Genomic DNA, 71,142 nt, shown 5'->3' on the forward strand with positions numbered 1-71,142 from the left:
ATAGACTCGGTGTCCATCTCTTGAGTAAATACGGATGCAAAAAAAATCTCCCCAAGTCTATGTTATCCCTTCATATGGATTACCATTCTGATCTTCCAGAGAATTATTTTTTTCCCTTGCAATCTTTTTGCTCTTAACATATCTGCAGAATCCCTGAGGATTCTCCTTGACCTTGTCTGCTGGGGAAACCTCATGCCTTTATTTCTTCCATAAGTGTTCACTTGAATTTCCTGTATTTCATAAGTACCCCATTTGTTCCTATCTGCCTGTACCTGGTATGCACCTCCTTTTTATTGATCTGGGAGAGGAAAGCCAAAGGGGTGATAGATCTGCATGGTGGGAGGTGGGGGTAAAGAGGGTTAAACTAAAGTTGCAGGGGGAATGGGAGTCTGAATAACAGAACAGATAGTGGTGGGGTTGTGGAGACAGATGTTGTTCAGGCCTCAGACAAAGTCAGGAATGAAAAAGTTGAGCATGGTGCAGTGAATATGCTGAGCCCTGTATATTTCAATACAAGGAGCAGCGTCGGAAAGGTGGATGTGTTCAGGACATGGATCAACACCTGGAATCAACACTAGGATCTGGCAACTGTGGACTGGGACAGGCTGCTTTATGGCAAAGGTGTGCTTGCTAAATGGGAGGCCTTCAGAGCGAAAATTTGAAAGTACAAAGCGGGTATGTCAGAATAAAAGGTAAAGATTGAAACTGTAGGGAAACTCGGATTGCAAGAGATATTCAGACCCTGGTAAAGCGCAAAATGGAATTGCATAACAGGGATAGGCAGTCAGTTTCTTATGGAGTATAAGAAATGCAAGAGGACACATAAGAAATAAATCCGGATGGCTAAAAGATGGCATGAGGTTGCCGTCACAGAAAAGGTGAAGGATAATCCTCAGGGATTCTAGAGATAGATTAAGAGCAAAAGGATTGCAAGGCACAAAGTTGGTCCTCTGGAAGACCGGAATGGCAATCCACGTGTGGAAACAAAGCAGATGGGGGAGATCTTAAATATTTTTCAAACTCAATTTACTCAGGAGATGGACAAAGGGTCTATGGGAGTGTGGAAAAGTGGCATTAACCATTTCAACCCTGGGGGAAAAAACACTCCTCTGGCCACTCACACGCTCAATACCCCTCATCATTTTATACACCAAAAAATGTCTCTAAATATAAACAAGGAAATTATACATTGCACAATCTACTTTCCACGATTCAGTACATTTACATGGCCAGGTGTGTAAAAAGGGCCCAACGAATATCAGGGAGCAACAGGCCCAATTCACCCCAACCACAAACTGCTCCTGCTGCTACCATCCAAGAAACGGTACCACAGCCAAAGGAGCAACAGTCCCCGGGACATCATCTTCCACCAGGCCATCAGACTGATTAATTCACACTGATACATTTGCATTTTAATGTTATATTGACTGTCCAATGCACAATCTAGCTATTATAAATTACTATAAATTACACATTGCACATTTAGATGGAGATATAAGGTAAATATTTCTACTCCTCATGTTTATGAGGTATGTATCTAATAAAGTCAATTCAATTCACCCTCTCCACTATCTGTTCTGTCATTCTGGCTCCCATTCCCCCTACAACTTATTTTAACCACATCACCCCCTCCCCTGCTCACTACCACTAGCAAGCCTTACCACTAGGATATTCGTCCCCTCTTGTTCTGTTCCTATAACTAACGAATCCCCTATTAGCCTTTTGACTTTCCTCTGCCAGGTAATTCCCCCCAACAGCTTCTAAAGTGGTCCACCTGTTGTTGTGGGGGATGGCTACTGCAGTACTCTGCGATGGCTATTTAACCTCATTCCCCTTCCTGACTCTCACCGAGTTTCCTGTGTCCTGCACCTTGGGTATAACTCACCTCTCTTCGTGTCATATCTATCACCTCCTCCAACTGCTGGATGACCTGGAATTCACCCATTTCAAGTTGCAGCTCATTGAAGTGCTGGGTTACAAGCTGCACATCTTGTAGGTGAGGGCATCAGGGACACTGGAGGTCTCCCCTCCTTCCCTCCACTACCCCTCTAATTTGTAATAATCTCCCCTCTAATTTGTAATAACCAGTGTGCAGATATATTTTGCACTGTGCATTTTTTACCCAGTGACAAGATGTGCACAGTGAATTTTATATAGAGAGGTATTCATGTTCACAGCTGGCAAATCACTGTCAATAGGAACTTTGATCTCCTCTGGGTTTGATTGAGATCATCTGCACTCTCACACAACCGATATAGCAGGCCTGTAACAGGAAATGGAGGATTTTCTCACCAAAGCTTTTGCACATTGTCCATATGCGATTTCCTTGCTAAATTACGCTTTAAAAAGTCAGATTTCCAAATATCACTCCACTTCTTCCCATTTGCAAATACTCCAGTAACTTTTCAATCACCAAAATGCAAACAGGCATTACTAGTTTCTGTATTCGACATAAATATTCCCCCTGAATCCTCCCCCAATGACTGACGGTGGTGAACTCAGTGAATGAAATCCCAATGAATATGAAGGGAAGGGCAGTAGTCTGTCTCATTGGAGTCTGGCACATTTGTGATGTGAAAGCTACTTGTTGCCCAGGGCAAAGGTGTTTGATATCATTACGTACCCAGAGAGAATGGGACAAAACATGTTCTCACCGGTAGAATAGTCCAGAGCAAGAGGAGGTAGAGGAAGCAACACATACAAAATACTGGAGGAGTTCAGCAGGCCAAGTAGCATCTGCGGAAAAGTGTCCTAATGCCGATTTTCTCAACTGGTGACGTAAAAGATTTTGTTCCCTTTCTCCGAGTTCCTAATCCTTGCATTTAGATAGCTGGAGCTCAGCTCTGTCTGAGAGATCCATCGGTTCCCATTCCCTCATCAGACGGGAGCTCCCCGGGGTCCGTGTACGGATCGTGGGGCTGAGAGAGAGGGAAGAGAGCAGGACTGTCCCGGGGTTGCTGGTCACGGTGTCCGAAATTCAGAGGAATTATCCCGAAATCGGTGTTTAAGATAAAAACACGGAGAATCACTCTTACCTGGAACCGACATTTTCAAAGGCTTCGGTGTACTGCGCGCATGCGTGAAACTCAGGGACGGCCTCAGCCTGACGCCTGCGCAGTTCATCGGCGCTTCAGCGCCGCCGAAATTCTTAACGCATGGCCCTATGGGTAATCACGGTGCCATTAAACATTTCTGCAAGCACCAGTTCAATGTCCATATCTCATTTTTTTTTATGGGTATAGAAAAAATCTGCAGCTGTTTTAACGCAGAAAGCGGCTCCCATAAGCAATATACTCAATATCAACGTATATCTAATGCCAAAGTAAAATGCAGATATAAAACACAGGAGATTCTGCAGTTGCTGGAAATACAGAGACGCACACACACAAAACAATTCAGAGAGCAACTAAGCAGCGGAGTACACAGGCCAGGGATGCGGAAGGGGCTCTGCCTAAAAGTTTTCTATTTATTCCTCTCCAAAATTTCTGCCTGATCTGTTGATTTCCACCTGTGTTTTGCAGAAATTAACCACCTTTTTTTTTCGACCAACCAGTTTCCAAATACTTCTAATCTTTCACTTTTAACCACATCCTGCTGGTCTTATTCGTCCTCCTCCTCTGGACCCCATTTCTCTCTGGAGCCCCTGAATCAAGCTGGCAACTCTTTTGTTTCTGACTCTGCACCATCGAAGATTCACTCGCTAGTCTGCTGTCAAACTTCAGAGGTGCATTGTGTTACGAGACCGTTTACTGTGAGTGTCACTTTAAGTGCCTGAGTGAGGCGGGGCTGTGACGTCAGACACAAGCTGCAGCAGCCTGAGGGAGCGGGAGAGGGAGAGAAGCTGTTGGAACTTCAGCGTGTGACTGCTATAGGCTGCAACTCTTCCATGCCCAAAAGGTACGGTTGATCTGATCATCGGCACGCAGTGCACAATGGATGTGTGACTGTCACTTCGTATCATCAATATGTGTGGATTTGCTGGAGTATCCGGTGGTATCAATTTTGTTGGCCCTTACCTGGAATCGGGGTGTTCTGTGGGAACCACTTGAAGACGATATTCCTGTCACTGTCACCTGGTGATATTTCTAAGTGGATTTCGGAGCTAATCGACGGATAAGATCTTCGGCGACTGTGATTTCGTTTACCCAGCGTGGAATGTGTGTGGAATTCTTCGTAATGGCCTTCTCTCTACATGTTCGTGTGGATTTACAAATCTCTCCTCTCACTCGCTTATTCCGTGGATTACTGAACTTTTCAACTTTACCATCTGAAGACTTTAAGCATTGTTTCTCAAGCTTGATAGTTTGGGAGCTATATATCCGCATTACACTGTTAACTTCTGTTTATTCCCTTTAATCTTTCATATTTGGAGTAGATACTGTTAGGTACCCCGTGACGGGTCAAAGAACCAGCAGAAATAGAAAACACCGTGGAGTCTGGTATTGCTGTAAACTAATGCTGTTTATTAGTAACTACGCGATACAGCAATATACATGCAGATATATCAACCAGGTTAGCAATGATTATATGTGTGTGTGTGTGTGTGTGTGTGTGTGTGTGTGTGTGTGTGTGTGTGTGTGTGTGTGTGTGTGTGCGCGTGTGTGTGAGTGTGTGTGTGTGTGTGTGTGTGTGTGTGTGTGTGTGAGTGAGTGTGTGTGTGTGTGTGAGAGAGAGAGAGTGTGTGAGAGAGAGAGTGTGTGTGAGTGTGTGTGTGTGTGTGTGAGTGTGTGTGTGAGAGAGAGAGAGTGTGTGTGAGTGTGTGTGTGTGTGTGTGTGAGTGTGTGTGTGTGTGTGTGTGAGAGAGAGAGTGTGTGTGAGTGTGTGTGTGTGTGAGTGTGTGTGTGTGTGTGTGTGTGTGTGAGTGTGTGTGTGTGTGAGTGTGTGTGTGTGTGTGTGTGTGTGTGTGTGTGTGTGTGTGTGTGTGTGTGTGTGTGTGTGGAAATAGGAAAGCCAAGCTTCTTCACGCCTCGGGGTGAATGGAGACCGTCTGACGGTGATGAGTGAAGTTCGGTTCAGTTCGTGGGATTGAGTCGGGTAGTGATGGAGAGAGAGAGAAGGAGAGGTTTGTGTCTTCAGGTAAGCTGACGCCGTCGATAGTCCCGTCGTCCTCCGAAATCCTTTGGATGTCACCGACTGTGACACTACAAACGGGACCGTTCTTCAGTGGTGGAGTTATTAACCCAGGCGAGGGATGGACACACGAATAACTCCCCACTGGTCACAGCCTTTTCACACTGCGAGAGCCACTGATCGATGCTCCTGATCGATCCTCCAAAACCCACCTTTTTCTGTGGACACAACAAAGCTCATTCAGTGTCCAAAACCATGTGTCTGGAGGTCTGTCAGCGGACCTCCTACTTATCTCACCGTGCTGAGCCCCAGCTGTCCATCAAACAGTTCCTCCCTTCTCTCTCTGGAAGAACACAGAAGCTGACAGTGTCCTTGTAAAAGTGTAAAAAAGCTTGCAGATAAACCATAATTCATTCTCTCTCTCTCTCTCTCTCCAATGATTACTATACAACAACAATAACTACATCAGCACTCATGAACAGAACTGAACTATATACTTTTCTATGACAATTCATTTACCCCTAGACATCGATAGAGCTTCTTTATTATTGCTTGTTATTATTCCTACACTTTTAGGTTTATTACTGCTAACTTGTTTTATATGTATATTCGCATTATTGATATGGTTTTGCTTATTTTTATTAATAAACACCTTTAGTTTGGTACCACCAGACTCCAACAGATTCTTCTTTCTCTGCTGTTTAAATACCCAGTTACGGGGTACGTAACAAATCTCCTATCTCATAGAGTGGTGACCAGTTGCAACCTGTCATGTCAGGGAGAGCAAGAGGGGAACGGCAGGGATATATTTTCATATACCGATATGGAACAGAAACATGGGCAGGGACAAGATGGGCCGAGTGGCCTCTCCAGTGAGACACGGGATTTGATACAAACTGATTTATCTTTCACAGATCCACAATATTAAACACCAGTCTAGTTTAAGGCTAACATCAGCAGAACGGACTCCTCCAATGCTCAGTGACCAGGGTTCAGTCCTCGGTGCGATGAGCAGCCGCAAGAACTGCAGAATCTGACAGTAACAGTCCCTCATGAACCTGCAGCTGCCTTCAGTCACCGTGATGGTTAAACATTTAACACGGAGCTGATTTGAACTTCCTCCCTGATGTGAAGTTGCTGGTGTTGCAGCATCTGGGATGATTGAGTAAAACTCTTTGCTCACTCCGGACAGAAATGTGGCCTCTATTTATTGTGAACTCACCGGAGCATCACAAGGTGGGTTAACTGAATGAGTCTCTTCGCACACACGGAGCAGGTGAACGGCCACTTCCCAGTGCAAAGCTGTAGATCTCGGTCTTCGGTCTTGACCCGAAACGTTGACTGCTCATTTACACGGATGCTGCCCGACCTGCTGAGTTCCTCCAGCGTCTTGTACGTGTTGCTTTCCCCACAGCATCTGCAGTGTACTTTGTGTTCAAGCGCTGGTGAACTGACAGACAGAGCGGAACTGACGTGCTGTTGTGTTCGAGATTCCCATACACAAATCCTTTTAATTTTCTACACTGTTAAAAGTTTACAAAGCACGTCAGTGGGTGAAGGACAACATTTCAACTGAAATAATTTTAGTCTCCATGGTGCCTTCTGATTAAAACACTGTCACATCTCAAAACAATTTAGAGGAACAAGATTTCATCTTCTAACTGGCCACAGTTCCGGAATCAGTGTCAACATCAAACTCTCTGCTTCCCTCTCTGTGTCAAAATGGATCATTCCTCCCCTTCATCAGTCTGTGACTTGGCTCAGTTTGTCTGTCTCCTTCGCGTTCTGAGCATGCGCCACACACTGACTGAGATCACATTTTATTTACACGGCTGTGACTAGAGATTTTCTGATTATTATGTCCCTCCCGGCATTTGACGGTGGTAAACTCAGAGTCAGTAATGGTATTGACCCTCAGGAGTAGGTGATTAGCCTTTTTCGTTGGAGATCGATAAACTGCCGGTAGTGTGTGTCTGGATGAGTGGGTCGTTTTCAGACTGGAAGGAGGTAGCGTTTGGAGTACCCCAGAGATCAGTCCCTGACCACAGTTGTTCACAGTTTAATGTCCTGGAGAGGCAACGAGATGTGAGATGTCCCAATCTGCTGGTGAGGCAGAAAGAGTGGAGTTGGGGGAGGGGAGGCTATTCACATGCAATCTCGTAGCTTTGCAATCAGTACATAGTGCACTGTGGGGCTGCAGTGGCGGGATCCAATCTGCTAATTAGATTTGCTGAAGGCACTACATTGATTGGCCGAATCCCAAATAACAACGAGACAACTTACGAAGAAGAAGTCATCACTCCGGCACGGTGGTGTCAAGAAAACAACCTCTCCCTCATTGTGACAAAAACACAGGAGCTGGTTGTGGATTACAGGAGGAATGGAGACAGGGAGCACATTCAACATTTCCAAGTCTGTTATTGACACAAAATGCACATTTTAATAGTGATCATGACACAATGTATTTTATACATTGTTAATGACATAAAACATATTTATAGATTGTTACTGACAGAGAATCGTATAACTTGTGTTCCGTGTGTTATCTGAATGTACTTGCCTGTGATGCTGCCACAAGACAGTGTTTCTCTGTACCTGTACCTTCCCGTATTTGTGCACTTGGTAATAAATTAAACAGGACCTGAGAAATCTCAGTGAGATTTGATTAGTGATGATAATCTTGGCAGCTCGGTAGGTCGAATGTATGCGACAGTACACTGTTAAATGCAAATCCCTGAACAGTGTTGATGATCAGTGGGATCTTAGACTCCAAGTTCATCGCTCCCTGAAATAGACTGCACAGATTGATCGGGTGGTTAAGAAGGCAAATGGCATGGTTGTCTTTATTAGATGAAGCATTGAGTTCAAAAGTCGGGAAGTTTTGTTGCGGCTGTTACGAGCCTGCGGTCGTACTGTGACTGTTTCTTTAAGAGCGCCGGCGTGAGGAGGCGGGACTATGACGTCAGTCACAGGCTGACAGCGCTGACTGTGGACTGAACCATAAGAGAGAGAGAGAGAGAGAGAGAGAGAGAGAGAGAGAGCGATCTGCAGACAGGCAGTCGGCCAGTCTAAAGAGTGAGAGAGAGACTGGAAAAGCTGATCGCTTCAGTTAGTCGCAGCTGAGGCTTGGAACTCTCCTATGGCACAAGAGTGGGTTGATCATCGGTACACGGAACCACAACGAATGTGTGTGGCTGTCACTTCGTATAATCCATAGGAGTGGTTTTTGGAATGTCTTGTGTTAATCCTTGCCTGGGTATGTTGTGTGGTAACCCCGGGAAGACGGTATTCCTGTGACAGGTCATTTTCGTTAATCGTATGTGGACGGATTCAGCGGATAAGATCTTCGTCAACGGTATTTTGAAGTAACGGCCTTTTCACCCTGTAAGACTCTAAGCTTTGTTCCCTCAGGCTCGATAGTCTGGGAATTATATTTACACATATATTCACATAACACTGCTAACTTTCCTTTATTTCGTTAAGTTACTATATTATAAATAGATACTAATAAAGAGAGTGGTTTTAACATCAAAACCAGACTCCAGTGTGAACTCTATTGCTGCTGGTTCGGTTCTAAAACGTTACAGCTCGTAACACAGTTTTATAAAACTCGATTAGACCACATCTGGAGTGTTTCATACAGTTCTGGTCGCCCCCATTCTCGGAAGGATGTCGGGGCTTTGGAGAGGGCGCAGAAGAGGTTTACCAGGACACTGCCTGGATTAGAGGGCATGAGCGAGAACGAGAGGCTGGACAAACTTGTGTTGTTTTCTCCAGAGCGGCGCAGGCTGAGGTGAGAGTGGATGGACATTTACAAGATTACGAGAGGAATAGATCGAGTGGACAGACGACATATTTTTCCTTGGGGTTGAAATGTCTAATACATTTAAGGTGAGAGGAGATCTGAGCGGCAAGTTTGCCTCTTTCCACAGAGTATTGGGCAGCCGGAGTGTCTGCTTGCGGTGGGAGACCAAAGCGGTCACGTGATCCCGTTTCCTGTTCACGTTTCTCTGCAGATCTGCAGCATCTGCGGGTCACTGCTCTACGTGACGTGCAGCTTCATGTTTCCCCGTTCAGTCACGGCAGTGAGATCCGGATCTGTCACGTCCTCTCGTTGTGGTGGACAGTATGCTTTTTTCTGCAATATTTGCAGCATGTTTCATTCCACTGTTTTTACCTGCTGAAGTACAGCCGATGTTTCTGGGTGTCTGACCCACTTATGTGGGAATTTAGCCTTTTCTATTTCTCTGAGCTTCTCATAAATGTGTACAGTTCAGTTAAGCTTCACTCCACTACTTCCAAAGCAACAACCCGGTCAGTCAAAAAGTTCCACACAATTAAAATAGTTTATTACATCGTTTTTTTTTTCATTTTGTACTATTTATATAATTTAACTATGTAATATTTATATTCTTATATTAAATCATAATTGTTAAAATCTATAGTTATGTATTAGGTTCTATTGCTGCCGCAGAGACAACGAATTTCATGACAAATGCCGGTGCTATTAAACCTGATTCTGATATTGATCTGGGAGACCCACCACCGGTCACCTGATCCCAGTTACCGCAGATCGTAATGAGAGATTGAATCCATTTCCATTTATTTCCTTTCCACAGAAATGACAACAGTTCAGTTTCCTTCTGTGGTTCCAGAGCAGAAGCTCAGTCTGTCTAATATTTCCACACAATTAAAATGGGGAATTCGTTTATTATCATCACGTACTGAGCTACAGTGAAAATCTTGCCTGACGGACCATCCACACAGATCGATACATTACAACAGTTCACTGAGTTGATATACGACAGAACAATAACTGTAACAAAGCATTATGGCTGCAGAGAAAGTGCAGTGCAGACAGACATATGGTGCCGGGTCACGTCGAGTTACATTGTGAGGCCGAGTCCATTTTATCATTCATTTGGCTTTTAAACACAGACAGGAAGCCGCCATCGAGCTTGTCATTCCTAATAACTGCAGGTCTTCTTTTTTTCTCACTTTCTCGTGGCACTAGACAGGGATGTCCATTAACCCCTTTATTATTTAATCTTGTATTGGAGCCTCTAGCTATAACACTACGTGAAGCTAAAAGTATTCTTGGTATCTCTATGAATGGAACCATACATAAGATTTCTCTTTATGTAGATGATCTTTTGGTTTTTATTTCAAATTTTGAGGAATCAATTCCTAATCTGTTGGAAACACTTAAAGATTTCGCTAAATTTTCTGGATTTAAACTTAACTTGAATAAAAGAGTATTTTTCCATTAAATGTCCCTGTTAGTGTATATAATGATATTCCTTTTAGAACTGTTAATACATTTAGATATTTAGGTATTATAGTTACTAAAAAATATAAAGATCTCTATAAAGCGAATATAGTTCCTTTAATGGACTTCATGAAACAATTTTCTAGATGGAATCCACTTACTTTTTCTTTAATAGGTCGTATTCATGCTGTGAAAATGATTTTACCTAGATTTTTATATATTTTTCAAAATATACCTATCTTTTTAGCTAAAAAAATTTCGATCAAATTGAAAACCATATCAGCAAGTTTGCTGACGATACTAAACTGGGTGGCAGTGTGACATGCGAAGAGGACGTTAGGAGAATACAGGGAGACTTGGATAGGCTGAGTGAGTGGGCAGATACTTGGCAGATGTCATTCAATGTGAATAAATGTGAAGTTATCCACTTTGGAAGCTGGAACAAGAGGGCAGAGTATTGTCTGAACGGTGTCGAGTTAGGTAAGGGAGAAATGCAAAGAGACCTAGGAGTCCTAGTTCACCAGTCAATGAAGGTGAATGAGCAAGTGCAACAGGCAGTGAAGAGGGCAAATGGAATGTTGGCCTTTGTTACAAGGGGAATTGAATACAAGAGCAAGGATGTTCTTTTGCATTTGTACAGGGCCCTGGTGAGACCACACCTGGAATATTGTGTACAGTTTTGGTCTCCAGGTTTAAGGAAGGACATTCTGGCAATTGAGGAAGTGCAGCGTAGATTCACTAGGTTGATTCCTGGGATGGCAGGGCTGTCTTACGCAGAGAAATTGGGCTTGTACACGCTGGAATTGAGGAGATTGAGAGGGGATCTGATTGAAACGTTTAAGATAATTAAAGGATTTGATAGGATTGAGGCAGGAAATATGTTCCAGATGTTGGGAGAGTCCAGTACCAGAGGGCATGGATTGAGACTAAGAGATCAGTTATTTAAAACAGAGTTGAGGAAGAGCTTCTTCTCCCAGAGAGTTGTGGAGGTGTGGAATGCACTGCCTCGGAAGACGGTGGAGGCCAATTCTCTGGATGCTTTCAAGAAGGAGCTGGATAGATATCTGATGGATAGGGGAATCAAGGGATGTGGGGACAAGGCAGGGACTGGGTATTGATAGTGAATGATCAGCCATGATCTCAGAATGGCGGTGCAGACTCGAGGGGCCGAATGGTCTACTTCTGCATCTATTGTCTATTGTCTATCAACCGTCATTTCATATTTATAAAATAATGGAAGGAAACCACATAGCATAATTCAAATTATGATATTTGGCAAAAGAACTCTCAAATTCGAATCGAGGATCAAAGGTTCTACTTCTATTTTTTCCAAACTAAGACATAACATTCCTTGAGAAAACGATTCAATTAATGTAGGGGAAGAAATATCTTTCCATTTTAATAAAGTAGCCCTTCTTGTCAGTAGTGTAACAAATGCAATTACATGTTGATCTGAAGATGAAATACCCTGAATATGATGTGGAACTATTCCAAATAGACCAGTCAATCTATTAGGTTGTAAATTTATTTTCTGAGCTGTAGAACTTGTAGAAAATAAAGATTTCCAGAACTATTTTAATGAAGAACATGTCCAGAACATATGTGACAAAGTAGCTACTTCAGTTCTACATCTATCTCAGCAATTGTCTATACTAGGAAATATTTTAGATAGTCTCTCCTTTGTTAAATAATAACGATGACTAGTTTTACATTGACTTAAACAATGGTTGGCACATATAGAAGAAGAATTTATGTTTTTCAAAACTCGAAGCCAATCTTCATTAACAAAGGTCATAATAAGTTCTCTCTCCCAATCTTGTTTAATCTTTAGTGATAGGTTCTCGTTTTGTAACAAAAATAAATTATAAATTCTGCCAATGGAACCTTTCACGAAGGGATTCACTTTCAAAATTGTATCCAACAAATCAGATTCTTGTAAACATGGAATCTTAGGTAAATATTGTTGTAAAAACGTCTAAACTGAACATATTGCAAAAAAATGTGTATGAGCGAGAGAAAATTTGTTAATGAACTCTTCAAAGATCATAATGGACCATCACAAAATAAATCTGTAAAAGAATGGATCCCTTTATTTTTCCATCGGAGAAAAATGGGGTCAGTTGTTGAAGGTATAAATAAGAAATTTCGATGTAAAAAACTAGTCATCTTAATTTGTTTAAATTTTTTAAAGAAACGAAACTGAACCCAAATCCGTAGGGATTGTTTAATAACCGGGTAAAGATTTAAATTTGGAATTTTAGAGAGATGTAAAAGTAATGGAGCTCCTAATATTGAAGTTAAATGAAATTAACTGCTTTTAATTCCAAATCAACCCATAATGGATTTTGGTTCTTATCAAGACAATATAACCAAAAACAGAATTGTCTAATGTTCACAGCCCAATAATACTCTTAAATTAGGAAGTGCAAGTCCACCATCTTCTTCAGATTTGTGTAAATGATACTTATTAATTCTTGGTCTCTTATTGTTCCAAATAAAGGAAGAAATAAGTGAGTCAATTTGATCGAAATTTTTTTAGTTAAAAAGATAGGTATATTTTGAAAAATATATAAAAACTTGTATGTGGACGGATTAGCACACAACAAATAGAGAGATATTTGTAATCCAGAATGAAACGTATAGAAAAGACCGTTACATCAAAATAACCGTCGACGATGTTCTTATTCGTTGAATCCGTCCACATACCAGTTTACAGCGAAAGTGACCTGTCACGGAATACCGTCTTCCAGGGGTTACCACACAACATACCCAGGCAAGGGTTAACACAATGTATTCCAAACGCCACTCCTATGGATTATGCGAAGTGACAGCCACACACATTCGTTGTGGTTCCGTGTACCGATGATCAACCCACTCTTGTGGGCAAAGGAGAGTTCCAAGCCTCAGCTGCGACTAACTGAAGCGATCAGCTTTTCCAGTCTCTCTCTTTCTCTTATGGTTCAGTCCACTAGACTTCCTGACTGGGAGACCTAAGTCAATCCGGATCGGGATCAGCCGCTCCAACACCATCACACTGAGCACGGGGGCTCCCCAGGATTGCGTGCTCAGTCCACTGTTGTTCACTCTACTGACCCACGACTGTGCTGCAACTCACAGCTCGAACCACATCATCAAGTTCGCCAATGACACAACCGTGGTGTGTCTCATCAGCAAGAACGACGAGTCAGCTTACAGAGAGGAGGTGCAGTGGCTAACGGTCTGGTGCAGAGCCAACAACCTGTCTCTGAATTTGAACAAAACAAAAGAGATGGTTGTTGACTTCAGGAAGACACGGAGCGACCACTCCCCGCTGAACATCGACGGCTCCTCGCTGGAGATCTTTAAGAGCACCAGATTTCTTGGTGTTCACCTGGCGGAGAATCTCACCTGGTCCCTCAACAGCAGCTCCATAGCAAAGAAAGCCCAGCAGCGTCTTTACTTTCTGCAAAGGCCGTGGAAAGTCCATCTCCCCCCCACCCCCCCATCCTCATCACATTCTACAGGGGTTGTATTGAGAGCATCCTGAGCAGCTGCATCACTGCCTGGTTCGGAAATTGCAACATCTCGGATAGCAAGACCCTGCAACAGATAGTGAGGTCAGCTGAGATGATCATCGGGGCCTCTCTTCCCGCCATCACGGACATTTACCCAACACGCGGCATCCGCAAAGCAAACAGCATCATGAAGGACCCCACGCACCCCGCATACAATCACTTCTCCCTCCTTCCCTCTGGGAAAAGGCACTGAAGCATTCGGGCTCTCACAACCAGACTATGTAACTGTTTCTTCCCGCAAGCTATCGGACTCCTCAATACACAGAGCCTGGACATTCACCTTACTGCCCTATTGTCTTGCTTATTATTTATTGAAATGCCTGCACTGTTTTGTGCACTTTATGCAGTCCTGGGGAGGTCTGTGGTCTGGTGTAGTTTTTTTTTCTTTTCTGTGTTATTTTTTATGTGGTTCAGTCCAGTTTTTGTACTCTGTCATGTAACACCATGGTCTTGGAAAAAAAAACACGTTGTCTCATTTTTACTGTGTACTGTACCAGCAGTTATGGTCGAAATGACAATAAGAGTGACTTGACTTGAATCGGCAGCATGTGCGGATTTGTCTCCGAGGCCCCGCCCACGCTCTGATGACGCAATAAGCACACTGCGCATGCTCACATTCCCGGGCTGGGCAGTGATTTTTTTTCTTTGTGTTGAAGCGGGTCTGGAGCGGTGGGTTGTCCACGGGATCCGGATCGGGAGAGGGTCCTCGCCCCCTCGGGCGGCGAGCCGGGGGGGCCGGTCGGATCATTCTCTGCGGAGCGGGACCGACAAGATCCATGCGGTGAGTATTGAGTTCGGTCCCGACCGATGCTGGGCAGTGAGTCCCAGTAACTTCCCCGAACTCGCGGTCTCACCCCGCTTCCTGAACAAAACCTACCGGGGTCTGTCCGGGTTGTGAGACCTTCACCTCGAACCTGGGGATATTTTCTACGATGTGTTGATAAAAGTTGGTTCAGGGAGAAGGGTAAATGCCAAAGTTCCTGTTGCTCTATCTTTGTCATTTTAGCACATAGTAGTGTGTACTGTTAATGCTGTATCTGTGTATTGCCGGAGGGCCATCAGTGATCGTCCTTGATCCCTGCTCCCCCCCCCCCCGTTCCATCTGCTTAATCCCTGCCCATCTTGTTCAACCTCTGTCCAGCCTGTATCCCACCACCTCGATGATAAATGTCGACAATCTCTCTTCTACCGTTGCCTTCATTGTGAAGTCTTTTGCCTCACGGAGTTATTTCTGAAATCAGTGTTTATTACCTGGAACTGCCAGAGGATTTATTTAATGCAGAGTGAGGGAGGATAAAGGCAGTCACTACAATTTTAGTTTCAAAGTTACCAAACGGCCGCTGTGTTAATCTTTGCCAGACGGAAACTCCCAGTATTTAAAGTTGAGTCCGATATTTCCTGTTTTGGTCATGTTTGGAGAGGCAAATTCCCTGTTGCCAGGAACAGCCACAGGATCTGCAGGGAGTGGAGCACAGTTTTATCGCTCTCTGGTCACTTCCTCTCATTGAGAGTTAGTGGCCTCGGGAGCAGATGTAACAGACTGATAGTGGGTGGGGAGGATGTTGTGAGCATTCACTGTGTCGAATGCATTAACCCTGTGTTGGAATGCAGAGAAAACTAATGAATGTGGGACTTAAATTTGTGCAACTTCGTTCAGGCCGTCACAAACATCTTGTAATCAGTCAATAGTTGTGCATCATTTAAAGTCAAAAGAGAAAATGCTGAAACCGTTCAGCAGATCGGGCAGCGTCAATTCTGATAGTGAGTCTTCCACAGTTTCTCTTTCCATAGATCCAATCTGATGTACCGAGTTTCCAGCATTTAATTTCAATTTGAAATGAAAAGCCTGTTGTTCCTGTTAGCCAACAGGAAATGCGACGGCAAATTGTACTGGGCAAATTCTCATTTAACAATCGGATAATGATAAAATGCTTTCAGTTTAGCTGGTGGAGACAATGTGAAACGTATTCCTGCCTGCTGGTGACCCGCGCCCAGGTTTTCCAGCCCGATATCTGGCCCAGTCAGAGGTTTATCAGGTTCCCATTCTGCCATCGGTTGATGCAGGAGTGTCAGCCTTTGAACTCTGAATGGCGGACACATGTTACCGGCAGTAAGGGAGTCCTCTGAAAATTGGTGTTTGGACTGTATACCTGGGGTGTAGACTCCGGGAAGATGGAATAGTCAGTATTTGGGATTTGACCAGGTCAGTACTTCTGTAGCTGGGGCTGAATGTTCCTCCTTCCATAATGAATCAGAAGTCTCGGGTTGCTGGACATTGGTTGTGGGGGAATCCCTGATGTGGGGAGGATGTGTGAGGATTCTGGGGTCGGTAAGTGTCACGTTCAGCTGTGTGACCCTATCACAGATTGTGACCTTGGTGAAGTGGATCTGGAGATCGGGCTGCTCGGGCTCATCAGGTGTTGACAGAGTGTTTCTGGTCTGGTCTCAGTTGTTTGTTTTTGGGGTTCCTTTGGAGGCAATGAGTGATAATCTGAGGAGAGAATGAGGATGCTCAGAGGATGTGCAGACCAGCTAGCAGATGTTCTCACTGACATCTTCAACATCTCCCTGAGCAGCGCCACCGTTCCAACTTGCTTCAAGGCCGCCACCATCGTTCCCATGCCGAAGATGTCTTCAGCGTCCTGACTAAATTACTACCGCCCTGTTGCACTTACATCCATCATCATGAAGTGTTTTGAGAGGCTCGTCATGAGGCATATCAAGACCCTGCTGCCCCCCTCACTGGACCCCCTGCAGCTTGCATACCGTACCAACTGCTGAACAGATGACGCCATTGCAACCAGCCTCCACCTGGCCCTAACCCATCTGGACAAAAAAGACACATGCGTACGGACGCTGTTCATAGACTTCAGTTCAACATTCAACACAATCATCCCCCAGAAACTGATTGGAAAGCTGTGACTACTGGGTCTGAACACCTCCCTCTGCAACTGGATCCTAGACTTCCTGACTGGGAGACCTCAGTCAGTCCGGATCGGGAGCAGCATCTACAACACCAGCACACTGAGCACAGGGGCTCCCCAGGGTTGCCTTCTCAGTCCACTGCTGTTCACTCTGCTGACCCACGACTGTGCTGCAACACACAGCTCGAACCACATCACCAAGTTCGCCAATGACAGGACCATGGTGGGTCTCATTAGCAAGAACGATGAGTCAGCTTACAGAGAGGAGGTGCAGCGGTTAACGGACTGGTGCAGAGCCAGCAACCTGTCTCTGAATACGAACAAAACAAAAAAGATGGTTGTTGACTTCAGGAGGACATGGAGCAACCACTCTCCACTGAACATCAACAGCTCCTCAGTAGAGATCATAAAGAGCACCAAATTTCTTGGTGTTCACCTGGCGGAGAATCTCACCTGGTCCCTCAACACCAGCTCCATAGCAAAGAAAACACATCAGCGTCTCTACTTTCTGTGAAGACTGAGGAATGTCCATCTCCCACCCCCATCCTCATCACATTCTACAGGGGTTGTATTGAGAGTATTGGAGCAGCTGCATCATTGCCTGGTTCGAAATTGCACCATCTTGGATCGCAAGACACTCCAGCGGATAATGAGGGCAGCTGAGAAGATCATTGGGGTCTCTCTTCCCACCGTAACGGACATTTACACTACACGCTGCATCCACAAAGCAAGCAGCATTATGACGGACCCGACACACCCCTCATACAAACTCTTCTCCCTCCTGCCATCTGGGAAAGGGCACCGAAGCATTTGGGCTCTCATGACCAGACTATGTAACAGTTTCTTCCCCCAAGCTATCAGACTCCTCAATACCCAGAGCCTGGACTGACACCTTACTGCCCTATTGCCCTGTTTATTATTTATTATAATGCCTGCACTTTACGCAGTCCAGTGTAGGTCTGTAGTCTAGTGTAGTTGTTGTTTGTGTGTGTTTTTTTTTCTCTTTGTGTTGTTTTTTTACGTAGTTACATCTAGATTTTGTACTGTGTCCTGTAACACCATGTTCTGGAAAAACGTTGTCTCATTTTTGCTATGTACAGTGCCAGCAGTTGTGGTCGAAATGACAATAAAAATGACTTGACTTGAGTTGAGCTTCAGGGTTACAGGAGGAAGGCAGGAATATTGTTTTGGAATAAAATCAGCCATGGTTGAATGGTGGAGCAGACTCGATGGATAAAATCACCTCATTCGGTTCCTGTGACTTATGTCTTTCAGTGAGTTTTTATTTAGGAACATTCAGATCATTATATTTGTCTTCAATCTTTAGAATTCAGTGAGCAGAAATGTTTTGACCTCCTTTGTATTGTTAACATACTTCATTATCTTTCATGTTAAAGTTAGACCTGTGGTGAGAGATTTATTGGAAGAAAAGCCCACAACTGGAAGCAAACCACGACTGAAGTCGAGGGAACAGCAACAAGTGAACCAACCCGAGGACTGAGAGCACCAACTGGAGAGAACCCATCTGACTCGGAGATACCAGTGATTCAGTCAGGAGAAAGTTTGGTGAGTCTCCTTTACTCAAACACTGGTCCTTTAGACATCACATACCTGTACAAAGGAAGGTAGGATATAGTTGGAGTGAGACCGAATGTGCCCAAAAGTACCAGTTATGCCTCTGTCAGAACAGTTGCAATCACTCCAGCTCTGGTGATGTGCTGTCAGTATCCCAGCTCTTTAAATTCACTCACATTCCCTCAGTGTTTGTTCATTTCAAGGTCTTCCATCCTGTGAAGCTGCTTTTGGTCACTTCTGAGTGGGGAGATGGAAACGAAGGGGAGAGTTTATACTTAATATCTTTCCAAATAAAAAATACTTTGAAATTACTTGCTGCAAACTTGCTTGAGCTTTTCTCAACAACACACACAAAATGCTGGTGGAAGACAGCAGGCCAGTCAGCACCTATAAGGAGAAGCACTGTCAACGTTTCAGGCCGAGACCATTCGTCAGGTCAGGAGATGAAGGGTCTCGGGCTGAAACGTCGACAGTGCTTCTCCTTATAGATGTTGCCTGGCCTGCTGTGTTCTACCAGCCTTTTGTGTGTGTTTGAATTTCCAGCATCTGTAGATTTCCCCGTGTTTGCCCTTAGCATCACCCCCTGCTTCCAGCCATTCAGCTGTTCCCAGACTCTGGGGCTCTGTCACAAACACAATGTTCAGGAAGGTTAGTCAGATGGACCAAACAGAGGGTCTGGCTGACCTGTCCTTTTAATGTGACACCCCTGAACTCCACTTCAACTCTATTCAACTATATCTGGGAGAACTTCAATGACCATTCCTCTCAGCAAACAGCTGTTTGAATGATACACTGACTTACAGGAAGGGGTATCTGTGGTTCTCATTGTCAGGGTGTTTGGTTTACCAGGAGACAAAGACTCTTGTGTTTACACTGCAGCCGAATCCGGTTTACATCAGTCAAGCCATTGTTTATGAAAATAGTAAACAGTAGATTACTGCACTGGCTGAACCACCTAAACCAGATCACCCTGGAAAGTCCTCCCCAGAAACATTTGGGGTTTTGTGACCCAATTCAAGAAAATGGCTACGCTGCCCACTCCGTCAACAACATGGCAAATCCGGGCATGTGGCAGGGGACTTTTCCTCACATCTGTTATGCTTTCTTCATTATCCCCATGAAATCATTAAAAATGTCCAGTAAACAGCTTTTGAAAACAAGTTCTCACCCACATGTGCTGTCACTCTGCGCCCCCACATACCTGATGTCACGTGTGGGTTCCCCACATTGGGATCTGACATCGCGTGTGCAATTCCTTACATCACACTGGCGCAGAAACAGTTGAACTTTACTGGCTGAGGTAACAATGGTCTGACCCACCCACCCCACCCCACAGTCAACAGAGGAATTACTCTCTTCCCATTGGTGTGAAGCAATGACACAAGGGACAAGGGGGCTCGTCTGTGGAAATGTCTGAGGCCATGGTGGTGGCGAGCAGAGATATTCACCACTTTGGGGGACAATTGCTGGCAGACTGTTGACCTGCAAGTGGGGCTAATGGTCTGGGCAAAGTAGATTGGAGTGGTGATGGGAGCAAGGATGGACTGGTGTTGGGTATTATTAAATTACAGGATGGACATGATGGGCCAAGTGGCCTGTTCCTGGTCCTGTGTTTAAAGAGAAAGAATAACCAGACCCTTCTTGGCCCTACAGGATGTCCCAGTTGGTGTTTTAGCAACCAGTGCTTGGAGCTCAGTTGTTCCCAAACTGTGTCAACAATTTGGCTGAGGGACCAAATTAAACATTTCCAAGTCAGCTCTTGGAAAAAATGTATATTTGTATAATGTTAATGACAGAGAATGTATATTTATGATTATTGATACATTTATGTTTCCATATTGTTAATGATATAAAACTTATATTTACAGATTGTTACTGAAAGAGAATCGTATAATTTATGTTCTGTGTGTTATCTGAATGTACTTGCCTGTGATGCTGCCACAAGTCAGTGTTTCTCTGTCCCTGTACCTTCCCGTACTTGTGCACTTGGCAATAAATTCAACAGGACCTGAGAAATCTCAGTGAGATTTGATTAGTGATGATCATCTTGGCAGCTCGCTAGGCCAATGATAGAGATACTACAGTGTCAAGTACAAGACCTTAACAGTGTCGATGAACAGAGGGATCTTGGAGTCCCAAGTTCATCACCCCCTGAAAGTGGCTACACAGATTGACAGGCTGGTTAAGAAGGCAAATGACATGCTTGCCTTTATTAGTCATGATATAGCATTCAAAATTCAGGAAGTTATGTTGCAGCTTCATGAAACGTGAGTTTGGCCACATCTGGAGTATTTCATACATTTCTGGCTGCCTCATTCCAGGGAGGATGTCAATGTCCCTGGAGAGCGTGCAGAAAAGGCTTACCAGGATATTGCCTGGATTCGAGGGCATGAGCTATAACAACTTGGGTTGTTTTCTCTGGAGTGATATAGGCTAGGGTGAGATGATGGAGGTGTATAAAATTATGAGAGGCATAGATAGAGAAGACAGACAATATTTTTTTATCCTGGTTGTAAATGTCTAATACAAAAGGCCATGTATTTGATGTGAGAGCGGCTAGTTTGAAAGGAGATGTGAGGTACAAGTGTTTTTACCAGACAGAGTGGAGGGTTGCTATGATGTGCTGCCCGCGGTGATGGTTCTGGCAGACACAATATTAAGAGATATTTAAATCAGCACCTGGATGTGAGGAAGCTGTGGACATTATGTCAGCAGAAGGGATTATTTGGCCATTTGATTCCTAATTTAATTAGCTGAGCAAAACATTTTGGGCCGAAGGGCATGTTCAGGTACTGTACTGTTCAATGTTCTGTATCTTTTGTCGAGAGGTTTCAGGCAGACGGAGGCAAAAGGAGTGAGTGGGAGCAACAGGTCAGCTGGAGCCCAGTGTGAGATCACCCAGTTCTGTAGGAGAAACAAAAACTGTGTGTTTAATGGTGAGGGACTGAGGTGCAGTGGGTAGGGAGGGAGGTAGAAGGTACATTGGGTAGAAAGTGTGGGAAAAGGCTCCGAAGCATTCAGGCTCTCACGACCAGACTATGTAACAGTTTCTTCCCGCAAGCTATCAGACTCCTCAATAGCCAGCACCTGGACTGACACCTTACTGCCCTATTGCCTTGTTTATTATTTATTGTAATGCCTGCACTGTTTTTGTGCACTTTATGCAGTCCTGTGTAGGTCTGTAGTCTGGTGTCGTTGTTGTGTTTGTTTTTTTTTCTGCTCTGTGTTGTTTTTTTACGTAGTTCAGTCTAGTTTTTGTAATTAACACCATGGTCCTGAAAAACGTTGTCTCATTTTTACTATGTACTGTACCAGCAGTTATGGTCGCAATGACAATAAAAGTGACTTGTCTTGACATTGTATTTATTGTAAGAGTTATTAGGTATAAGAGTGAAAATGACTTTAACGATTATTTGGACTTTGTTGAGATTGTACCTGGAATATGGTGTAAAATCCCGCTCCCCATACTAACACGGGTTATACAGACCAAAGAACAAACTGCCGGAGGAACTCAGTGGGTCGGGCAGCATCTGTGGAGGGAAATGGACCGTCAACATTTCGGGCCGAGACCCTCCCTCTGGACTGAGAGTGGACGGGAAATAGTCAGAGAAAAGAGGTGAGGGGTGGGGATGGGGCAAGAGCTGGGGAGTGAGAGGTGGATCCAGGTGAGGGGGAGGTGGGAAGGTGGAAATAATGACATGAGTGGAAGGTGAGTGGTTGGGACAACACGGGGCTGCAGAAGATGGAAATTAATTCCATGGAGGATTAAAAAACCTAGTGAGCTGGGATGCAGTCCATCTGGCCCAGTCTCTGAAAAAGGGGATGGACTGAGATGAGAGGAAATGCCTCCACTCTGAGGGTGGTGAATGTCTGAAAAACCCCACCACAGAGGGCGGTGAAGACTCAACGATCATCCTCACGTAAAACAGAGACTGGCAAATGTGTGGAGACTGAAGGGATCAAGGAAATGAGGATCGGGCAGAAACATTTGCCTGAGATGGGAGAGCAGCCATCATCTTGTTGATGGTTTGAGGGGCTGAATGACCACCTCCAGCGGATTCTCACTTGATGTTTCAGTGTTCTTGTCTAGTGAAGCTCCGGATGGATGTGGATAGAAAATAGTGTGATTCCAATGAAACCTGCACAATTCCTGTTCGGGTGGGAATTTTACGTCGGACCGGGATGGGAATCGAGCCCGGAACTCTGAGAACCGGGAGGTGGAGCAATGGGGACGGGAAGATACAGAGGGAAAAATTAAAAATGTAACTGGTGTAAATATGAAATAACGTGTAAAATGCGGCAGGTCGGTCGGGCAGTGTGTGAGGGGCTAGGAACGTAGTCGCCAGTTCAGACGGGAGACCCTCCACCCGTCACATAATCCAGGTTCTCGCTCCCATTTCAAATGCAGATCTACAGCATCTGAGGTTTTCGCTTCCGAGGCCCCGCCCCCACTCTCACAGTCTCCGGATGGGCTGGGGTTTTCTTTCCATTCTCTGTTGAAGGGGATCGTCGACTGGGAGCCAGTGAACCGATCACTGTCTGCGGGACAAATTGATCAAGTTCTCATCGGTCAGTATTGAGGCTGGTCACTCGGGGTGAACGCGACTGACAATTTCCCATCGGTGACTACTGGGGGAGGGGGGAACCTGATGTTAGGAAGTGAGTCCCATAAATTTCCTCGAACTGGCGGCCTCGTCCCACTTCCTGGATACAACCTGTTGTGGTCGTTCTGGTTATGGGACCTTCACACAAAACCGTCTGACATGAACTGCCGCTCAGCCCCTGGTGTTCTGGTCCCAGGAGCGATGTCAGGACTAAGCCCATCCGTTAAGTTGTACCTGGGGAACTTTACCTCCATCACCCAGCCCGGTAGTGGATCTAGTCTTCACCTGGATCGATGCCTGGGGTCGATAATTGTTTTACATATTTCCAGCACACTGGAAGCGGACGTTCGGTACATTGTGTCCTTGCAGACGGAGGGTTAAACAGAGTAATCGCACCCTCGGGACACTGCTCCTCGTGTATGGGTAGTTTCATCTTCCCCGTTCAGACAGGACAGTGAGATCCAGATCTCTCACGTCCTCTGGGGAGAACTGGGAAGTTTACATCATCTTCTTCTATTTCTGCGACTTGACAGCATGCAGCCAATGTTTCCCGATGTGTGGCCCTATTAATGGGAGAATTAAGTTTTTTTCATGTATCTGAGTTTCCCGGAAATCTGTACACTCCTTCCGGAATTTCTAAAGGAGCAACCCAGGCTGTCTAATATTTCCCCACGATTAAAATGGGGAATCTTCTTTTTACATGTTACCAATGTACAGTGAAACATTGTCTTTGGTGTCATCCCCACAGAGCAATACATTACAACAACACATTGAGGTGATATAAGGTGAAACAAAAACAGAATGTAACAACTCATTCTGGTTACAGAGAAACTGCACTGCAGGTAGATATGTGATGCAAGGTCACATCTTGTTAGACTGTGAGGTCAGGAGTCCATCTCATCACACTGGGGAACATTCAGTTTGCTTATAACAGCAGAATGGACACCGCCCTTGACACAGTCAGTGGGAAGTATAGGCTGACTCCATGGAGGGGAGGTTGGTTTCTATGTTGTACACAGCTGTGTCCACAGTTCTCCGCTATTTCATTCAGTTAAAGGAAGAGCAGTAGCCATATGAAGATGTGAAGTATCGGGATGGGATACTTTCTGCGGTGCATTGATAAAGTGTACAGTATAGAAAATAACACACACCAAAATACTTATTGTTTGTTCTGGCTTTGTTATATTGGAATCTGTTATCTCCTAGCATGTACTATTATCTCAGGATCTGTGTACTGCTGGAGGACCATCAGAGATTGCCCTTGATCCTCTTCTCCCATCAGGCTCAATCTGCTCATCCCCTGCCTATTTTGCTCAACATCTGCCCTGCCTGTATCCCAACACCTCAATGATATATATCAACCATCTTGTTCAACCTCTGTCCAGCCTATATCCCACCTCCTCAGTGAGATATATCAACCAACTTGTTCAACATCGGCCCTGCCTGTATCCCATCACCTCAATGATATATATCAACCATCTTGTTCAACCTCTGTCCAGTCTGTATCCCAATGCCGCAATGATAGATTTCAGCAATCTCTCTTTCAAACTTTGTCTTCATTGTGAAATTTTGTTTTGCATCTTTTCCAGGATATTTTTATATAGACAGGACTACCAGAAGTTTAATTGAACACAGCACGTGGCAGGGTAATTGCAGCCATTTCAATTTTAGTTTCACCGTTACAAAATGGCTGCAGAGTTAATCTTTGTCATAATTGAACTCATAGCATCTGATGTTAAGTTTGTTATTTCCTTTCTCGGTTATTTTCAGGGAGCCACTTCCTCTGTTTCCAGGGTAACGGCCCGTCAGAGCTGAAGCAAGTGTTGCACTTTTTATCGCTCTGTGGTCACCGCCTCTCAGCGCAGAGACAGTGGCCTCGGGAGCAAATGTAACAGAATGATAGTGGGAGGAAAGGATGCTGTGACTATTGACTGTATGGGATGTGTTACACCAGGGTCAGAATGAACTCAGAACTAACAAATTAGTTGGGGTGGGGTGGTATTTACAGTCTAGGGTGGCAATCAGTTACTATCTGTGCATTAAAATGAAGATGGAGAAAATACTACAGTTGCAGGAAATTTAAGGAGATAATACTGGAAACGCTCAGCAGATCGGCCGCATTTTGGACAGTCTCAGTTCTGGAACTGGGTCTTCCACCATTTGTCCTTTCAGAGATGTAGTCTGATGTACCGAGTTCCCAGCATTTCCTACTTTATAATTTTACATTTTGTTCCTGCTACACTGCAGGAAACATGGCAGCCAGCTGTGCTGGGCAAGATCCCACACAGCAGGAAGATTGTGATCAAATGTGTTCGGTTTAGCCTCTGGTGTCAGGCTGAAGTGTACCCGCATTCTCTATACAGATCGGGGAACCAGCCTGACCACCGGCCCCGGCAGACGGTCATTAGGTTCCAATTCCACCTCAGTTTGTGAATCGGAAATGGCAGAAACACCACGGCAAATTGCCGGCACCAAAGCGTCTTTGCATGGGTGATGATATTGGGCCGGTGACTCTGAGAATATGGAACTGGCAGTATACGGGCTTCAGTCCAGGTTGGTAATTCGACAGCTGGGATCGGAATTTTCTCAGTCTGCAGTGAAGCTGAAATCCCGGGATGTTGGGCATTGGTTATGGGGAAATCACCATCAACACTGCCCAATAGGACATCATATCTGTGAAGTATTTTGGAGATTATTTAAAAGTTAACTAGGTAGTTGGGTGAAGTTGGGCAGTGATGTTGTTCATCTGAACTTTGGTAAAGTCTGTAACAAGATCCCGCATGGCAGCTGATCGGGAAGGTTCAGTCACGTGGGATTCACGGGGAGCTGGCGAGGTGGATTCACACCGGGCTCCAGAACAAGAAACAGAGGGAGATGATTGAAGATGGTTTTAGCAAATGGAGGCCTGTAGCGAGTCGAATGTGTGTGTCAGTGTCGACACCTCTGTAATTCATTATTCATGCCATTGATTTGTACATGAATGTACAAGGCACGATTAGCAAATTTGAATTGAATTGTACTAAATTGACTTTATTTCTTACATCCTTCACATACATGAGGAGTAAAAATATTTACGTTACGTCTCCCTCTAAATGTGCGATGTGCAAACAAAGTAATTTATAATTTAAAATCATTTGAACATTCCATATAATATAGATTACCACAGATCAACGTGAGTTAATTAGCCTGATGGCCGGGTGGAAGGAGTTGTTCCGGAGCCCGTTGGTCCTGGTTTTTTATTCTGCGGTGCATTTTTTCGGAAGGTAGCAGCTGGAATAGATTGTGGTTGGTGTTTCTCTGGTCCCCAATGATCTCTCGGGCCCTCTTTACACACCTGTCCTTGTAAAGATACTGAATCATGGGAAATTCACAACTACAGATGTGCTGGACTGTCCGTACCACTGTCTACAGAGTCCTGCGATTGAGGGATGTACAGTTCCAATACCAAGCAGTGATGCAGCGAGTTAGGATGCTCTCAGTTGTGCCCCCCAAAAAAAATCTTCTTCTGATTTAGGGGTGTTGGCATATAGATGAGGGTAGTGCAGTGGACGTGATCTACATGGATTCTAGTAAGGCGTTTGACAAGTTCACACAGTAGGTTTATTCAGATAATCAGAAGGCATGGGATCCAGGGAAATTTGGCCAGGTGGATTCAGAATTGGCTTGCCCGCAGAAGGCAGAGATCGTGGTGGAGCGATTACATTCAGATTGGAGGGTTGTGACTAGTGGTGTCCCACAAGGATCGGTTCTGCGACCTGTACGTTTCTTGATTTTTATTAATGACCTTTATGTCGGGGTAGAAGGGTGGGTTGGCAAGTTTTCAGACAACACAAAGGTCGGTGATATTCTACATAGTGTAGAGGATTGTCGAAGATTGCAGAGAGGTATTGATAGGATGCAGAGGTAGGCTGAGAAGTGACAGATAGAGTTCAACCCGGAAATGTGTGAGATGGTACACTTTGGAAGGAAAAACTCCAAGGCATAGTACAAAGTAAATGGCAGGATACTTGGTAGTGTGGAGGAGCAAAGGGATCTGGGGGTACATGCCAGAGATCCCTGAAAGTTGCCTCACAGGCAGATAGGGTAGTTAAGAAAGCTTATGGGGTGTTAGCTTTCATAAGTCGAGGGATAGAGTTTAAGAGTCGTAATGTAATGATGCAGCTCTATAAAACTCTGGTTTGGCCGCACTTGGAGTACTGTGTCCATTTCTTGTCGCCTCACTATAGGAAGGATGTGGAAGCATTGGAAAGGGTACAGAAGAGATTTACCAGAATGCTGCCTGGTTTAGAGAGTATGGATTATGATCAGAGATTAAGGAAGCTAGGGCTTTACTCTTTGGAGAGTAGGAGGATGAGTGGAGACATGATAGAGGTGTACAAGATATTAAGAGGAATAGACACAGTGGACTGCCGGCGCCTCTTCCCCAGGGCACCAATTGCTCAATACAAGAGGACATGGCTTTAAGGTAAGGGGAGGAAAGTTCAAGGAGGATATTAGAGGAATGTATTTTACCCAGAGAGTGGTTGGTGCGTGGAATGCACTGCCTGAGTCAGTGGTGGAGGCAAATATACTAGTGGAGTTTAAGAGACAACTATGGTAAACGGAGGAATTTAAGCTGGAGGGGGGTATATGTGAGGCAGGGTTTGATGGTCGTCACATTATTGTGGGCCGAAGGGCCTGTAATGTGCTGTATTATTCTATGTTCTATGATATCGAACTTCCTCAACCGTCTGAGGCGCTTTTGTGCCTTTTTCACCACACAGCTGATGTGAACAGACAGTGTGAGATTCTTGGTGATGGGGAAGCCGAGGAACTTAAAGCTGTTCACTAACTCAGCCCCAGATCGACTAATGTCAATAGGGGTTTACCCGCCTCCATTCCTTCTGTAATCCACAACCAGCTCCTTTGTTTTTGCGACATTGAGAGGAAAGTTGTTACTTTGCCACCACTGTGTCAGAGAGATGACCTCTTCCCTGTAGGCCACCTCGTTATTGCTTGAGAGGAGGCCAATCTATGCGGTGTCGTCGATAAATTTCATTAGCAGATTAGAGCTGTGGGTGGCGACACAGCCATGGGTATACAGGGAGACTAAATTCGGGAGACTGGTTGTTATGGCAACAGCTGACACTGAATTTCAAAGACATCTTGGTCAGCTTTTGAGATGGGCTGAGGAATGGCAAATGGTTTTGAACTTGGTCAAGTGAGAGATGATGCATTTTGGACAGTCAACTAGGTAGGATTGGTACAGTGAACAGGAGGACTTCGGGTGTTGTGGAACAGAGCGACCTGGGGTGAAAAGAGTACAGTTCACTGAAAGTGGACGTGCAAGTATAGAGGGTGAACAAGAGGGTTTTAATAATGCTGGCCATTAGTTAGGGTATTGAGTTCTGGATTATGGGCATTATATTGTGTTTATATAATTTTTTGGTGCGGATACACAAAGTATTACGTACAGTTGTGTTTACCCTACTGTAGTACAGATATTATCAGTCTGGAGAGGTTGCAGACGAGATTGCTGAAGATGCTGCCTGGACTATAGGGTCGAGTCATAGGAAGTGGTTGGCCGAGCTGGATCTTCATTCCAGAGGAGAATGGAGGTGACATTGTAGGAGTTTAGGAAATCAAGAGGGAGTATAGATAATGTGGTTGGTCATATTATTTTTCCAAGGGTTCAGGATTCAAGCTTGCATAATGTCACTCCAGTACAGCAGAACAAAATAATTGTTACTCTGTGTTCGAAGCAGGACACAGAGAAAAAAAAAACAACAACAAAATGACAGAGACCACAATAATACAAATAAAGTATGAATGCTTAAAACATTGATTGTATGTCCCTAAAGTGACGATAGGCACAGGAGAATCTGAAGATATAGAGACTGATATTGATTGTCTGTCCATAAAGTTACTTTAGGCAGAGAAGTGCCTAGAACTGTCAGGAAACTAGTAGTGGGTAGGGTGTGGAGGGTGGATTATGGGTATAGGTGTTGATCAGGCTCACTACTTGGGGGAAATGACTGTTTGGAGCCTAATTGTCCTGGCGTGGATGTTACAGATCCACAATTCCTTTAAGTTAGCACCAGAGTCGTAAAGAGAGTTTTGGGCATCTTGACCTTTATAACGCAGGTTATTAAGAAGAGTGGTTGGGATATTAATGCTAAAGTTGTAACAGACACCGTGATTTCCAAATTTGCGGAATTGTGTGCAGTTCCGTTCAGCTGCTGGGAAGAAAGATATCGATAGGCGTGAAAAAGAGCATGGAAAATTACACGGACATTGCTGGTGTTTCAGAAAATAATTATAGTCATAGGTTGAACAGGTTAGAACTTGATTACCTGGAATACAGAGAAATGATGGGGTATATGCAGGGTTCCAACTTTTTTTATGTCATTTGCCCCTACAATTAAAGCAGAGGTCCATGGATCCCAGGTTGGGAACCCCCGCTTGAGATATAGAAATCTATGATGGTATAAATAGGGTGAATAAAGGTAGGACTTTTCCCCTCAGGTTGGGTAAGATCATGGATTTAGGGCAAAAAGTGTCACATTTATGGGGAATCTGAAGGGGAACTACTTCAATCAGAGGGTGGTGCGAATGCGGAACCAACTCCCAGCAGAAGTAAGAGATGGAGGCTCGATTGTAGAATTTGAGAGATGTTTGGGTGGGTATATCAATGAGGGAGGGATAGAGGGCTATGGTCTGGGTGCAGGGAGATGGAACCACACCGAACATGGCACGGACTGGATGGGCTAACAGTCCTGTGTCTGTGCTCCAAGGGCTCTGTGAATCTCAATTGAAACTTCTACACACAATCGACAGGTCGAATCCAACAATGTGATTTTATTTTGGACCAGCATCTGCGCTTCTGAGAGCTCTGTAGAGCTGAAACTACCATGAAACTTACTGAATGCACCCAGAAATGGTGAATACAACCACTGGAATTTTAGTATCACCATTACAAAATGGCTGAATGTTCAGTTCACCTTTGTCACAATGAAACCGAGAACGTGTCACACTGAGTTTGTTATTTCCCCGCTCGGTTATCTTTGCGAGTCACTTCCTCCGTCACCAGGGCAACAGCTCACCAGAGCTGCAGAGAGTGTTGAACGTGTTTATCGCTCTCTGGTTGCTGACTCTCAGTGGAGAGAGAGTGGCCTCAGATACGAGGATGCTTCGAGCATTTACTGTCCGGGATGGAATGAAGAAGATTGTAGGGATTGTATTTATGCAATTCTGTTCAGTGTGTCAAACATCTTGCAGTCAGTCAATCATTTCTGCATCAAAAGAACAAAATTAAATCTGCTGTACTGAGTTACCAATGCTATATTTTCAATTTTATATTTAAAACATTTTCTTCCTGTTACACGACGGGGAAAGTGGCTGCTAATTGACCTGGGCTACACCACACTCAATAAAATAATGAACAACTGTGTTCAATGTAACTGTGGGAACAAGCTAAAATGTATCAGCACCTTCTTTGTGGTCCAAGGCCCATGTTTTACAGCTAATCCCCGTCTAGAAAGAGGATCATCAGGCTCCAGTTCTGTCACGGGTTGGTGTGGGAGGGTAAGTTTTTGAATTGGGATTAGCTGAGACACTGCCGCATATTACCGGCAGCAAAGAGCCCTGGGAGAGTTGGTGCTTCAGATACAATCTTGGGATGTGGTTTCCAGGAATATGGGACTGGCAGTGTTTGGGCTTCGGTCCACGTTGGTGCTTTTACAGATGCGGCTGGATGTTACTCCTTCCGTAATTAAGCAGACGTCTCAGGTGGCTGGATATTAGTAGCGTGAATCTCTCAGAGTGAGATGCGGGAACACCCAGTGTGAGATGTGGAAAAGATGTGCGGGCTGTGACCTTCTGAGGTTGGATCCTGGAATACCACACATGTCTTGAACCAGATAAAATGAATCAGGGAATCAAGTTGTCAGGGTTTATGAGATGTTGAGTGAGTATTTCTGTTCTGTGCCCAGATGTTTAGTTCTGAAGTCTCTTTGGAAGCAAAGCAGAGAATGAGTTCCCATTCCATCCCTCACAGGAAGAGGCTGTGATTAAATAGGCTGTTTTGTGTTTGCACCAGTAGAAATAGACCGGGGTTTCAGAAATCAATTCACAATTGGAAATTTCCCCTCACTCTCACCTGTCTATCGGCCAGTGGGAGTCAAACAGAAACTCAGGATGCTGAAGATAGAACAGAACATGACAGGAACAGGCCCTTCGGCCACAATGGTGTGCCAAACCAGCTGAAAAGTAAATCACCCCCCCCCCCCCCCCTATATCTAGGGTTGGTTGGGGGGTGGGGGTTGAAGTTACGGAGGGGATGAATATTTTCCAAATGAATAACAACAAGCCTGCTTGAAGTGGGAATGGAGAGGGTGTCTGGATTAGATGGAGAGTCTGGGATCTGAGAGTGCAGCCTCAGAATAAAGAAGCGTCACTTTAAAACTGAGATGAGAGACATTACTTCAGCCAAAGGTTGTTTGATCTGTGGAATTTGTCACCACGAACAGTGGTGGAGGCTATCGTTGGGTATATTCATGTTCTGGATTTCTAAATTGGTTGAAAATTATAGCAGGAAGCAGGAATACGGTGTTGGAAAATACTCCTCCATGATTGATTATGGAGAAGACTAGAATGACTTTATCACATAATTCTCCTGTTATATATTATGACTTGTATCTTATACTATGACTGAATGATGACTTCCTTGTATTCCATCACAAGCAAGAGAAAATCTTCAGCTGCTGGAAATCCAAGCAACACCCACAAAATACTGGAGGAACTAAGCAGCTGGAAGAGAGGAGCATTGACATCCAGATGCTGACTGGCCTGATGAGTTCCTCCAGCATTTTGTCTGTGTTCCTTTGTATCCCATATCAGGCTTTGTAAAGTTTGAGGGACAGTTACAGATTTCTTCACTCGGATCATGACATATGCGCTCAAAATTTAAATGTCAGGTTAACGCTTTGTTCTCGTTTGTTTTAGTAACATACTTCATTACTTCTTTTATTGAAGTTAGATCTCCGGTGAGAGGTTTATTGGAAGAAAAGCCCACAACTGGAAGCGAACCAGAACTGAAAACGATGGAACTGCAACAAGTGAACCAGCCCGAGGGCGGAGATCATCAATTCGACAGAACCCTTCTGACTCGGAGTTTCCATTGAAAGTCAGGAGAAAGTTTGGTGTGTCTCATTTACTCAAACACTGCTCCTTTAGAAATTACATTTCTGTACCAAGGAAAAGAGGAAATAGCTGGAGTGATGCGGAATAAATGTAGAAGTGCCAGTTGCAATCATTCCAGATCTACTGATGCGCTGTCAGCATCAGCTCTGTGAAGCCATGCATATTCCTCACATTATTTGCTCATTTCAAACTCTTTATCTGGTCTGATGTTTCCTTGCTTGTCTGTGTTAGGTCCCAATCATCTCAAAATGCGTTGAAAATTTTCTCCCTTTAGAAGACACCGCAGCGCTTCCGGCTCTAGTGAATGCAGAAATGTGGAGTTACCATGAACTACAGGAACATGTCATTGACTCCTCTGTCTATTGCAAGCTGCAATGATATACTTGCCCTCGAGTATATCATCGTGCAAGCCTCTGCTAGGAGCAAACCATCTTGAAGCCAAATGTCCCAGCACCACATTTCATTCAGTCTGAACTAGCAAATGCCAACGAATAATTTAAATTTACATACCCTGTCGTCATCGTGTTTTTCTACCAATAAATTGTCAGAACCTATGAATCTGTGATTAAGCAGAAATAGGTTTTGCAATGTTCCCATTTGATCCTGTACCAAAGCCATGGGTTATACCTGTACTTGAGATGAACGAATGTCCTTGCAGCCAAGACTACTGGAGCTGCCGGAGTCGGTTTAAACTCAGTATGGGAAGCAGCGTGTTGGGTCAGATGATGGAGGAGTTGATATAAAGGTAGATGCAATGTTCAGAGAAACTGTGGAAAGATTGGCTGTGGAGAGGGCATCATGTAGCGAAAAGCAGCAACAGTTTCCCCTCCCCCTCCCCACTCACCCTCTCACTCTCCTATTCTTTTGCCAATATTGATCGCGGGAGTTAGGAACTCTTTCTGCTCACTGCCCAGAGAAATTAAAGCCTTTTATTCCATTCAAAGCTCTGTTTGTTTATGAAGAGTGGGTTTGAAGTGTTAACGAAATGAACATGGGAGAATGCGTAACGAAAGTTTAAATCAGATCAGCAGCAGGTTCGGTAGGCCGAGTGGTCTACTTATGTACTTGGTGTGTTGATTAGAAAAGTTCTGACAGTTTAATTAGTGTAAGCCAATATAAGTTCAAGTGAAAAGAAACCATACATTGATTAAGTATATACATGGAGATTTGTGTGTTAATGTTGTATCCCAGCAGGTTGCAGATCGACCATGACACACTCGGTGAGCTGGTCCGCACGGTACGGGACCGAGGGACGCGCTCCCCGTTCCCTGTTACTGACTCTACAGTCTCCCCATCTACCGCACACCAGCTCACCGCCCCGCCCACTGCCCACGCGCGCCCTCTCGCGGAAATTCGTCACCCTCGGGCTGACGATGAGAAGATTTAAGCATGCTGCGCGTGACCGGTATCTCTCGTGAAGTGACGTGACATTTACTTGTCTCTCATTGGTGAAACCAAATACCAATTTAGCATACCAACCAATAGGGATATGGGCTTCGTCATTTAGGAGTTTCCTTAGCAAGGAGTTGGCGGAGTTGTCAGGGCGATGGACTGAAGTGGGAGTTCAGGGGATTTATCTCCTCAGAATGAGCTCGGATGGAGAAGGCTTCAGCATATTTTTAGTGGACACCAATAAAGTGTTGCCTGCAAGTGCGGAGTCGGGTGATTTTAACAGCAAGTCACGATCTTACTATCTGACACGTTGGGCTGGAGGGACCCGGTGGCTGCTTTTTGTTTGAGGTGTCTGGGTTTAAACGGCGGAGTAAACAGACACACCTCGGGCCAGCAGGCTGCCCCAGTGGGTGTTGTGTGGTCAGATGCTTGGAGTATGGCTGCTCCCTGTCTGCATTAGGGACAAAATGCAACACTTACAAGTCTGTTATTGACTGAAAACATCTATATTCATTCTTTTTTTTTGTTTATGATACATTGTCCAATTTATGTTCAAGTTTAGTAGACATTCAAAACATACATGAAAACACATGAACACAGCCAAATACAACAGCATTACTGCACACAAAGCCTCTTTACTGGAGACTGCCTCTCTAAGATACCCCAAGGGTATAGGCATTTCCTGAATATTATTATCTATCCATCGTAGCCTCTGCCATCCTCTCCTTCTTTTGCCTTCTGTTTTACCGAACATGAGAGTCTTCTCCAAGGAATCCTGTCCCCTCATGATGTGGTCAAAATAATTGAGCTTTTCAAGCTTCCCAGTGAGCAGTCTGGCGTATTTCTCCAAGTATTGACTTGTTGGATCTTCTTGCTGTCCAACGAACTCTTTCCCCCAACATCCAAGTTCAGAGGCGTTGATTATTTTGTATTCAGCCTTATTAATACTCCAGCTGTTACAGCCTTACATCACAACTGGAAATACTATATACTTGACTCTCCGGTCCTTCGCAGACAATGTTATGTCTCTGCACTTCAGTATTTTATCTAAATTTGCCATTGCTACCCTCCCCAGAAGTAAGCACCGTTTAATACGCTGCATTTACCATCATTTTCAATCTTTCTTTATTGATTAAAAAATTTATATGAATAGATACGAATCAGAGGTGAAGTTATATCAAATACATAATAGAATAAACGTACAAACAAAGAAAATGATATACACTGTCTAAATCATGTGTAATATAATATTAGGCTATTATATATAAACAGAGAACCACAACTCCTCTTGACAATTCATACAAAAAAAGTCTGGAAATGTTCAATTTATAGGAGAGAAATAAAACACTAAACAAACTAAAAACTAAAACAAAAAAAAAGGGGGGAACTGGGCAGTCCACTTGAGGACAAGATTACAAAAAAAGAAGAAAGCGTCCTTGTTGTTTATATTTTCCCAGATCTGCTGGAAAATTGCATGCAACACTTTTACAGCATCACCTTTTAGAAATTTCAACAATTTTACTGAAATCCTGTCATAACCTGCAGCCTTATTATTGGCAATGTTTTCTAACACCCATTCGACTTCGCTTTCCAGAATGTCTGGCTCTAGATCGATGAGGGAGTCATTGCTAATGTCTTCACTGTTGGATCTTTTTGCAATTCTTCTGTGTGTTCCTGCCAACTCCCTTTGATGCCCTTTGCTTCTGTAAGGTCCTTCCCTTCTTTGTCTTTTCCTATGCTCATTTTACATGAAATGTTCCTATGATATCTCAATTCTTCTGCAACAGATCTCTTCTTTTTTCCAATTCTGTTGGCTTCTTCAGCTTCAATGCATCGCTCCTTTAAGTAAGTTTCCTTATATTTCCTTGCTATCTTCTTGAAATTTGTGTTCAGTTGGAGGTCTTTGCTCCAATCTCCATTTGCTCCCTGGAATGTCGGAGAGTGAGCAGTGACGTTACAAAAGTGTTTTAAATTTGAAGGACAGAGTAACTGACTCATACTTTTTTATTTGTGTAATTCAGGTCATTGCCAGCAGGTGGGGCTTTCTTCCACCCGGACGTCGGACAAGCAGACGATAATCAACCAACGTCAGTCAGAGTCAGAATGGACACAGGTATGTTCACTGGGCTCTTTCTCATTAAAACTCTGTCGTCATGGTACACGTGTCGTCAAATCGGCAATAATTCAGAGGGATAAACTTGGGCGATAAAGGGGCAGAGAGAAAGTACCATCATTGTTCCAACTGGTAAAGAGTCCATGAGCATTGGAACAATTCACTAGCTCCAGCGCTGGGACCTAACGAGGGTAATGATCGAATCGCTCCCCTCACCACACAAATCTTCACCTGAGTGAAAGGAGAAGGAGCCCCTAAATAAGGTGGCTGTGGGTAACACTCAGACAGGAATACAACAGCGGGCAATGTAACAGTCGAGAGAACAGATAGAATTTCCGTCAGCATTCGGTACGCCCTGATGTGGGAAATGCCTCCGACAGCCAGTGAGAGAAACAGAAGGTGTTTTCTGTTTGGAAGGGCAATGGTGAATTCTCCCCAGATTAACGGGTTGTTGTACAATGGAGGTGAGGGGAGTTCCCGGTGTTTGTTTTCTGTGGCCGAGTTAAAGGTCGTTATATTGAGGGAGGACGGGCTGGGTGCAGGAGACAGTGAACAAGAGAAATTGTACACAGGGAATATGGGGGGTGGGTGGCTACTGAAGCAATGAAATGTCCTTGGCGAATAGGATTAAAGTAAAATAAAATAATAAGTGGAGAGGGCACCGTACAAAATGCTGGAGGAACTCAGCAGGTCAGGAAGCACCTATAGTGAAAAAAATAACCTTCAATGTTTCGGGCTGAGAATCTGTAAGTTGATTTCAAAGTCGTCTTAGGTACACAAAATGGAGTCAGCACGAGAGGAGCGTTGTTCTGGCTGAAGGTCTGTGACCAGTAGTGTTCGCAAGGATCACTGTTTCGCCATGCATCGTGTGTGTGAATCAAATAGGTTAATCATATGATATACTAGGTGGACTTATTCGTTGATTTACAGAGTTGGAGGAGTTGAATAAATTTGGGACTGTTGTCAATGTGTTCAGAATCCAATTAGAAATATGAACAGAGAGTCACCAAGTACAGATAATTCAGGCAAATGTGAGAAGTTGCATTTTGAGAGGTCATATTCGCGAGCAATGTGCACAGTGAATGTTGGGACTGATAATAAGATTGATGTACTGTCGGGTCTTGTGATGGATGTGCCCAGCTCCCTGAAGGTGGCAACACAATTAGTAGTGTGCTAACGATGAGTTGAGGTATTTGTTAAAGTTAGACTGTAACTGGATACGCGTTGGTTAAGAGACTATTTCAGTATTGTGCACAAATCGAGAATGATGTGGAGGGTCTGTAGAGGGTGTAGACGAGTTTCACCACAAAAACCTGAGGTAACAGGTCTGTTTAGATGGTAAAGTTTAAAGGGGATTTAGGATGCATGTTTTCCACAGAGAGTGATCGGTGTCTGGAATGAGCTGCCGTGGGAGGGACTGGAAACAGATACTCAGCAGCTTCTGAGAGGCGTTTGAACTCATGAGTCGGCCGGGAACGGGGGACATTGACTGTGTTCCTGAAGATGCGATTAGTTTAAAATGGCATCATGTCTGCATACGCATGGTACATCTACTATTTTACGTTCTGTGACCGACTACAGATCTGAACTCCGCCATCTCCGCCTTCCTGTCAAATAGTGACGATCACCAACTGTTTCGGTTGACGAGATTCTACAAGGAGCGACTGGAGCAGGCGATTGAGGAGGGCGTGGAGGGAGTCAGCTTCATGCTAATGAGGGAGAATCACTTCACTGGGCAGGAGTATCACGTAAGTGGAAGGGACATACACTGACTGTATATTCTACTGAATCTATCACAAACCGACAGAACCGGTGTAACGACACCTCTGGGCTGTAAAAATCCTGTAATGCTTGTGGTCAACATCAAGAAAAGAGTTTTCATTTGCGAAAAACCCTGAACTTTTATTAACCAACACAATCCTCTCTCCAGTTTTCTGATCACATTCATTTATAGACAGATTAGTATACAGGCAATGATTGACTGGTGAATTTAGTGATGTGACACTTGACGGACATTGCAAGTGGACAGATAACCACTCTACACCACTCATCACATCATGTTCCCAATGGTCGACCTTAATGGCCACTGACCAATCTGTGTTCTCCTGATGACCCACGGGTCTCCCACAAATCAAATATATAGTGACTTATTTCTCAGCTCATTCTCGGTCGACCTTCAACCCCATCGTCAGTTCAACACTGACTGTCATCTCTCATTTGAACTGCTGACCCTTTTTTTGATCAATATCCCAACATGCCTCATGGTTCTGTTACTTCTGTTCCTTGTGACTTCCAATTTGAGTTTGTAATTACCATAGCATATACTGTTAACATGGGAAGTGCAACATTAGTGCCACTGAAAATATTCCAAACATCTACAGCTAACATAGAATTACAAGGAAACAGTTTTCCAATGGTCCACGTGCTACTGGACTGCGTTCACCTTTTACCACCTAGAATGAATATTAGTGAAGAGCCAGACACCATACTGAGCATTGCATTCCACATGAGGCAGCTGAGAATTTCAGTCCAAACTTCTTACTCAACATTACCACCGGTCGGCTTTGGTCTGTGACACATACACAATAGTCCTGAGTTTGCTGGCTGCTCCTCACTGCCAGTTCCCAGCTGTTGGCTGGCACTGGACCCCTCATGGATCCTGGCAGTGAAGGGTGAAGCTGCTGCGGTTCACCAGGGATTACCCTGGCAAAACTCAACAGTGGCCCGGCCATAGTTTCACCTAGTCATAGTCATCAAACCTTACAGTACAGCAACAGGCTCTTCTGCCCACCTAGTCCACACCGACGTATTATCTGCTTAGTCCCATTGATCTGAACTCGGACTGGAGACGTCCAAAACTCCCCCATTGAATGAACTTATTCAAACTGATCTTAAATAATCAACTCGAATGTACATTGACTAATTAAGATGGCAGCACGCTCCGCGCTCTTCAGCAACCTCTGAGTGAACAGGTTCCCCCTCATATTGCCTTTCACCTGTCATCATTACCCTATGATCTCTAATTCCAGTCCCACCCAACCTCAGTAATAAATGCATTTTCGCAATAACTCCCTGTATACCTTTTACAAACTTGTATATCTCTTTCACATCTCTCATGGTCCTCCAACACTCTATGGAATAATGTCCTAGCCTATTCACACTTCCTCTATATCTCAGATCCTTAACACCTGGTCACAATCTGTATTTTATTCTGCATTCGTTCAATCTTATTGATATCCTTTCAGGAGGTAGATGTACACATTGCTTCAATTTAGCCTCTGAAACATCAACCTCGACATAATATCCCAACTTCTGTATTCAATATTTTGATTTATGAAGCCCCATGTCCAAAAAGCTTTACAACGCCATCTACCTTTGATAACACTTTCAAGAAATTTTGGACCTGTATCACTTTGCAGTATCTCATCACACTTCCTACTCTTGTCCTTGGTACCACCGTGGACCAAAACCTGCTCATCCTGCCCTTAAGAAAGTTTCAGAGCCGATACGAGATATCACTGACCTTGGTAACACACCATCCAAAAATCCTGTTCTCGTAAATAGAATCTCCAGTCTATTCTCCTGATCATTGTATTCCCCGTCAGTGAATCTCAGCACTTCTCATCCCTTCCGAGTCACAAAACCAAACTCAGAGCCAGAGGCATAATCACCGTGGCTTTCCTCTGCGAGGCCATACCCCGAAACAGAAAGCCGTATCCCTGTTACAAAGAGTTTCCTGTAGTGGCTGCCTGTTCCCTTCCCCCTCCTGACAGTCACCCAGTTCCCTGTGTTCCGGGCCTTGTGTACAGCTCCCTCCCTGTATAGCCTGAGTCAATCTCTCAGCCTCCGGAATGATCCTGAGTTCACCCAGCTCCAGCTCCGATTCCTCAGCACAGTCTGTATTAAGCTGCAGCTGGATGAAATTCCTGAAGGTGTAGTTATCGGGGACACTGAACGTCTCCCTGTCTTGCCGCACCCTGTAGGAAGAGCATCCCACTATCCTGCCTGGCTTTCCCACTGTTCTAACCGTGAAAAAGAGAAGGGAAATATTACCCAAGATCAACCCAAGCCTCCGCCTCTCCTCAATGAACCCTCTCTGACACAAAGCATCAATAACCTACTCTATCTCTGGCTCACTCACACTATGACTGCTTTGCTTAAACCTTGCCAAGTGGATAAGTACCCCGCAATCTGTGGCGTTCAGAAAGTCATCATTGGCCATGCTAACTTCTTTTAATTTCTTTTTCCTGCTGCGAACAATTGCTGTCAGTGATTTGCGACGAGCAGAATGTGCTGGGTCTGTCCATGTTCAGGGTAGATTTGAACCCATCCCTCCGTTCCTCAATATATTTCCCATTGTTCATTACAGTGCGTGACTGAGCTCGCGGAGAAGGGAAACCAAGCGGGCGCTTCCAAACTCCTCCTGGATCTGGTGATGGAGAAGGGCTCCGGGGCCCGGAAAGTGATGTGGGAATCCTTTGTGAAACTACATCACCATTTACCGAAGCTGAGCAGAATATTGAATGAAATACGGGAGCGAGGTACGGTGAACAATACACTGTGTGTTACAGATGTAATTGCTGATGAATTTACAGTATTGCACAGAACAGACTTCATGCAGGTTAATCTGTTTGAACAGGTGACGGCCAGTTCGCCTACATGGACACTGAGCGGGGTTTATCTGAAGTGCCCAAGCATCTGAAAGGTAAGTGATGGAACGGAAATCTCAAAGTCTGTATTTCACACTGAGAGTCTGAATACGTCTCTTTAGAGGCCTGTTTAGAGATCGTCAGTCTGGGAGACAGGTTTTTGTTGTTATTTCACAGAGAGAGTCTGAATACGTCTCTGTAGAGGCCTGTTTAGAGACTGTCAGAGTCTGGGAGACAGGTTTTTGTTGTTATTTCACACTGAGAGTCTGAATACGTCTCTTTAGAGGCCTGTTTAGAGACTGTCAGAGTCTGGGAGACAGGTTTTTGTTGATATTTCACTCTGAGAGTCTGAATACGTCTCTTTAGAGGCCTGTTTAGAGACTGTCAGAGTCTGGGAGACAGGTTTTTGTTGTTATTTCACACTGAGAGTCTGAATACGTCTCTTTAGAGGCCTGTTTAGTGACTGTCAGAGTCTGGGAGACAGGTTTTGTTGCTGTGGCTGGAGGACACGAAGCAATTTGCATTTGTCACAACACCTTTTCTGTAGGGACGAATATCTGGAGATTTTACAAAAGCCAAACCATTCCAATTGGAACATCCAACTCCAGCAAGGGAAATCTCACACCTCTGATCCAAAGTGAAGCAGAGATTTGTTGTTGTTCCTCCATACGAACATGACATGGGAGCTGAATTAGGCCATTCAGCCCATCAGTCTGCTCCGCCAATCCATCATGGCTGATTCCCGATTCCACGCAACACCATACACCTGCCTTCTCGCCATATCCTTTGATGCCCTGACCGATAAGGAACTTCTGCCTTCATTACATCCATGGACTCGGCCTCCACTGCAGTCTGAGGCAGAGCCTTGTAGACTGTCATTATTCTCTGGCTCAAAGAGTCCTCCTTACCTGTTGTAAAGGATCGCCCCTCAATTTTGAGGCCCTGGCCCCTAGTTCTGGATGCACCGACCACAGGAAACATCCTTTCCACATCCACCCTATCTGGTCCTTTCAACATTCTGCAGGTTTAAAAGAGATTCCCTTGCATTCCTTAAAATTCCAGTGAGTACAGGCCCAAAGTTGCCAAAACACACCTCATATGTTAACCCCTTCATTCCCAGAGTCATCCTCTTGAATCTCCTCGGGACTCTCTCTAATGACCACACATCTTTTCAGAGGTACTGAAAAGCTGTTGACAACACTCCTGTAGTGCAGCCTGACTATACAGTCCTGTAAAGGCTCAGCATTTATATTCGATTCTCTTTTTTTGCCACCTTTACCACAGACTCGACCTTTAAACTAATCTTCTGTGAGTTTTGCTCGAGGCTCCGATGTCCCTCTGAAGTCGCTCTGCACCTCTGATTCTTGGAACTTCTTCCTATTTAGATAATAGTCCGCTCCTTTCACCAAAATGCATTATCATACATTTCCAACAATGAATTCCATCTGCCACCTTTTAGCCCATTTTTCCAATATGTCTCAGTCCTGTTGCAATCGCACTACCGACCCCTCCACCTATCTCTCTATCATCCGCAAACTTTGCCACAAATACATACATTCAATCATCTAAATCATTGATAAACAATCTGAAAGTCAGCGGTCCCAATACTGATCCGTGCGGAACACCACCGGTCACTGGCAGCCAACCAGAAAAGGCCCCTTTTATTCCCACTCGCTGTCTGCTGCCTGTCAGCAATTCCGCTGCACATACCAGTATCTCTCCTGTGACGCCATAGATTTTTATCTGGTTAAGCAGACTCCTGTGCGGCAGCTTATCAAATGCCTTCTGAAAATCCAAGTAAATGGGATCCACTAACTCCTTTGTCCACCCTGCTTCTTACTTCCATAATGAATTCTGACAGAAACCATGCTAACTTATATTGTCATTAGTCTCCAAGCACCTCAAAACCTCAAACTTAATAAGAGACTCCAACTCTTTCCCAGTCGCTGAGGATTGGCTAACTGGCCTATAATTTCCCTTCTTTTGCCTTCCTCCCTTCTTAAAGAGTAGAGTGACAATAGCAATCTTCCAGTCCTCCGGACCATGCCATAATAAAGTGATTCTTCAAAGATCATGACCAATCCAGATGTCATCCCTTCAGCAACCTCTCTCAGATCTCTGGGATGCAGTCCATCTGGCCCAGGTGACTTTGCACCTTAAGAGTTTTCAGTATGCCGAGATGTTTTTCCTTTGTAATAGCAATGGCAGTCACTCCTACTGCCTGTCACTCGCAGACCACTGCATGTTGCTAGCGTCTTTCACAGTGAAGATATATGTAGAGTGCACATTCTCCAGTGTTCCAGCATGGATTCTCACCTCTCTTTTAATCTTTATATAACTGAAAAAAAAGTGTTTATTATCCTGCTTTATATTATTGGCTTTTCTGCTCTCATATTTCATCTTTTCCTTACTTATAGCTTCTTTAGTTGACTATTGTAATCTTGTACGCCCTTTCCTCGGCTTTTATGCAATCCTTAACTTCCATTGTCACCCATGGTTGCCTACACGTGTCACTTGAGAACTTCTTCCTCCATGGGCCGTATCCATCCTGCAACTTGAGACCTATTCCCAGAAGCTTCAGCCATCTCCGCTAGTATCCTTCTCCAATCTACCTGGGAAAGCTTCTCTCTCCTGCCTCTGTAATTCGCTTTATTCCATTGCGATACTGATACTGTAAGTTATGCTTCTCCCTCTCAATCTGTATTATGAATTCACTCATATTATGATCACTATCTCTTAATGGTTCTTTTACATTACGCTCCCTCATCAGATCAGGGCTATTACACAACACCCAATCAAAGACGTCGTCTCAAGCACAAGCTGCTCTGCAACCCTATCTCGTGGGAATTCAATAAATTCCCTCTCTTGCAATCTGATTCCTGACGTTTGTTTGATTTTCTTATTCCCCGTGCACATTGAAGTCCTTCATTACAACTGCGTCATTGGCTTTAACACATGCCTTTTCCAACTCCCTTTGCAATCTCAACCCCACACATTCGCTATTTTCAGGCCAATATAGGATCCCCATAAAGCTTTTTTTTTTTAACTCTTACAGTTTCCTACCTCCACCCACAAAGCTTCATCATTCTCTAAGCCTATGTGACTTCTTTCTGCAGATGTGATTCCACCTCGAACCAGCACAGCCACATCACCAACGCCTATGCCTTCCTGCCTGTCCTTTCGATAAGATGTAAATCTTCTAACGTTAAGCTCCCAGCTATGGTCTTCTTTCAGCCATGACTCAGTGATGCCCACGACATCATACCGACCAATCTCTAATTGCACCAAAAGTTCGTCCACCTTATTCTGAATGTTGCGTGCATTTAAATATAATGCGTTTAGTCCAGCATCTCCACCCTTTGTCGATGTGGTACAATTTAACAGTTTGCTCCGTCTGTATTTGAACCCAGTCATTGGCTTGTCCTTCCTTACATTCATGTTAAACCCATCAACTACTTGTAAAACTGCTGGTTCATCCAGAGCTTTATTGTCCTAGTTCCAGTCCCCCTGCCATTTCAGGTTAAAACACACCCAACAACTCCAGTAAATCTGCCCGTAAGAATATTGGTCCTCATCGGATTCACGTGCAACCCGTGCCTTTTGTACAGGTCCTACCTACCCTGGAAGTGGTCCCAATTATCCAGAAATCTGAATTCCTGCCCCCTGCTCCAAATGCTCTGCCACACATTTCTCTGCCACCTCATTCTCTTCCTATTGCCACTGTCGGGTGGCACAGGCAGCAATCCTGAGATCACTACTTTTGAGTTCCTGCTCCTCAGCTTTTTTCCTAACCCCCTGTGTTCTGTTTTCCAGACCTCCTCCCTTTTCTCTTCCCTACGTTGTTGTTACCAATGTTTGTTATGACTTCTGACTGCTCAACCTCCCTTCTCAGGATATTGTGGACGCGTCCAGAAACATTTCGGACAATGGCACCTGAGAGGCAAAGTCCCATCGGTGTCCACAGAATCGCCTACCTGTCCTCCTGACTTCAGAGTTCCCCATTACCACTGCCATCCTCTTCAGCTTCCTGCTCTTCCACACATCATCGGGGAGTTGCCTGGGTTCATGTACCAGCTCCTCGGAGAATTAGAGACTGTAGACCAGTGCGGGGTGTGTCACATCGTGACTGGCTCAGCCTGGAAAAGGAATCTGAAATTATGTCCCTTTTCTGTGGCTCAGTACTGACAGCTTAATCCTAAAGGAGTGTCAAGAACATGGGATCCATTTTGAGAGAAGTAAAAGTCAGTAGAACAAGTAAATGCCCCCCCCCCCCCACTGTTACCCTCTGCGGGGTTGCACAGTTCAGCAGAAGCTGAGCAGTGAAAGCAGTGAAACCACCCTCTCCACACAACACTCTCCTCTCCAGAATCACGTGTGCACTTGGTGCTCGCTGGAACACCGGGGAATCTGCAAACTACCAACAGAGGGGAGAGTGGAGCCTTTAACAGCGGATCTGAGTCAGATCAGAACTGTTTCTGGGCCGTCGTTCAGTTTCAAACACTCTAATCTCTGATCACCCGATTTCACCCAAACAGTGTGTTTAACCAGTATATGTTGTGAGCTCCATGTTCATCAGATCAGGCGTTGACAACCTATTTCTGTCCGTCCTAAGATGTTCGAAGGAAACACAAGGAGACTCTGCGGGCACAAACTGAAACACTGAGAGTGAACACGATCCTGATGAGGGAGAAGGTGAAGGTTTTCCAGCTGGTTGATCGATACGCTGAGCTCACGGTCATTTCTACTGTTCGAGACCGGCTAATGGTGGAACATGAGCTGCTGGCAAGAGGCAGAGACCACGAGGAGTGGAGAGAAAAAGATCTCCGTGGTAAGCTGGAAAAAATCCGTACTGATCAGTTATTCAAGAAGAGCTTTGTTCAAAAATTGCAAAGTTATTTCTTTGGAAACAAAACAGGGATGTCCGCTGCAGTGGCCGGAGTCCCAGGGATCGGGAAAACAACAATGGTACAAAAGATTGTTTACGACTGGGCCGAGAGGAAGATATACAAACAATTCCAGTTTGTCTTCAGTTTCAAATTCCGGGATTTAAACACCATTAACTGCAGAATAAACCTGAAGGAACTGATTCTGCATCATTATCCCTACTTTGGGAATATCCTGGGAGAGGTCTGGAAACACACAGAGGGACTGCTGTTCATATTCGACGGATTGGATGAATTCAAGGACAAAATCAACTTTGTTGATGGTCGGAGAGACACAGAATCACAGGACACAGATCCTGAATTCAAGTGCAAGGTGTCTGACATTGTGTACAGTCTAATCCAGGGCAAGCTGCTCCCAGGGTGTTCAGTGCTGGTGACCACCCGCCCCACTGCGTTACATTTATTGGAAAAGGCGGATATCTGTGTCTGGGCTGAAATCCTGGGATTTGTTGGTGAGGAACGGAAGGAATATTTCATCAGGTATTTTGAAGATCAGACGGTGGCGGAAGCTGTTTTCAAACACGTGAAGGAGAACGAGATCCTGTACACCATGAGCTACAACCCCTCCTACTGCTGGATCCTCGCTCTTGCACTGGGCCCCTTCTTCACACAAAGAGTCAGGGACCCGCAGCGAGTTCCCAAGACCATCACCCAACTGTACTCCTACTATATTTACAACATCCTGAAAAACCACGGCCGTGAGATTGAGAACCCCCGTGATGTGATACTCAATGTTGGTCAGATGGCCTTCAGAGGAGTGTCCGAGAGGAAGATTGTGTTTACAGATGGAGATTTGATCAAGTACAATCTGCAGCCTTCCCAGTTCCTGTCCGGGTTCCTGATGGAGCTTTTGGAGAGAGAGGATTCTGCCCGGAGCGTGGTGTACACATTCCCACACCTCACCATCCAAGAGTTTGTAGCTGCAGTCGCACAATTCCTGAATCCACATCCCGGGAATATCCTGAAATTCCTTACAGAAGTCCACAGCACGACAGATGGGCGATTTGATGTATTTCTCCGTTTTGTTGCTGGTCTCTCCAACCCAATGACAGCTCGGGGCCTGGAGGAGTTTCTGGGTCCATTTCCCAATGAAACAACCTGCCGGGTGATTGACTGGGTGAAGGAGGAGGTTAAACGTCAGAGTGGAAACACATGGAGTGAAGCTGGTCAAAGGAGCCTCCTGAACACATTGCACTACCTGTTTGAGTCTCAGAATCGTGGACTGGCTCAGGCCGCTCTGGGATCTGTGGAAACACTTTCATTCAGGGGAATGATACTGACCCCGATTGACTGCGCTGTCCTGTCTCATGTCATCGGACTCTGCGACACAGTAAAAAACCTCGACCTGGAGAACTGCCTCATTCAGTGTGAAGGAATCCAGCGGCTGGGACCCGGGCTGCACAAGTGCCAGGAGTTGAGGTAACTTGATTTATCTCTCACTCTGAACTGTGAAACTGTTCCATTGTGTTGTTTCAATGTAAAGGAATTCTGGTAAATCTGTAGTAAACCAGATAGTGAAGAGTTGTGACAAATGCCCAGGGGATCGGTCAGTAATTCCCCAAGGACGGGAGGGTTCTGTGGTTCCTTGTGAAGGGATGTTGGAGACTTCATCAGATCAGTGAACAACGGCCATTGGTTTAATGGTAGTAAATCACAGGAATGGCCGTGTTTCTCGCTGCCTGTGACACGTCCATTGACAATGTTCCTTCTCACTGTGACTGACACCCAGACCGACACTGACTGCAGAAGTTGGGTCAGAGATTCACACCCCCTTCCGGGTGAGGGACAAGAGACCGTCAGCAGACTGTCCCAGTGAGAGGGAGAGAAATACCATTGTGAGATTGTCCTCACCTGCCCTTCCCCGTGTGTGACTTTGCTCACCTCCAGATATGCAAAGAGCGAGGCAGCATTTCCTCTGGGACTATGTTCAGACCCAACACACACATACAAAAAATTTCTGCTTCCTCTCGTCTTGTAGGATTATCGTTTACCCTTGGAATCCTCCTGCGGGACCCCTCATCCCAATCTCACACCCATCCCCATTCCTCCTGTGAGATGTCTTTTCCACACACTCACCCCCTTCCTGTGGGATCTCTCTTCCCCATCCCCCTTCCTCCTGTGGGATCTCGCTTCCCCATCCTCTTCCTCCTTTGGGATCGCACTTCCCCATCCCCCTTCCTCCTGTGGGATCTCGCTTCCCCATCCCCATTCCCCTTTCGCCTGTGGGAACTCTCCTGTCCATAGAATCATAAAATCATAGAACACTACAGCACAAAAAACAAGCCATTCGGTCCTTCGAGTCTGTACCAAAACCTTATTCCGCTAGTTCCATTGACCTGCTCCCAGTCCATAACCCTCCAGTCCTCTCCCATCCATGTATCTATCCAATTTGTTCTTAAAACTGAAGAGTGAGTCCACATTTTGCACATCAGACGGCAGCTCGTTCCACACTCTCACCACCCTCTGAGTGAAGAAGTTCCTCCTAATGCTCCCCCTAAACCTTTCCCCTTTCACGCTGAAGCCATGTCTTCTCATATTTATCTCTCCTAATCTATGTGGAAAGAGCCTATTCGCATTTACCCCGTCTATACCCTCATAATTTTGTAAACCTCTATCAAATCTCCCCTCATTCTTCTATGATCCAAGGAATAAAGTCCTAACCTGCTGAATCCTTCCTTGTAACTCAACTCCTGAAGACCCAGCAACATCCTAGTAAATCTTCTCTGCACTTTTTCAAACTTACTGATATCCTTCCTATAGTTAGGTGATCAGAACTGCACACAATACTCCAAATTTGGCCTCACCAATGTCTTAGACAACCTCACCATAATATTCCAACTCCTATACTCATTACTTTTATTTATGAATGCCAGGGTGGCAAAAGCCTTTTTTACAACACTGTCCACCTGTGAAGCCACTTTCAGGGAGTTGTGTATCTGAACCCCCAGATCCCTCTGTTCCTCCGCACTCTTCAGTGCCCTACTGTTTATCGTGTATGTCGTACCTTGATTTGTCCTTCCAAAATGGAACACCTCACACTTGTCTGCATTAAATTCCATCTGCCATTTTCTGGCCAATTCTTCCAGTTGGTCCAAATCCCTCTGGAAGCTTTGAAAGCCTTCCTCGCTGTCCACAACGCCTCTATCTTAGTGTCATCCACAAACCTGCTCATCCAATTTATCACATTATCATCTAGATCATTGATACAGACAACAAACAACAATGGTCCCAGCACAGATCCCTGAGGCACACCACTACTCACAGGCCTCCAGTCTGAGAAGCAATCATCCACTACCACTCTCTGTCTTCCCCCACACAGACAATTTGAATCCAGTTTACAACCTCTCCATGGATACCTGGTGTCTGGACCTTTAGAACTAACCTCTTATGTGGGACCTTGTCAAAGGCCTTACAAAAGTCAATGTAGACAACATCCACAGCCTTTCCTTCATATGTATTCTTGGTAACCTCCTCGAAAAACACTACAGGATTCATTAAAAATGATCTACCACACACAAATCCATGCTGACTATCTTTAATCAGCCCTTGGCTGTCCGAATCCTTGTATATCCTTGATCTCTCAGAACAACTTCTGATAATATACCTATTACTGATGTCAGGCTCACTGGGCTGTCCCGTCTACGCACAGCTGTGATATTCCCCTGACAGGTAATGTCACTTCTCATCCTTTCATCCCTCCCCCCTATCACATCTGAAACAATGGAAACCCAGAACATGAAGCTGCCAGTCCTGCCCCTCCTGCAAACCAAGTCTTACTAATAGCAATAATGTCGAAATCATCATGTGCCAATCCATAACCTAAACTCATCTGCCTTCCACACAATACTCCTTGCATTGAAATAGATGCAACTGAGAACATTTCTATCACGTACAAACCATTGATATCTGTCTATACAAGCAGTCCTCGCATGACCCTTATCCTCCTCCACCTCACTATCTTCTCTAACACTCTGGTTCCCCTCCCCCTGCAATCTAGTTTAAAACCCCCGGAGCAGAACTTGCTAACCTACTGGCAAGGATGTTAATCCCCTCCTGTTCAGGTACAAACTGTCCAACTCGAACTGGTCCCACCTCCCCTGGAAGAAATCCCAATTGTCCAGAAACATGAACCCCTCCCTCATGCACCATCCCCTCAGCCACGTATTTAGCTGCATTACCTTCCTATTTCTAGCCTCACTAGCACGTGGCATGGGTAGCAATCCTCCTGTGAGATCTCACTTTCCCACCCCCCTTTCATCCTCTGGGATTTCTGTTCCCACTCCCCCATCCTTCCAACTGTTGGATCTCCCCTCAGAATCCACCTTCCTCCTGTGGATCCCTCATCCCCATCCCCCTTCCTCCTGTGGGATCTCTCTTCCACATCCCTCATCCTGCTGTAGGATATCTCTTCCAAATCCCCATTCCTCCTGTGGGATTTATACTCTCCACCCTTTTATTCCAGTGTGATCTCTCATCCCCATCCCATTTCCTATTGTGGGATCTCTCTTTCCCATCCCCCTTCCTCCTGCGGGATCTCTCTTCCACGTCCTCCTTCCTCCTGGCCGATCTCTCAAGCCCTTCCCCCTTCATCCTGTTTAATGCCTCTCTCTCCGCTCCCCTTCGTCCCTTGGGATCTCCCTTCCCCATCCCCTTCTTCCTGTGGGATCCCCTCTCCATCCCCTCTCCTCCAGTTGTATCCCTTCCCATCCCCCTTCCTCCTGTGGGATCTTTCTACCCCATCCCTCTTCCCCCTGTGTGTTCTCTCTTCCCCATCCCCCTTCCTCCGGTGGGATCACTTTTCCCCTTCCCCTTTCCTCCTATGGGATGTCTCTTCCCCATCCCCCTTCCCCCTGCGAGTTCTCTCTACCCCTTCCCACATCCCCCTGTGGGATATCACTTCCCCATCTCCCTCCTGTGTGATCTCTGCTCCCCATCCCCCTTCCTCCTGTGAGGTCGCTCTTCCCCATCCCCTTTCCCCCTGTGGGATATCACTTCCCCATCTCCCTCCTGTGGGATCTCCCTTCCCCATCCCCTTTCCTCCTGTGGGATCTCTCTTCCCCATCCCCTTTCCTCCTGTGGGATATCCCTTCCCCATCTCCCTTCCTCCTGTGGGAGCTCTCTTCCCATTCGTCCTTCTGCCTGAGTGAACTCTCCTCCCCACACCCCTTCATAGAATCATAAAATCATAAAACACCAGCGCACAGAAAACAAGCTATTCGGCCCTTCTGCTTTGTGCCAAATCTCTATTCCGCTTGTCCCATTGACCTGTACCCAGTCCATAACCTTCCAGTCCTCTGCAATCCATACATCTATCCAATTTATTTTTAACACTTAAGAGTGATTCCGCATTTTCTACATCAGATGGTAGCTTGTTCCACACTCTCACTACTCTCTCAGTGAAGAATTTCCCCCTAAACCTTCCCCCTTTCACTCTGAACCAAGTCCTCCTGTAATTTATCTCTCCTAATCTATGTGAAAGAGACTATTTGCATTTACCCTGACTATACCCCTCAGAGTTTTGTAAACCTCTTTGAAATCTCCCCGCATTCTTCTATGCTCCAAGGAATAAAGTCCTAACCTGTTCAATCATTCCCTGTAACTCAACTCCTGAAGACCTGGCAACATCCTAGTAAATCTTCTCTGCACTTGTTCAACCTTACTGATATGCTTCCTATAGTTAGGTGACCAGAACTGCACACAATACTCCATATTTGGCCTTACCAATGTCCTGTACAACCTCACCATAACATCCCAACTCCTATACTCAACTTTGATTTATGAATGCCAGGATGCCAAAAGCCTTCTTCACAAACCTATCTACCTGTGACGCCACTTTCTGGGAATTATGTATCTGAGCTCCCAGGTCCCTTTGTTCCTCCGCACTCCTCAGTGCCCTACCATTTACTGTGTATGTCATACCTTGATTTGTCCTTCCAAAATGCAACACCTCACACTTGTCTGCATTAAAGTGGTGAATAGTGGTGTGCCTCAGGGATCTGTACTGGGTCCAATCTTGTTTGTAATATACATTAATGATCTGGATGATGGGGTGGTAAATTGGATTAATAAGTATGCAGATAATACTAAGATAGGTGACATTGTGGATAATGAAGGTTTTCAAAGCTTGTTGTTCAGAGATTTAGGCCAGTTAGAAGAGTGGGCTGAAAGATGGCAGATGGAGTTTAATGCTGATATGTGTGAGGTGATACATTTTGGTAGGAGTAATCCAAAAATGACATATATGGTAAATGGTAGGGCACTGAGGAATGCAGCAGAACAGAGTGATCAAGGGATAATGGTGCATAGTTCCCTGAAGGTGGAATCTCATGTGGACAGGGTGGTGAAGAAAGCTTTTGGTATACTGGCCTTTATAAATCAGAGCTTTGAGTATAGGAGTTGGGATGTAATGTTAAAATTGTACAAGGCATTGGTGAGCCCAAATTTGGAGTATTGTGTACTGTTCTGGTCACTGAATTATAGGAAAGATGTCAACAAAATAGAGAGAGTACAGAGTAAATTTACTAGAATGTTACCTGGGTTTCAGCACCTCATGAACAAGCTAGGTCTTTATTCTTTGGAGCATAAAAAGTTGAGGGGGGACTTGATAGAGGTATTTACAATTATGAGGGGGATAGATAGAGTTGACGTGGATAGTCTTTTTCCATTGAGAATAGGGGAGATTCGAACAAGAGGGAATGAGTTGAGAGTGAAAGGGCAAAAGTTTAGGGGTAACACAAAGGAGAACTTCTTTACTCAGAGAGTGGTAGCTGTGTGGAACGAGCTTCCAGTAGAAGTGGTAAAGGCGGGTTTGATTTTGTCATTTAAAAAAAATTGGATAGGTATATGGACAGGAAAGGAATGAAATGGGGGGTTATGGGCTGAGTGCAGGTAGGTGGGACTAGGTGAGAATAAGCATTCGGCACAGACCAGAAAGGCCGAGATGGCCTGCTTCCCTGCTGTAATCGTTATCTGGTTATATGTCATATGTTATAAATTCCATCTGCCATTTTCTGGCCCATTTTTCCAGTTGGTCCAGATTCCTCTGCAAGCTTTGAAAGCCTTCCTCGCTGTCCACAACACCTCTATCTTAGTGTCATCAGCAAACCTGCTGATCCAATTTATCACATTATCATCCAGATCATTGATTTCGACAACAAACAACAATGGTCCCAGCACAGATCCCTGAGACACACCACTAGTCACAGGCCTCCAGTCTGAGAAGCAATCATCCAATACCACTCTCTGTCTTCCCCCACACAGCCAATTTGAATCCAGTTTACAATCTCTCCATGGATACCTCGTGTCTGAACCTTCTGAACTAACCTTTTATGTGGGACCTTGTCAAAGGCCTTACTAAAGTCCATGTAGACAACATCCAGAGCCTTTCCTTCATATGTATTCTTGGTAACAACCTCGACAAACACTACAAGATTCATTAAACATGATCTAACATGAAAGCCATGTTGACTATCTTTTATCAGCCCTTGGCTGTCCAAATCCTTGCATATCTGAACTCTCAGAACACCTTCTGATAAATTACCTGTTATGGATGTCAGGTTCATTGGCCTGTAATGACCTGGTGTACTTTTGGAGCCTTTTTCAAACAACGGAACAACATGAGCTACCCTCCAGTCCTCCGGCACCGCACCCCTGTCTGAGGACATTTTAAATATTTCTGCCAGGGCCCCTGCAATTTCTACACCAGTCTCTCTCAAGGTCCGAGGGAATATCATGGCAGTTCCGGGGGATTAATCTACCTTTATTCTCTGTAAGGCAGCAAGCAGCTTCTCCTCTTTAATCTCTATATGTTCCATGACACCACTGGTTGTTTCCCTTAATTCCATATCCGCTATGCCAGTTTCCTGAGTAAACACTGACGCAAAAAAACTGTTTAAGATCTCCCCCATCTCGTGAGGCTCCACACAGAGACGACCACTCTGATCTTCTAGGGGACCAATTTTGTCCTTTACTATCCTTTTACTCTTAATATACTTGTAGAAACCCTTCGGGTTTACCTTCACATTATCTGCCAAAGCAACCTCATGTCTTCTTTTTGCCTTCCTGATTTCCTTCTTTAGTATTTGCTTACATTTTCTATACTCTTCAAGTACCTCATTTGTTCCTTGTTTCCTATAGCTGCTAAACACCTACTTAAGCAGATCGCCAATATCCCTTGAAAACCAAGGTTCCCTCTGCCTGTTAACTTTGCCTTTAATCCTGGCAGGAACATGCAAACTCTGCACTCTCAAAATTTCACCCTTGAAGGCGTTCCACTTACTGAACACATCCTTGCCAGAAAACAACTTATCCCAATCCACTCTTCCCGGATCTTCTCTCATTTCCACAAAATTGGCCCTTCTCCAATTCAGAACCTTAACTGGCGGACCAGTCCTATCCTCATCCATCATTATCTTGAAACTAATGACATTATGGTCACTGGACCCAAAATGTTCACCGACACATACTTCTGTCACCTGACCTGTCTGGTTACTTAATAGGAGATCAGGTACTGCACCCTCTCTCGTTGATACCTCAATGTATTGATTTAGAAAACTTTCCTGACACATTTGACAAACTCCACGCCATCTAACCCTTTCTCAGAATGGGAGTCCCCGTCAATATGTGGGAAGTTAAAATCCCCTACGATTATGACTTTCTGTTTCTTACATTGGTGTGCTACCTCTCTACAGATTTGCTCCTCGAATTCTCTCTGACTACTGGGCGGTCTATAATACAACCCTATTAGTGTGGTCACATCTTCCCCGTTCCTCAGCTCCACCCATATAGCCTCTGTAGATGAACCCTCCGGGCTGTCCCGTCTACGCACAGCTGTGATATTCCCCTGACTGGTAATGCCACTCCGCCCCCTTTCATCCCTCCCCTCTATCACATCTGAAACAATGGAAACCGGGAACATGAAGCTGCCAGTCCTGACCCTCCTGCAAACCAAGTCTTACTAATAGCAATAATGTCGATATCATCGTGCCAATCCACGATCTAAACTCATCTGCCTTACCTGCAATACTCCTTGCATTGAAATAGATGCACCTGAGAACATTTCTATCACATACAAACCATTGATATCTGTCTATAGAAGCAGTCCTCGCATGACCCTTATCCTCCACCACCTCACTATCTGCTCTAACACTCTGGTTCCCCTCCCCCTGCAACCTTGTTTAAAACCCCCGGAGCAGAACTTGCTAACCTACCGACAAGGATGTTAGTCCCCTCCAGTTCAGGTGCAAACTGTCCAATTCGAACTGGTCCCACATCCCCTGGAAGAAAGCCCAATTGTCCAGAAACGTGAACCCCTCCCTCATGCATCATCCCCTCAGCCATGTATTTAGCTGCATTATCTTCCTATTTCTAGCCTCACTAGCACGTGGCACAGGTAGCAATCCTCCTGTGAGATCTCGCTTTCCCATCCCCCTTTCATCCTCTGGGCTCTCTGTTCCCACTCCCCCATCCTTCCAACTGTTGGATCTCTCCTCAGCATCCCCTTTCCTCCTATGGGATCTCCCCTACTCACCCCCCAACCTCCTGTTTGATCTCACTTCCCCACCCACTTCCTCCTGTCTCATCTCTCTTCCCCATGCCCCATCATCCTATGTGATCTCTCTTCCCCATTCCCCTTCCTTCTGTGGGATTTCTCTCCCCCATCCACTTTCACCCTGTGGGATCTCTCATCCCCATCCCCCTTCCTCTGGTGGTATCTCTCTCTCCCATCCCCCTTCCTCCTGTGGGATCTCTCTTCCCCATCCCCCTTCCTCCTGTGGGATCTCTTCCCCATTACCCTTCCTCCTGTGGGATCTCTCTCTCCCATCCCGCTTCTTCCTTTGGGATCTCTCTTCCCTATCCCCCTTCCTCCTGTGGGATCTCTCTTCCCCATCTCACTTCCCCCTGTAGGATCTCTCTTCCCTATCCCACTTCCTCCTGTGGGATCTCTCTTCCCAATCCCCCTTCCTCCTGTGGGATCTCTTCCCCATTACCCTTCCTCCTGTGGGATCTCTCTCTCCCATCCCGCTTCTTCCTTTGGGATCTCTCTTCCCTATCCCCCTTCCTCCTGTGGGATCTCTCTTCCCCATCTCCCTTCCTCCTGTGGGATCTCTCTTCCCCATCTCACTTCCCCCTGTAGGATCTCTCTTCCCTATCCCACGTCCTCCTGTGGGATCTCTCTTCCCAATCCCCCTTCCTCCTGTGGGATCTCTCTTCCCCATCCCCCTTCCTCCTGTGGGGTCTGTCTTCCCCAACCCCCTTCCTCCTGTGGGATCTCTCTTCCCCATCCCCCTTCCTCCTGTGGGATCTCTTCCCCAACCCCCTTCCTCCTGTGGGATCTCGCTTCCCCATCCCCTTCCTCCTTTGGGATCTCTTCCCCCCCCCGTCCCCCTTCCTCCTGTGGGATCTCTCTTCCCCATCCCCCTTCCTCCTCTGGGATCTCTTCCCCAACCCCCTACCTCCTGTGGGATCTCTCTTCCCCATTCCTTTAGCTTGGGTGGGTCTATTTCGCTGTGTCCCATTTGACATTTCTGCTTTTCGGTCAGAAACACTTTTCTCTCCATTGGGGAATGGGACAGTATATGTGGGGTTTAGAGGGTCACACCGACAGACGAAATTACCGACATTCGGTAAATACACTGGAGCTGGGCAGTGAGGGACATTGACAGTGATGGGAACTCCGATCAGTGATTCACTGGACAGTTTAATGTTTCCTGAAATATCCGAGTGATAGAAATTCCCCCAGACCCACGGTTTGAATCAGTTTGTTTATCAATCTGTCTGTTTGTGTTTAGACTTGGGCATAATGACCTGGGAGATTCAGGAGTGAAACTGGTGTCTGCGGCTCTGAGGAACCCGGAGTGTAAAATACAGACACTGTGGTAAGTACCAGACTGTGGGAGATCGTGTTTACAGTCACTGGGTGTCTGACACTGAGAATGAATGTGATCAGTAGACACACAGAAAACATACAGGACAATGCAGGCCCTTCGGCCCACAAAGCCGTGCTGAACATTTTTCTACCTTAGAATTATCTCGGTTTTACCCATAGTGCTCTATATTTCTAAGCTCCATGTAGCCATCCTGGAGTTTAAAGTTTTCGCCTCCAGCAGCCCATTGTTAAAACTATGCCCTCTCGTGCTAGCCATTTCAACCCTGGAGAGAAGACTCTGACTATCTACATGATCAATGCCTCTCATTATCTTGTACACCTCTATCAAATCACCTCTCATAACCCGTCACTCCAAGAGAAAAGGCTGAGTTCACTCAACCTGTTCTCATAAGGCATGCTCCCCAATCCAGGCAACATCCTTGTAAATCTCCTCTGCACCCTGTCTATGGTTTCCACATTTCACATCCTCCTCCTCGGAGATTGCTACCCATTCCTCTTCTACCTGTGGGATCTTTCTTCCACATCCCCCTTCCTCCTGTGGGATCTTTCTTCCCCGTCCCCCCTCCTCCTGTGGGGTCTCTCCTCCCAGTCCCCCTTCCTCCTGTGCGGTCCCTCCTGCCCGTCCCCCTTCCTCCTGAGGGGTCTCTCTTGCCCGTCCCCCTTCCTCCTGTGGGATCTCTCCTCCCCATCCCCCATCCACCTGTGGGATCTCCCCTCCCCGTCCCCCTTCCTCCTGTGCGATCTCCTCCCCCTCCCCCTTCCTCCTGTGGGGTCCCTCCTGCCCGTCCCCCTTCTTCCTGTGGGGTCTCTCTTGCCAATACCCCTTCCTCCTGGGGGGATCTCTCCTCCATGTCCCCCTTCCTCCTTTGGGGTCTCTCCTCCCCGTCCCCCTTCCTCCTGTGGGGTCTCTCCTCCCCGACCCCCTTCCGCCTGTGGGGTCTCTCGGCCCCTTCCCCCTTCCTCCTGTGGGGTCTCGGCCCCTTCCTCCTGTGGGATCTCTCCTACCCGTCCCCCTTCCTCCTCTGGGATCTCTCCTCCCCGTCCCCCTTCCTCCTGTGGGGTCTCTCCTCCCCGTCCCCCTTCCTCCAGTGGTGTCTCTCGGCCCCGTCCCCCTTCCTCCTGTGGGGTCTCTCCTCCCCGTCACCCTTCCTCCTGTGGGGTCTCTCCTCCCCGTCACCCTTCCTCCTGTGGGGTCTCTCCTCCCCGTGCCCCTTCCTCCTCTGGGATCTCCCCTCCCCGTCCCCCTTCCTCCTGTGGGGTCTCTCCTCCCCGTCCCCCTTCCTCCTGTGGGGTCTCTCCTCCCCGTCCCCCTTCCTCCAGTGGAGTCTCTCGGCCCCGTCCCCCTTCCTCCTCTGGGATCTCCCCTCCACGTCCCCCTTCCTCCTGTGGGATATCAGCTCCCCGTCCCCCTTCCTCCTGTGGGATCTATCCACCCCGTCCCCCTTCCGCCTGTGGGATCTCGTCCCAGTCCCCCTTCCGCCTGTGGGGTCTCTCCTCCCCGTCCCCCTTCCTCCTGTGGGGTCTCTCCTCCCCGTCACCATTCCTCCTGTGGGGTCTCTCCTGCCCGTCCCCCTTCCTCCTGTGGGGTCTCTCTTGCCCGTCCCCCTTCCTCCTGTGGGATCTCTCCTCCCCATCCCCCATCCACCTGTGGGATCTCCCCTCCCCGTCCCCCTTCCTCCTGTGCGATCTCCTCCCCCTCCCCCCTTCCTCCTGTGGGGTCCCTCCTGCCCGTCCCCCTTCTTCCTGTGGGGTCTCTCTTGCCAATACCCCTTCCTCCTGGGGGGATCTCTCCTCCATGTCCCCCTTCCTCCTTTGGGGTCTCTCCTCCCCGTCCCCCTTCCTCCTGTGGGGTCTCTCCTCCCCGACCCCCTTCCGCCTGTGGGGTCTCTCGGCCCCTTCCCCCTTCCTCCTGTGGGATCTCTCCTACCCGTCCCCCTTCCTCCTCTGGGATCTCCCCTCCCCGTCCCCCTTCCTCCTGTGGGGTCTCTCCTCCCCGTCCCGCTTCCTCCTGTGGGGTCTCTCCTCCCCGTCCCCCTTCCTCCAGTGGTGTCTCTCGGCCCCGTCCCCCTTCCTCCTGTGGGGTCTCTCCTCCCCGTCACCCTTTCTCCTGTGGGGTCTCTCCTCCCCGTCACCCTTCCTCCTGTGGGGTCTCTCCTCCCCGTGCCCCTTCCTCCTCTGGGATATCCCCTCCCCGTCCCCCTTCCTCCTGTGGGGTCTCTCCTCCCCGTCCCCCTTCCTCCTGTGGGGTCTCTCCTCCCCGTCCCCCTTCCTCCAGTGGGGTCTCTCGGCCCCGTCCCCCTTCCTCCTCTGGGATCTCCCCTCCACGTCCCCCTTCCTCCTGTGGGATATCAGCTCCCCGTCCCCCTTCCTCCTGTGGGATCTATCCACCCCGTCCCCCTTCCGCCTGTGGGATCTCGTCCCAGTCCCCCTTCCGCCTGTGGGGTCTCTCCTCCCCGTCCCCCTTCCTCCTGTGGGGTCTCTCCTCCCCGTCACCATTCCTCCTGTGGGGTCTCTCCTGCCCGTCCCCCTTCCTCCTTTGGGGTCCCTCCTTCCCGTCACCCTTCCTCCTGTGGGATATCTCCTCCCCGTCCCCTTCCTCCTGTGGGATCTCCCCTCCCCGTCCCCCTTCCTCCTGTGGGATCTCTCCTCACCATCCCCCTTCCTCCTGTGGGGTCTCTCGGCCCTTTCCCCCTTCCTCCTGTGGGATCTCGTCCACTTCCTCCTGTGGGATCTCTCCTCCCAGTCCCCCTTCCTCCTGCGGGGTCTCTCCTCCCCGTCCCCCTTCCACCTGTGGGGACTCTCCTCCCCGTCCCCCTTCCTCCTGTGGGGTCTCTCCTCCCCGTCCCCCTTCCTCCTGAGGGGTCTCTCCTCCCAGTCCCCCTTCCTCCTGTGTGGTCTCTCCTCCCCGTCCCCATTCCTCCTGTGGGGTCTCTCCTCCCCGACCCCCTTCCGTCTGAGGGGTCTCTCGGCCCCGTCCCCCTTCCTCCTGTGGGATCTCGTCCCCTTCCCCCTTCTTCCTGTGGGATCTCGTCCCCTTCCCCCTTCCTCCAGTGGGATATCACCTCCCCGTCCCCCTTCCTCCTGTGGGATATCTCCTCCCCGTCCCTCTTCCTCCTGTGGGGTCTCTCGGCCCCGTCCCCCTTCCTCCTGTGGGGTCTCTCCTCCCCGTCCCCCTTCCTCCTGTGGGGTCTCTCCTCCCTGTCCCCCTTCCTCCTGTGGGCTCTCTCCTCCACGTCCCCCTACCCCCTGTGGGATCTCCCCTCTCTGTCCCCCATCCCCCTGTGGGATCTCCCCTCCCTGTCCCCCTTCCCCCTGTGGGATCTCCCCTCCCCGTCCCCCTACCCCCTGTGGGGTCTCTCCTCCCCGTCCCCCTTCCCCCTTTGGTGTCTCTCCTCCCCGTCCCCTTTCCGCTGTGTGGTATCTCCTCCCCGTCCCCCTTCCCCCTGTGGGGTCTCTCCCCCCGTCTCGCTTCCCCCTGTGGGATCCCTCCCCCCCCGTCCCCCTTCCTCCTGTGGGATCTCGTACCCTTCCTCCTTCCTCCTGTGGGATCTCTCCTCCCCGTCCCCCTTCCTCCTGTGGGGTCTCTCCTCCACGTCCCCCTTCCTCCTGTGCGGTCTCTCGGCCCCGTCCCCCTTCCTCCTGTGGGATCTCAGCTCCCCGTCCCCCTTCCCCCTGTGGGATCTCCCCTCCCCGTCCCGCTACCCCCTGTGGGGTCTCTCCTCCCCGTCCCCCTTTCCCCTGTGGGGTCTCTCCTCCCCGTCTCCTTTCCCCTGTGGGGTCTCTCGGCCACTCCCCCTGTGGGGTCTCGTCCCCTTCCTCCTCCCTCCTGTGCGATCTCTCCTCACCGTCTACCCTTTCTCCTGTGGGGTCTCTCCTCCCCGTCCCCCTTCCTCCTGTGGGGTCTCTCGGCTCCGTCCCTCTTCCTCCTGTGGGGTCTCCCCTCCCCGTCCCCCCTCCTCCTGTGGGATCTCCCCTCCCCGTCCCCCCTCCTCCTGTGGGATCTCTCGGCCCCGTCCACCTTCCTCCTGTGGGATCTCTCGGCCACGTCCCCCTTCCTCCTGTGGGGTCTCTCCTCCCCGACCAACTTCCGACTGTGGGGTCTCTCGGCCACGTCCCCCTTCCTCCTGTGGGATATCTCCTCCCCGTCCCCCTTCCTCCTGTGGGGTCTCTCGGCCCCGTCCCCCTTCCTCCTGTGGGGTCTCCCCTACCCGTCCCCCTTCCTCCTGTGGGATCTCCTGCCCATCCCCCTTCCTCCTGTGTGATCTCTCCTGCCCGTCCCCCATCCTCCTGTGGGGACTCTCCTGCCCGTCCCCCATCCTCTTGTGGGGACTCTCCTGCCCGTCCCCCTTCCTCCTGTGGGGTCTCTCCTGCCCGTCCCCCTTCCTCCTGTGGTGTCTCTCCTCCCCGTCCCCCTTCCACCTGTGGGGACTCTCCTCCCCGTCCCCCTTCCTCCTGTGGGGTCTCTCCTCCCCGTCCCCCTTCCTCCTGTGGGGTCTCTCCTGCCCGTCCCCCATCCTCCTGTGGGGTCTCTCCTGCCGTCCCCCTTCCTCCTGTGGGGTCTCTCCTCCCCGTCCCCCTTCCTCCTGTGGGGTCTCTCCTGCCCGTCCCCCTTCCTCCTGTGGGATCATTTCCCCGTCCACCTTCCCCCTGTGGGATCTCTCGGCCCCGTCCACCTTCCTCCTGTGGGATCTCTCGGCCCCGTCCCCCTTCCTCCTGTGGGGTCTCTCCTCCCCGACCCCCTTCCGACTGTGGGGTCTCTCGGCCCCGTCCCCCTTCCTCCTGTGGGATCTCGTCCCCTTCCCCCTTCCTCCAGTGGGATATCACCTCCCCGTCCCCCTTCCTCCTGTGGGATATCTCCTCCCCGTCCCCCTTCCTCCTGTGGGGTCTCTCGGCCCCGTCCCCCTTCCTCCTGTGGGGTCTCTCCTCCCCGTCCCCCTTCCTCCTTTGGGGTCTCTCCTCCCTGTCCCACTTCCTCCTTTGGGCTCTCTCCTCCACGACCCCCTTCCCCTGTGGGCTCCCCGTGCCCCTACCCCCCTGTGCGATCTCCCCTCCCCGTCCCCTACCCCCTGTGGGGTCTCTCATCCCCGTCCCCCTTCCCCCTGTGGGGTCTCTCCCCCCGTCCCCCTTCCCCCTGTGGGATCTCCCCCCCGTCCCCCTTCCCCCTGTGGGATCTCTCCCCCCCGTCCCCCTTCCTCCTGTGGGATATCTCCCCCGTCCCCCTTCCTCCTGTGGGATCTCCCCTCCCCGTCCACCTTCCTCCTTTGGGATCTCCCCTCCCCGTCCCCCTTCCTCCTGTGGGACCTCCTCCCCGTCCCCCTTCCTCTTGTGGGAACTCCTCCCCGTCCCCCTTCCTCCTGTGGGACCTCCTCCCCGTCCCCCTTCCTCCTGTGGGGTCCCAGTCCCCCTTCCTCCTGTGGGAACTCCTCCCCGTCGCACTTCCTCCTGTGGGGTCTCTCCTGCGCGTCCCCCTTCCTCCTGTGGAATCTCTCTTCCCCGTCCACCTTCCGCCTGTGGGATCTCTCCTCCCCGTCCCCCTTCCTCCTGTGGGATCTCTGCTCCCCGTCCCCCTGACTCCTGTGGTATCTCTCCACCCCGTCCCCCTTCCTCCTGTGGGATCTTGTCCCCGTCCCCCTTCTGCCTGTGGGGTCTCTCCTCCCCGTCCCCCTTCCTCCTGAGGGGTCTCTCCTCCCCGTCGCCCTTACTCCTGTGGGGTCTCTCCTGCCCGTCCCCCTTCCTCCTGTGGGGTCTCTCCTTCCGGTCCCCCTTCCTCCTGTGGGATCTTTTCCTCGTCCACCTTCCCCCTGTGGGATCTCTCGGCCCCGTCCATCTTCCTCCTGTGGGATCTCTCCTCACCGTCCCCCTTCCTCCTGTGGGGTCTCTCGGCCCCGTCCCCCTTCCTCCTCTGGGATCTCCCCTCCACGTCCCCCTTCCTCCTGTGGGATATCAGCTCCCCGTCCCCCTTCCTCCTGTGGGATCTATCCACCCCGTCCCCCCTTCCGCCTGTGGGATCTCGTCCCTGTCCCCCTTCCGCCTGTGGGGTCTCTCCTCCCCGTCCCCCTTCCTCCTGTGGGGTCTCTCCTCCCCGTCACCATTCCTCCTGTGGGGTCTCTCCTGCCCGTCCCCCTTCCTCCTGTGGGGTCTCTCCTTCCCGTCACCCTTCCTCCTGTGGGATATCTCCTCCCCGTCCCCTTCCTCCTGTGGGATCTCCCCTCCCCGTCCCCCTTCCTCCTGTGGGATCTCTCCTCACCGTCCCCCTTCCTCCTGTGGGGTCTATCCTCCCCGACCCCCTTCCGTCTGTGGGGTCTCTCGGCCCTTTCCCCCTTCCTCCTGTGGGATCTCGTCCCCTTCCTCCTTCCTCCTGTGGGATCTCTCCTCCCCGTCCCCCTTCCTCCTGTGGGGTCTCTCCTCCCCGTCCCCCTTCCGCCTGTGGGGACTCTCCTCCCCGTCCCCCTTCCTCCTGTGGGATCTCGTCCCGTTCCTCCTTCCTCCTGTGGGATCTCTCCTCCCCGTCCCCCTTCCTCCTGTGGGGTCTCTCCTCCCCGTCCCCCTTCCTCCTGAGGGGTCTCTCCTCCCCGTCCACCTTCCTCCTGTGTGGTCTCTCCTCCCCGTCCCCATTCCTCCTGTGGGGTCTCTCCTCCCCGACCCCCTTCCGTCTGAGGGGTCTCTCGGCCCCGTCCCCCTTCCTCCTGTGGGATCTCGTCCCCTTCCCCCTTCCTCCAGTGGGATATCACCTCCCCGTCCCCCTTCCTCCTGTGGGATATCTCCTCCCCGTCCCTCTTCCTCCTGTGGGGTCTCTAGGCCCCGTCCCCCTTCCTCCTGTGGGGTCTCTCCTCCCCGTCCCCCTTCCTCCTGTGGGGTCTCTCCTCCCTGTCCCCCTTCCTCCTGTGGGCTCTCTCCTCCACGTCCCCCTTCCCCCTGTGGGCTCCCCGTGCCCCTACCCACTGTGGGATCTCCCCTCTCTGTCCCCCTTCCCCCTGTGGGATCTCCCCTCCCTGTCCCCCTTCCCCCTGTGGGATCTCCCCTCCCAGTCCCCCTACCCCCTGTGGGGTCTCTCCTCCCCGTCCCCCTTCCCCCTTTGGGGTCTCTCCTCCCCGTCCCCTTTCCGCTGTGTGGTATCTCCTCCCCGTCCCCCTTCCCCCTGTGGGGTCTCTCCCCCCCGTCTCGCTTCCCCCTGTGGGATCCCACCCCCCGTCCCCCTTCCTCCTGTGGGATCTCGTACCCTTCCTCCTTCCTCCTGTGGGATCTCTCCTCCCCGTCCCCCTTCCTCCTGTGGGGTCTCTCCTCCACGTCCCCCTTCCTCCTGTGCGGTCTCTCGGCCCCGTCCCCCTTCCTCCTGTGGGATCTCAGCTCCCCGTCCCCTTCCCCCTGTGGGATCTCCCCTCCCCGTCCCGCTACCCCCTGTGGGGTCTCTCCTCCCCGTCCCCCTTTCCCCTGTGGGGGTCTCTCCTCCCCGTCTCCTTTCCCCTGTGGGGTCTCTCCTCACCGTCCCCCTTTCTCCTTTGGGGTCTCTCCTCCCCGTCCCCCCTTCCTCCTGTGGGGTCTCTCCTCCCCGACCCCCTTCTGCCTGTGGGGTCTCTCGGCCACTCCCCCTGTGGGGTCTCGTCCCCTTCCTCCTCCCTCCTGTGCGATCTCTCCTCCCCGTCCCCCTTTCTCCTGTGGGGTCTCTCCTCCCCGTCCCCCTTCCTCCTGTGGGGTCTCTCGGCTCCGTCCCACTTCCTCCTGTGGGGTCTCCCCTCCCCGTCCCCCCTCCTCCTGTGGGATCTCCCCTCCCCGTCCCCCCCTCCTCCTGTGGGGTCTCTCCTGCCCGTCCCCCTTCCTCCTGTGGGATCTTTTCCCCGTCCACCTTCCCCCTGTGGGATCTCTCGGCCCCGTCCACCTTCCTCCTGTGGGATCTCTCGGCCCCGTCCCCCTTCCTCCTGTGGGGTCTCTCCTCCCCGACCCACTTCCGACTGTGGGGTCTCTCGGCCCCGTCCCCCTTCCTCCTGTGGGATATCTCCTCCCCGTCCCCCTTCCTCCTGTGGGGTCTCTCGGCCCCGTCCCCCTTCCTCCTGTGGGGTCTCCCCTTCCCGTCCCCCTTCCTCCTGTGGGATCTCAGCTCCCCGTCCCTCTTCCTCCTTTGGGATCTCCCCTCCCCGTCCCACTTCCTCCTGTGGGAACTCCCTACCCGTCCCCCTTCCTCCTGTGGGATCTCCTGCCCATCCCCCTTCCTCCTGTGTGATCTCTCCTGCCCGTCCCCCATCCTCCTGTGGGGACTCTCCTGCCCGTCCCCCTTCCTCCTGTGGGGTCTCTCCTGCCCGTCCCCCCTTCCTCCTGTGGTGTCTCTCCTCCCCGTCCCCCTTCCGCCTGTGGGGACTCTCCTCCCCGTCCCCCTTCCTCCTGTGGGTCTCTCCTCCCCGTCCCCCCTTCCTCCTGTGGGGTCTCTCCTGCCCGTCCCCCTTCCTCCTGTGGGGTCTCTCCTGCCGTCCCCCTTCCTCCTGTGGGGTCTCTCCTCCCCGTCCCCCTTCCTCCTGTGGGGTCTCTCCTGCCCGTCCCCCTTCCTCCTGTGGGATCTTTTCCCCGTTCACCTTCCCCCTGTGGGATCTCTCGGCCCCGTCCACCTTCCTCCTGTGGGATCTCTCGGCCCCGTCCCCCTTCCTCCTGTGGGGTCTCTCCTCCCCGACCCCCTTCCGACTGTGGGGTCTCTCGGCCCCGTCCCCCTTCCTCCTGTGGGATCTCGTCCCCTTCCCCCTTCCTCCAGTGGGATATCACCTCCCCGTCCCCCTTCCTCCTGTGGGATATCTCCTCCCCGTCCCCCTTCCTCCTGTGGGGTCTCTCGGCCCCGTCCCCCTTCCTCCTGTGGGGTCTCTCCTCCCCGTCCCCCTTCCTCCTTTGGGGTCTCTCCTCCCTGTCCCCCTTCCTCCTTTGGGCTCTCTCCTCCACGACCCCCTTCCCCCTGTGGGCTCCCCGTGCCCCTACCCCCCTGTGGGATCTCCCCTCCCTGTCCCCCTTCCTCCTGTGGGATCTCTCTTCCCCATCCACCTTCCTCCTGTGGGATCTGTTCTCCCCGTCCCTCCTGAGGGATCTCTCCTCCCCGTCCCCCTGAGGGATCTCTCCTCCCCGTTCTCCTTCCTGCTGTGGGATGTCCCCTCCCCGTCCCCCTTCTTCCTGTGGGATCTCCTCCCCGTCCCCCTTCCTCCTGTGGGATCTCTGCTCCCCGTCCCCCCTTCCTCCTCTGGGATTTCTGCTCCCCGTCCCCCCTTCCTCCTGTGGGATTCTCAGCTCCCCGTCCCTCTTCCTCCTTTGGGATCTCCCCTCCCCGTCCCCCTTCCTCCTGTGGGAACTCCCCTACCCGTCCCCCTTCCTCCTGTGGGATCTCCTGCCCATCCCCCTTCCTCCTGTGTGATCACTCCTGCCCGTCCCCCTTCCTCCTGTGGGGACTCTCCTGCCCGTCCCCCATCCTCCTGTGGGGACTCTCCTGCCCGTCCCCCATCCTCCTGTGGGGACTCTCCTGCCCGTCCCCCTTCCTCCTGTGGGGTCTCTCCTGCCCGTCCCCCTTCCTCCTGTGGTGTCTCTCCTCCCCGTCCCCCTTCCGCCTGTGGGGACTCTCCTCCCCGTCGCCCTTCCTCCTGTGGGGTCTCTCCTCCCCGTCCCCCTTTCTCCTGTGGGGTCTCCTCCCCGTCCCCCTTCCCCCTGTGGGGTCTCTCGTCCCCGTCCCTCTTCCTCCTGTGGGGTCTCTCCTCCCCCTGTCCCCCTCCTCCTGTGGGGTCTCTCCTCCCCGTCCCCCTTCCTCGAGTGGGAACTCTCCTCCCCGTCCTCCTTCCTCCTGTGGGATCTCTCCTCCCCATCCACGTTCATCCTGTGGGATCTCTCTTCCCTGTCCCCCTTCCCCCTGTGGGGTCTCTCCTCCCCGTCCCCCTTACCCCTGTGGGGTCTCTCCTCCCCTGTCCCCCTCCTCCTGTGGGGTCTCTCCTCCCCGTCCCCCTTCCTCGAGTGGGAACTCTCCTCCCCGTCCACCTTCCTCCTGTGGGATCTCTCCTCCCCATCCACCTTCATCCTGTGGGATCTCTCTTCCCTGTCCCCCTTCCCCCTGTGGGAACTCCCCTCCCCGTCCCCCTTCCCCCTGTGGGTCTCTCCTCCCCGTCCCCCTTACCCCTGTGGGAACTCCCCTCCCCGTCCCCCTTCCTACTGTGGGGGTCTCCTCCTCGTCCCCCTTCCCCCCTGTGGGGTCTCTCCTGCCCGTCCCCCTTACCCCTGTGGGAACTCCCCTCCCCGTCCCACTACTCCCTGTGGGGTCTCTCCTCCCCGTCCCCCTTCCCCCTTTGGGGTCTCTCCTCCCCGTCCCCTTTACGCTGTGTGGTATCTCCTCCCCGTCCCCCTTCCCCCTGTGGGGTCCCTCCCCCCGTCTCCCTTCCCCTGTGGGATCCCTCCCCCCCGTCCCCCCTTCCTCCTGTGGGATCTCTCCTCCCCGTCCCCCTTCCTCCTGTGGGGTCTCTCCTCCACGTCCCCCTTCCACCTGTGCGGTCTCTCGGCCACGTCCCCCTTCCTCCTGTGGGATCTCAGCTCCCCGTCCCCCTTCCCCCTGTGGGATCTCCCCTCCCCGTCCCGCTACCCCCTGTGGGGTCTCTCCTCCCCGTCCCCCTTTCCCCTGTGGGGTCTCTCCTCCCCGTCTCCTTTCCCCTGTGGGGTCTCTCCTCCCCGTCCCCCTTTCTCCTTTGGGGTCTCTCCCTCCCCGTCCCCCTTCCTCCTGTGGGGGTCTCTCCTCCCCGACCCCCTTCTGCCTGTGGGGTCTCTCGGCCACTCCCCCTGTGGGGTCTCGTCCCCTTCCTCCTCCCTCCTGTGCGATCTCTCCTCCCCGTCCCCCTTTCTCCTGTGGGGTCTCTCCTCCCCGTCCCCCTTCCTCCTGTGGGGTCTCTCGGCTCCGTCCCCCTTCCTCCTGTGGGGTCTCCCCTCCCCGTCCCCCCTCCTCCTGTGATATCTCCCCTCCCCGTCCCCCCTCCTCCTGTGGGGTCTCCCCTCCCCGTCCCCCTTCCTCCTGTGGGATCTCAGCTCCCCGTCCCTCTTCCTCCTTTGGGATCTCCCCTCCCCGTCCCCCTTCCTCCTGTGGGATCTCCTGCCCATCCCCCTTCCTCCTGTGGGATCTCCCCTCCCCGTCACCCTTCCTCCTGTGGGGACTCTCCTGCCCATCCCCCCATCCTCCTGTGGGGACTCTCCTGCCCGTCCCCCTTCCTCGAGTGGGAACTCTCCTCCCCGTCCACCTTCCTCCTGTGCGATCTCTCCTCCCCATCCACCCTTCATCCTGTGGGATCTCTCTTCCTGTCCCCCTTCCCCCTGTGGGGTCTCTCCTCCCCGTCCCCCTTACCCCTGTGGGGTCTCTCCTCCCCTGTCCCCCTCCTCCTGTGGGGTCTCTCCTCCCCGTCCCCCTTCCTCGAGTGGGAACTCTCCTCCCCGTCCACCTTCCTCCTGTGGGATCTCTCCTCCCATCCACCTTCATCCTGTGGGATCTCTCCTCCCCGTCCCCATTCCTCCTGTGGGGTCTCTCCTCCCCGACCCCCTTCCGTCTGAGGGGTCTCTCGGCCCCGTCCCCCTTCCTCCTGTGGATCTCGTCCCCTTCCCCCTTCTTCCTGTGGGATCTCGTCCCCTTCCCCCTTCTCCAGTGGGATATCACCTCCCCGTCCCCCTTCCTCCTGTGGGATATCTCCTCCCCGTCCCTCTTCCTCCTGTGGGGTCTCTCGGCCCCGTCCCCCTTCCTCCTGTGGGGTCTCTCCTCCCCGTCCCCCTTCCTCCTGTGGGGTCTCTCCTCCCTGTCCCCCTTCCTCCTGTGGGGTCTCTCCTCCCGTCCCCCTTCCTCCTGTGGGGGTCTCTCCTCCCTGTCCCCCTTCCTCCTGTGGGCTCTCTCCTCCACGTCCCCCTACCCCCTGTGGGATCTCCCCTCTCTGTCCCCCATCCCCCTGTGGGATCTCCCCTCCCTGTCCCCCTTCCCCCTGTGGGATCTCCCCTCCCCGTCCCCCTACCCCCTGTGGGGTCTCTCCTCCCCGTCCCCTTCCCCCTTTGGGGTCTCTCCTCCCCCGTCCCCTTTCCGCTGTGTGGTATCTCCTCCCCGTCCCCCTTCCCCCTGTGGGGTCTCTCCCACCGTCTCGCTTCCCCCTGTGGGATCCCTCCCCCCCGTCCCCCTTCCTCCTGTGGGATCTCGTACCCTTCCTCCTTCCTCCTGTGGGATCTCTCCTCCCCGTCCCCCTTCCTCCTGTGGGGTCTCTCCTCCACGTCCCCCTTCCTCCTGTGCGGTCTCTCGGCCCCGTCCCCCTTCCTCCTGTGGGATCTCAGCTCCCCGTCCCCCTTCCCCCTGTGGGATCTCCCCTCCCCGTCCCGCTACCCCCTGTGAGGTCTCTCCTCCCCGTCCCCCTTTCCCCTGTGGGGTCTCTCCTCCCCGTCTCCTTTCCCCTGTGGGGTCTCTCCTCCCCGTCCCCCTTTCTCCTTTGGGGTCTCTCCTCCCCGTCCCCCTTCCTCCTGTGGGGTCTCTCCTCCCCGACCCCCTTCTGCCTGTGGGGTCTCTCGGCCACTCCCCCCTGTGGGGTCTCGTCCCCTTCCTCCTCCCTCCTGTGCGATCTCTCCTCACCGTCTACCCTTTCTCCTGTGGGGTCTCTCCTCCCCGTCCCCCTTCCTCCTGTGGGGTCTCTCGGCTCCGTCCCTCTTCCTCCTGTGGGGTCTCCCCTCCCCGTCCCCCCTCCTCCTGTGGGGATCTCCCCTCCCCCGTCCCCCCTCCTCCTGTGGGATCTCTCGGCCCCGTCCACCTTCCTCCTGTGGGATCTCTCGGCCCCGTCCCCCTTCCCCCTGTGGGGTCTCTCCTCCCCGTCCCCCTTACCCCTGTGGGGTCTCTCCTCCCCTGTCCCCCTCCTCCTGTGGGGTCTCTCCTCCCCGTCCCCCTTCCTCGAGTGGGAACTCTCCTCCCCGTCCACCTTCCTCCTGTGGGATCTCTCCTCCCCATCCACCTTCATCCTGTGGGATCTCTCTTCCCTGTCCCCCTTCCCCCTGTGGGAACTCCCCTCCCCGTCCCCCCTTCCCCCTGTGGGGTCTCTCCTCCCCGTCCCCCTTACCCATGTGGGAACTCCCCTCCCCGTCCCCCTTCCTACTGTGGGGTCTACTCCCCGTCCCCCTTCCCCCTGTGGGGTCTCTCCTGCCCGTCCCCCTTACCCCTGTGGGAACTCCCCTCCCCGTCCCACTACTCCCTGTGGGGTCTCTCCTCCCCGTCCCCCTTCCCCCTTTGGGGTCTCTCCTCCCCGACCCCTTTACGCTGTGTGGTATCTCCTCCCCGTCCCCTTCCCCCTGTGGGGTCTCTCCCCCGTCTCCCTTCCCCCTGTGGGATCCCTCCCCCCCGTCCCCCTTCCTCCTGTGGGATCTCTCCTCCCCCGTCCCCCTTCCTCCTGTGGGGTCTCTCCTCCACGTCCCCCTTCCACCTGTGCGGTCTCTCGGCCACGTCCCCCCTTCCTCCTGTGGGATCTCAGCTCCCCGTCCCCGTTCCCCCTGTGGGATCTCCCCTCCCCGTCCCCGCTACCCCCTGTGGGGTCTCTCCTCCCCCGTCCCCCTTTCCCCTGTGGGGTCTCTCCTCCCCGTCTCCTTTCCCCTGTGGGGTCTCTCTCCCCCGTCCCCCTTTCTCCTTTGGGGTCTCTCCTCCCCGTCCCCCTTCCTCCTGTGGGGGTCTCTCCTCCCCGACCCCCTTCTGCCTGTGGGGTCTCTCGGCCACTCCCCCTGTGGGGTCTCGTCCCCTTCCTCCTCCCTCCTGTGCGATCTCTCCTCCCCGTCCCCCTTTCTCCTGTGGGGTCTCTCCTCCCCGTCCCCCTTCCTCCTGTGGGGTCTCTCGGCTCCGTCCCCCTTCCTCCTGTGGGGTCTCCCCTCCCCGTCCCCCCTCCTCCTGTGATATCTCCCCTCCCCGTCCCCCCTCCTCCTGTGGGGTCTCCCCTCACCGTCCCCCTTCCTCCTGTGGGATCTCAGCTCCCCGTCCCTCTTCCTCCTTTGGGATCTCCCCTCCCCGTCCCCCTTCCTCCTGTGGGATCTCCTGCCCATCCCCCTTCCTCCTGTGGGATCTCCCCTCCCCGTCCCCCTTCCTCCTGTGGGGACTCTCCTGCCCGTCCCCCATCCTCCTGTGGGGACTCTCCTGCCCGTCCCCCTTCCTCGAGTGGGAACTCTCCTCCCCGTCCACCTTCCTCCTGTGCGATCTCTCCTCCCCATCCACCTTCATCCTGTGGGATCTCTCTTCCCTGTCCCCCTTCCCCCTGTGGGGTCTCTCCTCCCCGTCCCCCTTACCCCTGTGGGGTCTCTCCTCCCCTGTCCCCCTCCTCCTGTGGGGTCTCTCCTCCCCGTCCCCCTTCCTCGAGTGGGAACTCTCCTCCCCGTCCACCTTCCTCCTGTGGGATCTCTCCTCCCCATCCACCTTCATCCTGTGGGATCTCTCCTCCCCGTCCCCATTCCTCCTGTGGGGTCTCTCCTCCCCGACCCCCTTCCGTCTGAGGGGTCTCTCGGCCCCGTCCCCCTTCCTCCTGTGGGATCTCGTCCCCTTCCCCCTTCTTCCTGTGGGATCTCGTCCGCTTCCCCCTTCCTCCAGTGGGATATCACCTCCCCGTCCCCCTTCCTCCTGTGGGATATCTCCTCCCCGTCCCTCTTCCTCCTGTGGGGTCTCTCGGCCCCGTCCCCCTTCCTCCTGTGGGGTCTCTCCTCCCCGTCCCCCTTCCTCCTGTGGGGGTCTCTCCTCCCTGTCCCCCTTCCTCCTGTGGGCTCTCTCCTCCACGTCCCCCTACCCCCTGTGGGATCTCCCCTCCCCGTCCCGCTACCCCCTGTGGGGTCTCTCCTCCCCGTCCCCCCTTTCCCCTGTGGGGTCTCTCCTCCCCGTCTCCTTTCCCCTGTGGGGTCTCTCCTCCCCGTCCCCCTTTCTCCTTTGGGGTCTCTCCTCCCCGTCCCCCTTCCTCCTGTGGGGTCTCTCCTCCCCGACCCCCTTCTGCCTGTGGGGTCTC

The 71,142-nt window shown here is 49.7% G+C and overlaps 1 protein-coding gene across 2 annotated transcripts; it reads left to right on the plus strand.

Annotated features, from left to right (window-relative positions):
* Positions 1-14,525: 14,525 nt before the first annotated feature.
* Positions 14,526-56,781, plus strand: LOC132389053 (NACHT, LRR and PYD domains-containing protein 3-like). 2 transcript variants are annotated; one of them, XM_059961465.1, is made up of 7 exons: positions 31,601-32,175; positions 35,590-35,681; positions 37,263-37,429; positions 40,051-40,222; positions 40,321-40,386; positions 44,943-46,692; positions 56,064-56,781. In XM_059961465.1, exons 2-7 carry the CDS (start codon positions 35,672-35,674, stop codon positions 56,152-56,154), a joined length of 2,256 nt encoding a protein of 751 aa, XP_059817448.1. In that variant the 5' UTR covers positions 31,601-32,175; positions 35,590-35,671; the 3' UTR covers positions 56,155-56,781. The 2 variants fall into 2 exon arrangements, 1 of the variants encoding a protein (XP_059817448.1); XR_009510410.1 differs by lacking the exons at positions 31,601-32,175; positions 37,263-37,429; positions 40,051-40,222; ... (1 more) ...; positions 44,943-46,692; positions 56,064-56,781 and adding exons at positions 14,526-14,674; positions 18,215-18,383 and having other exon boundaries at positions 35,590-37,218.
* The last annotated feature ends 14,361 nt before the right edge of the window (positions 56,782-71,142 follow it).

Source organism: Hypanus sabinus, unplaced genomic scaffold, assembly GCF_030144855.1.
Source record: "Hypanus sabinus isolate sHypSab1 unplaced genomic scaffold, sHypSab1.hap1 scaffold_467, whole genome shotgun sequence".
Lineage (NCBI taxonomy): Eukaryota > Metazoa > Chordata > Chondrichthyes > Myliobatiformes > Dasyatidae > Hypanus > Hypanus sabinus.

What these genes read in the sequence shown, in the direction of transcription:
- LOC132389053 (XM_059961465.1), top strand. An exon ending in TCACTGGGCAGGAGTATCAC is followed by an intron (nt 37,430 to 40,050) that starts GTAAGTGGAAGG and finishes TGTTCATTACAG; the next exon opens with TGCGTGACTGAGCTCGCGGA. An exon ending in CACAAGTGCCAGGAGTTGAG is followed by an intron (nt 46,693 to 56,063) that starts GTAACTTGATTT and finishes GTTTGTGTTTAG; the next exon opens with ACTTGGGCATAATGACCTGG.